Source organism: Gopherus evgoodei, chromosome 9, assembly GCF_007399415.2.
Source record: "Gopherus evgoodei ecotype Sinaloan lineage chromosome 9, rGopEvg1_v1.p, whole genome shotgun sequence".
Lineage (NCBI taxonomy): Eukaryota > Metazoa > Chordata > Testudines > Testudinidae > Gopherus > Gopherus evgoodei.
The window spans coordinates 35393464-35453687 of record NC_044330.1 but is presented as its reverse complement, the minus strand read 5'-3'; the positions used below and the strand labels follow the sequence as shown (position 1 = coordinate 35453687).

The 60224-nt window shown below is 42.4% G+C and overlaps 3 protein-coding genes across 4 annotated transcripts; 2 read left to right on the top strand and 1 right to left on the bottom strand.

The window, feature by feature from the left end:
- Positions 1 to 348: 348 nt before the first annotated feature.
- On the bottom strand, positions 349 to 23254 carry SLC19A3 (solute carrier family 19 member 3). Of its 2 annotated transcripts, XM_030576386.1 has the most exons (6): positions 23132 to 23254; positions 19334 to 19494; positions 18066 to 18882; positions 14092 to 14284; positions 4566 to 4707; positions 349 to 1726 (listed from the first exon to the last, which is right to left on the bottom strand). In XM_030576386.1, the coding sequence occupies exons 2-6, from the start codon at positions 19481 to 19483 to the stop codon at positions 1571 to 1573; spliced, it is 1458 nt and encodes a 485-aa protein (XP_030432246.1). In that variant the 5' UTR covers positions 19484 to 19494; positions 23132 to 23254; the 3' UTR covers positions 349 to 1570. The 2 variants fall into 2 exon arrangements, with proteins under 2 accessions (XP_030432246.1, XP_030432247.1); XM_030576387.1 differs by lacking the exons at positions 349 to 1726; positions 4566 to 4707 and adding an exon at positions 12241 to 12621.
- A 20803-nt stretch (positions 23255 to 44057) lies between these two features.
- Positions 44058 to 46358, top strand: LOC115657816 (C-C motif chemokine 20-like). Its single transcript, XM_030576085.1, has 4 exons — positions 44058 to 44172; positions 44450 to 44564; positions 45426 to 45503; positions 45868 to 46358. Exons 1-4 carry the CDS (start codon positions 44091 to 44093, stop codon positions 45893 to 45895), a joined length of 303 nt encoding a protein of 100 aa, XP_030431945.1. The 5' UTR covers positions 44058 to 44090; the 3' UTR covers positions 45896 to 46358.
- Positions 46359 to 48678: 2320 nt separating this feature from the next.
- Positions 48679 to 50854, top strand: LOC115657908 (C-C motif chemokine 20-like). The gene is made up of 4 exons (XM_030576256.1): positions 48679 to 48814; positions 49348 to 49462; positions 50011 to 50088; positions 50539 to 50854. Exons 1-4 carry the CDS (start codon positions 48739 to 48741, stop codon positions 50564 to 50566), a joined length of 297 nt encoding a protein of 98 aa, XP_030432116.1. The 5' UTR covers positions 48679 to 48738; the 3' UTR covers positions 50567 to 50854.
- The last annotated feature ends 9370 nt before the right edge of the window (positions 50855 to 60224 follow it).

Below are 60224 nucleotides of genomic sequence, written 5' to 3'. Positions count from 1 at the left end.
TCTTATGTCCCACCTTAGTCTTCTCTTCTCCAGTCTAAACAAACCCAATATTTTCAATCTTTCCTTTCAGGTCATGTTTTCTAGACTATTACTTATTTTTGTTGCTTTCCTCTGGACCTTTTGCAGTTTGTCCACTTTTTTACCTGCATCTTTGTCTATTCCAACATTTGGGGAAGAGAGGATACTTACCCATGTGCTTCACGTGGCCATTGGGAGAACTAGGTAAGTAATATCTGTGCAGTTGCTTTGAATGAAGCACTATTCTGTGAATTCAGTTTATAATTTTCTTCTATTATTACAGTCTGGCTTTGAGAAGTAGTTAGAAACTGCAGCAAAACTTTGTTACAGAAAAAAGAATTGATATAACTTATGTGAGGCTGGCCATCCACAAGGTGGATCTGTGCTTTCTGAATCTCTCTCCTGTCATTCAGGATGTGACTTTCTCTCACTGTTCAGCTGAACTGTAGGGCTTCAAGCCTTTTATAAATTCTGAAGTCCTTACTCATGAAAATCCTCATCTGATATCAGTGGACCTGGTGATTTGGCACTTAATGAATATACCTGCAGTGTTTATTTTTATTTGATGCATCTTCCTGCCTCACTCATTTAGTTTGGAATTTTCCTGTATTGTACCAAACCACATTTCCCCACACTTCACCTATCCTGGTTGTACTGCATACTGGACAATCTCTTTGAATTTAGAGATACGGAGAAACATGTGCCCTTAATTTAAATTAACTCTGTATCTAGGCACAAGCAAATGAGTGGGATTCTCTGTTTATCTTTTGCCTTGATTCTTAAATTTTCTTCCTCTTCTTCCAGCCCAAGTTTGCCATGGATTCACCATGAAGTTCAAGCAACAGCTTTCGAAATATAAATAATGATGACTTGACTCTTTCTTTCTTTCTTTTTTTTTTTTTTCAATTTAACCATCACAGTTGTTCTGGGGAACCTGGCTTCTCCAACCATCATGAGTGAAAGGCCCAGTTTTCAAGAGTGATCTTAAAGGTGGAGGGGAGGAAACAGCATTATAGATACAAAACTAAGAAGGAATGTTATAGGGGTGTAGAGTCAGTAATTCTTCTACAGGCATAGGAAAAACCCTCATCCCACTTGGAGTAGCAAAGCTGAATTGCTGAATGGAAAGCAGCCTATTTACAATTTTTTCAAAAGCTTGAGAGAGAGGGGAAAAGAACCTTGGTATTTTTGGCATAACTATAGATTGAAATTGTTATGCTGTTGTGTAAATAAATCAGAATCCAATCAAACCAGATTCTTTCCTTTTTTGGCCAAATGTCAGTATGATGGGCCAGTTCCTCAGAAGGGTATAAGTTAGTGTAGATCAGTCCAGATCAGTGGCACAATATTGATTTACACCAGCTGAAGATCTGGTGTTCAATTATATCAAGCAATTCTTTCGGCTGGCGTAAGTTTGTTGTGATTTAGCAGGGGCGTACATGAAGGACTAAGTGCTGCTTCCCTTACTGCAATCTCTCATTGACTTCAGTGAGTTTTGTAGGCAGGGGCATTTTTGATAAGTCATTAAAACTACAGATGTTTGCATAGCTGGTTATAATCTGGTTTCTGATTCTTGTTCCTTAATGTTCTGAGATCCGTTGGAGGAGTTCTGTGTTTCCTTTTTGCATTGGATTGAGACAATTGTGTAAATGCTTCTGATCAAGAAAATCCCAGCTATGACTGCAAAGTAACTGCCATAAATTAGGAACTGAAAAAAATGAATGCAGAAGAATTGGTGAAACACACATACTGTATTGGAGAAATACCCACCTCTTTCTAAACTATTAAGTATATAGAGTCTACCAATTCATTCATCCATGTCATAGCTAAATTTCCGCAAGCACAAACTTCATTTGGATGGCTTACTAGATACCAGAGGATCCTTGGGTGATGCACAGGTGTCATACTGGCTCCTACACCAGCCCCCTGCTCCTCCTGGCCAGCATAAGAGTGTGGTCAGGGAAAGAGGCATGGCCAAATATTTCCTTAGGCTCTGGCAATGCCCAGCTACTGGAATGGCTCCTTGGGGGTATAGGCAGCCAAGGGAAAGCAGCCTTCAGGGAGCCACTAGTTTATGCTGGAGACTCGACTAGTATCGATATGGTCCAGGATTGGGAGAACACAAGATCTGTTTGTTTGCATGGTATCCGTGATATTCTATCCTATTATAGTATAAGGATTGTTGTATATGGTATCTTGAAAATGATACAGTTCTACCTTGTTCATACAAACCTCAGTTGCTGAAATTGTTAATTGAAACAAATTAAACACTTATAAATTACACTGATAACTGTGATTATCCAAAAGAGGTTGCTTCCTCATTCCTCCATGATATGCAGACAATCAAAGATATACTGTAGATGTATCTTCATTTCAGGATCTCAAGATGTACAGAGTCTTATAGCAGTTATTACCCTGAACGTAGCGTAGGTCAAAATTTAACACATCAGGAAGCAATTTATTTTTGCCTTTCACAGTGAATGGGGAGGGAGGAGTGCTTTTAACACTATGAAAAATGTAAAGCTCTGAGAACTTATTAAAAGCTCTAAAGTAATACATCGTAAGCCTGCTCTTATGCCTTTATATTGTAGAGTTTTTCATTCAATGGCTGTGAAAAGAAGCTCTCAAGGGGTCTTTAGCATTTTGGACAATGTTTTGTTCAATAATGCCCTGTTTGAGTCCCCCAGCTGTTTATACTATTCCTTCCTCTACCAGTCTTGTCAGGCATTACTGTAGCTTCACTGCTGAAACCACCTGGCAGGTAAATAGTATAACCGAGTTACTGTGCAGAACTAACCCTGAGAGGAAGATCAGGACAGGGGTGCTCCATGCTGGGGGAAAGCAAAAGGGCTGATGCTGGGGGAATCAGCAACGTGCTTGTCATCATCATTCCAGGAACGTTTCCTGCTTGTGCTAACCAACCAAGAGCCCTCAAGGCCATATAACAACATGTCTAAACTCAGAAGTCACACCCCTGTTGAATGGTATCTGAACACCTTTTTGGTATTCTTGGAGTCCAGAGGGCCAGCAAAAGTGATGTGGAATTGCTGTGTCTGAGATATCATTGAGGGAACTCTGAATTCACTCGGGAATGTGGTAAAGATCGGAACTAACAGAGCAGATGTTTTTGTTTTCTTTTCCATATTCAAAAGTGAGCTCTCCATGGACTTTCTTGTGTTATTGAAGCATCTGATGACTTTAGGTACCAATATGGGGAGCGCTTGTTCACTTAAGTCTTTTGCATTATGTTTGTCAGTTCGTATCGTATCTACAGTTGGCATCATGAAAGCATTAGTCTGACAGGCATGCAAGTTCCAGGATAACATTTCTTACCTTGTTAAACCTGCTGCCTCTAGGCTCAAATGCTCAATTGGTGTAAATTGTCAGAACTTCATTGACTTCAGTGGAGCTCTGACAATTTACACCAGCTGAGAATTAAGTCTATTGACAAGATGTAAAACCGAGTTTCCGGCCACTTGTGGTCATTGAAGATCCCATGGCACTCTTTGTAAGAGCCTGGGTACCAACTCAAATAGCTTTATATGCTACATACCTAGGTATTCTGTGCTGTTGGATGTATTCCTACTCTGTGCGGTGTGGCTGTGAGCTGCAGTGGTATAGCAATTATCAGACAGGTTCCCGCATCAAACAGAGATTCAAAATAGGGCTCCTCTTTCCATGTCTTGCCCCCTTTGCCAGCCACATGTTAGCCAGTTCTACCCTTTCTTTACTTTCCTACTTTGGTACCCTGATGATTCTTTCCCTGTTCTCACAAGTTACCAAAAGCTCCTTTCCACTTCTCTTCAGTAATTAGAAAGTAGCATGTGATTTCAAAGAGGGAAAAATAATTTACCGAGGTTTTGGCTAGATCCTGCTGATCTGGAACTCAAAGGCAAAATTTCAGTTGACATTTGTAGAAGCAGGACTGGTTAATAAGCACAGTGAACACTGCTATGTGATAAGTAGGTATTACTATTCCAGTTTACAAATGGAGAAACTTGAGGCAGGAAGGCAAAGTTATCTGACTTAAGTTATATAGCAGGTCTGTGTCAGAGATGGAATTAGAATGCAGGAGCCTCTTGCGCTTGGTTCTGTGCTGTTGAACTGCCATGGCACCTTGTGGCTAGAGATTATGTAGATTTCTCAGCAGGGTGGGGGCTAGTTTATCTGTATTCACTGATAGGAAGTTGGCAGCAGCCCAATAGTATTACCTGCTCAGTCATGAATTGGTCTGGGGTCCCTGCCACAAATCGAAGGATCATTTTAATGGGATCCTAGAGTGTGTACCTGGGCCACTAAGGGTGAGGGGAAGGGACCATGACTAACCTATGAGTTTTATGTAAAAACACAGTGGCAAACTTTCAAACCTGGTGACCAAGTTACATCTTCAGTGCTGTCTACACAAGGGAAAGGACAAAAGAAGAGTGGATTATGATTGCTTAAACTGGAAATTGTGATGTCAAAGGATTCCTTTTAGAGGTTTAAGATGCATGCAACACTAACTGAATTAGCCAAACAGTAAATATGAAGTGAATAATACTATTTACCTGGGTGACTATCTTCAATCCCAGACCTCTTGAATCAACTACGACTACAGTTATAATGGTCTGAATCACCAGGGCAACAAAGTTGTTGAATCCAAACATCAAAGCGTAGCGTTCCATGCTTAGATTGACAGCGATCTGAAACCTAAAATTAAATGGTTGGTTAGTTAAACTGCAGAGAACGTGAATGTATTCCCTATCCTTTTCCTTGGAAAAGAGCGATGATTCACATATAGTACAGTATGTCTAGGCTAGGATAAAAGGTGTCATTTTACACGTTACTAATGCATTTTAACATGCTAGTGTAGACAAGGCAAGGTGTATTTGAACATGTTAGCTATCTATCTCTGTCCTTACATGCCCTGTCCCCCCATATTATCATAGTCTCTGAGGGTATGTCTACAGTACAAAATTAATTCAAAGTTATTTTATTTGAATTTCCAGAATCGAGTTCATACATTCAGTGTTGTGTCCCCACTAAAGCACGTGAATTCGGTGGAGTGCGCCCACAGTACCGAGGCTAGCATCGAATGGCGGAGTGTTGCACTGTGGTAGCTATCCCACAGTTCCCCCAGTCTCTGCCACCCATTGGAATTGTGGGTTAAGCTCCCAGTGCATGATGGGGCAAAAACATTCTCACGGGTTTTTCTGGGTGTGTGCCGTCATTCACTCCTCCCTCCATGAAAGCTATGCACCGCCTGTCTCCTGGTATGTTGAATCCACTTCAAATGTCCTCTCCTCTTTCTATCTACTCTTTCATCTAACCATTTCCCACTCATCGTGAATAGAGCTGCACAGCTTCCACCGCAAACTCTGCTCATGCTTCCGCTGCAAACTCTGCTCTCACTGATTTTTCCATGTTGTCTGTCCTGGGCTCCCATGGAAGCTACAGAAGACAACCATTTACAGCCTTTTATCGGCCATCTTGAACCAAACAGCTCATTTTGCACCCTTTTTCAAGGATTACCTATGCAGGCACTATTGCGTGGCAAACATGGAGCCCGCTCAGATCTCCGTTGCAGTTTTGACCATTGTAAATACCTTACGCATTATCCAGCAGTATGTTCAGTACTTGCAAAACCGGGCGAGGAAGCGACAATAGTGCGATTACTGTACTGATGAGGACATGGACACAGATGTTCCTAGATGCGTGGCACGTGGCCGGGGCGGCTCTAGGCATTTTGCTGTCCCAAGCACGGCAGGCAGGCTGCCTCCGGTGGTTTGCCTGCGGAGGGTCCGCTGGTCCCGTGGCTTTGGTGGATCTCCTGCAGGCACGTCTGCAGGAGATCCTCCGAAGCCGCGAGACCAGCGGACCCTCCACAGGCACGCCTGCGGGAGGTCCACCTAAGCCGCGGGACCAGCGGACCCTCCACAGGCACACCACTGAGGGCAGCCTGCCTGCCGCCCTCGCTGCGCCGACAGAGTGCCCTCCGCGGCTTGCCGCCCCAAGCACGCATTTGGGGTGCTGGGGCCTGGAGCTGCCCCTGCATGTGGCAATTGGGAGACCACGGTGGTATTGGGCCAGGTTCATGTCGTGGAACTCCGATTCTGGGCCCACGAAACAAGCACAGACTGGTGGCAACGCGTAGCATTGCATTTCTGGGACGATTCCCAGTGGCTACAAAACTTTCTTATGTGTAGGGCCACTTTCTTGGAACTTTGTGACTTGCTGTCCCCTGCCCTGAAGTGCAAAGACACCAAAATGAGAGCAGCCCTCGCAGTTGAGAAGCGAGTGGCCACAGCACTGTGGAATCAGCTTGGAGTGGGCAAATCTACTGTAGGGGCTGCTGTGCTGTAAGTAGCCAATGCAATCATTGAGCAGCTGCTATCAAGGGTAGTGACTTTGGGAAACGTGCAGACCACTGTGGATGGCTTTAATGTGCTGGGGTTCCCTAACTGTGATGGCGCAATAGACAGAACACATATCGCCATTTTGGCCCTGGCACACCGGGGTGGCCAGTACATAAACTGCAAGAGGTACTTTCCCATGGTGCTGCAAGCACTGGTGAATCACAAGGGATGTTTCACCGACATCAACCTGGGATGGCTGGGAAAGGTACATGACGCTCACATCTTCAGGAACTCTGATCAGTTTGAACAGCTGCAGGAAGGGACTTACTTCCCAGACCAGAAAATTACTGTTGGGGATGTTGAAATGCCTTTAGTTATCCTTGGGGACCCAGCCTACCCCTTAATGCCATGGCTCATGAAGCTGTACGCAGGCACCCTGGACAGTAGTAAGGAGCAGTTCAACTATAGGCTAAGCAAATGCAGAATGGTGGTAGAATGTACCTTTGGACGTTTGAAAGGGTGCTGGCACAGTTTACTGACTCGGTTAGATCTCAGCACAACCAATATTCCAATTGTAATTGCTGCTTGTTGTGTGCTCCACAATATCTGTGAGAATAAGGGGGAGACATTTTTATGGCAGGCTGGGAGGTTGAGGCAACTCGCCTGGCAGCCAGTTTCGCACAGCCGGACAACAGGGTGATTAGAAGAGCACAGCAGGGCGCACTGTGCATCAGAGAAACTTTGAAAACCAGTTTCATGACTGGCCAGGGTGCGGTGTGACAGTTGTGTGTGTTTCTCTTGAAGTTACCTTCACCCTATATATATGAAAGGAGATAAAGTCAAAATTGTTTAAAAACTGTTCTTTATCATTTGATGCACAACACATTGAGAGAAATTAGAAGGTAGACTGGGGGAGTGGTGGAGAGGGTTGAGTTAGGGGGTGGAGGAGGAGGGAAGGACAGATCCAGAAACCAAATCAAAAGTTTGCATATGCCAGCTTTCTGGTGCTTGGGCGATCCTCTGGGGTTGAGTGTGCGGGTCCCCGTAGCCTCCCCCCTCGTTGTCTTGGTCATCTAGGTGAGGAGGCTATGGAACTTGGGGAGGAGGGAGTTTGATTATACAGGGATTGCAGCAGAAGTCTGTAGTCTTGGTGCCTTTCCTGCATTATATCCACCATACAGCGGAGCATGTCAGTTTGCTCCCCCATGAGCTTGACCATAGTGTCCTGCCTGTTCTCATCCCGTGCCTCCCTCCTCTCTTCATGTTCCTGTAATGCTTTACGGGACTCTGTAATTGTTCAGCTGGGCCCTAACATTGTGGGAGGACTGCATGAGCTTGGCGAACATGTCGGCCTGAGTTCATTTTTTCCGCCTTCTAATCTGGACCAGCCTCTGGGACGGAGTAGATAGGGGCCATGTTGAAACATTTGCACCTGCGGGAAGAGAAAAAGGTAGGGTAGTATTTTAAAAAATACTTTGCAGAGACCAAAGGGGGCACTTTGGTATGAGCCATCACACACAGCTGGGCAACAGAATTCATCTTGCAGGCAGCCCCAGGGGTTCTGCTTCTTCTACATTCATTTCAATGTTTTCAAACTGCTGCCTGTGCACTGTCCTCCTCCTCCTCTTCATCCTCCAGTGTCTCTTCCTCCTTGCTCCGTGCAACTCCCGCCTTGCAGGTGTCCACGGACAGTGGTGGGGTAGTGATGGCATCACCCCCCCATAATTGCATGAAGCTCACGCTAAGAGCAGACTGTATGGGGCTGTGACCCAGAGCGCCTGTTTGCCTCCCTGGCTTTTTGGTACGCTTGCCCGAGCTCCTTGATTTTTGTACAACACTGCTCTGTGTCCCTGGAGTAGCCTCTTTCCGCCATGGCCCTGGAGACTTTAGCGTAGGTATTTGCGTTCCTTTTTTTGGAACGTAGTTCTATTACAAGAAACTCATCTCCCCAGCATGCAATGAGATCCAGTACCACCCATTCAGACTATGCTGGAGCTCGTTTGCGAATCCGGGATTGCGTGATCTCTTGTGATGGTGGACTCTGCATGGTCTCCTGTGATGGTGGATTGTGGTGGTGATGGATTGTGCTGATGGTCACCTGTGCTGCTGGTGACCAAACAGGAAATGAAATTCAAAAGTTTCTGGGGCTTTTCCTGCCCATCTGGCTAGTGCATTGGAGTTGAGAGTGTTGTCCAGAGCGGTCACAAGGGAGCATCCTGGGATAACTCCCGGAGGCCAATAACGTCGAATTGTGTCCACAATACCTTTTAACTTGGGATTGCAACCTCGATTTAAGTGCTACTCCACTTGCCAAGGAGGAGAACAGAAATTGAATTAAAGAGCCCTTTAAATTGAAAAAAACTGGTCACATGGACGGAATCATTTTTTTTTCTGAAATAACTCGGCTAATTCCGAAATAAAAGGATAGTGTAGACCAGGCCTCAGGAGAGCTTTCACCTTCTGTCCTCTAGGATCAGGGTATTGCCTATAATCCCCATTTTGTAGATGGAGAACTGAGGCACAGAGGAAACAAGTAATTTGTTCAGACTTGAATGGGACGGCTATAAGAGAGCAGGGAATTAAACCTGGGTGTCCCAGGCTAGTACCAAACTTCTGGATTATCCTTCCATTCTTGGTTCAGATGAGCCCTATGGGATCTAATAGAACCTCTTAAGAACAGTGTTTCTCTTGTCAGTTGGTTTGTAAGGTCTGGTTTGAGAGTGGCGTTGATTACACTGGTCTGCAATTTTTGAGAAGTCGTCTGCTTCAGAGATAAAATGTGATATTTATTATGTATTTTGATGCGCTGAATTCAAATATGACAATTAAAACAACTGGCTACTGTTTCTAAGATATTTAAGTTTTTACATTTTACGTCTATGTATATTGTGTAAATAGTAGAGTTTTAATCATAAATTGTAAACCTAGGTCTTTTCAAGTGTTTATGGTTGCTTTACATGATATTTCACCTGTCCTGTTTATGGAACACTTTGAAAATCAGCAAAAGGGTTATATAAATAAAATGTATTATGAAACAAAAGGCAAAAAACTATTATGTACATAGTTTAGTCCTATTCAGCGTCTACTCGGCGCTTCTTGGTTTGTCTCTTGTATTCATTAAATGGAACATCTCTTGTCACTGTTCAGCAATAGTTTGCAAACATTGATGGGCTCCATTTGCCCTGATAGCCTGCCAGGAGATTCCACTGCTGTAGTCTGGAGCCCAACAGCTCTGCCTTACTCTTGGGTAGTTCCAAATCCCTGACAAGGTCATTCAGTTCACCTTGTGTTATGAGGTGTGGTTCAGAGGAGGAGGATGGGAGAAAATGTGGGTCCTGTGACATTGATGGTTCACAACCAGAAGTTTCATCCTCTTCCTCTTCCTTGTCTGACTCAAGAGAGAATGATTCTGGTGCATCAGGAACTAGCAGTCCTTCTCCGTGGGGTACTGAGTGTATAGCTGATGGAATGTTTGGATAATGCACAGTCCACTTTTTCTTTTTTGACACACCTTTCCCAACTGGAGGCACCATGCAGAAATAACAATTGCTGGTATGATCTGTTGGCTCTCCCAAATCATTGGCACTGCAAAAGGCATAGATTTCCTTTTCTTGTTCAACCACTGGCGAAGATTTGTTGCACAAGTGTTGCAGCATATGTGTGGGGCCCACCTCTTATCCTGATCTCCAATTTTGCAGCCAAAATAAAGGAGATAGGCTTTCTTAACCATAAGGGTTATACTGCGCTTTTGTGATGCAAAAGTCACTTCACCACAAACATAGCAGAAGTTATCTGCACTGTTCACACAAGTACGAGGCATCCCTGCTCACTTTGGCTAAACAGAAATGTGTCCCTTTGCAAAATCAAACACTGACAAATAAGAGAGCACCACACTGTATGATTTCTAGAGCTGATATAGGGCAATTTGTTCAGCAGAGTGATGTAAGCTTCATTATGATTGCATCATCCATGACGTCTAGGAATAACATGATGTAATTCATATCATGTGGGACGCAATACCAGCTTCCGATTGCATCATTCATTGTTTTGCCTAAAAAGCAAGTACTGTCCAAACCCAGTCATAGATTTATTCATAGATCCAGTCAAAGATGTATTTTAGTCATTTCTGGTTTAAATTGAGATCCCTTCCCTTTATAACTCACTTATCCTCCGCCATTCCCAAATCAAGGGTCGTATATACTGACCCAATAGCATATCTTGAAAACTAGAGCCAATCAACAATTTTAAGCATCATTTTCGTTCTCATTGACCCAGAATTAGTAAAGTTGGACTATATTTATTTCAGAAGCATTTTGGCTGTAGAGCAGTGTTACTTCTTATCTGTGCTGAATTCCTGTAAGTTTTTGTCTCAATTCACTTTTTTTTTGCATTTATTTTAAACCTTTCTTTGTAAAATTGTATCTTTTGGGTCTCCTACTCAGAAAGTTTGCTTGTAATTCTTGCAATACATTGTACAGTATGTCGATTATTTTATTGGCCATAGGATATTTATTAGGTTCCTGAAGTTCTTGTGGCTTTCCATTTTTTGGTAGAGCTGGTTGAACTTCATGACAAACCATCTGTCAGATGTGGCCTATTTTCCTGTTTGTGTATCAGTCAGGATATTTTCTGTTTGCAGTGTTTGTAGCCATGTTGGTCCCAGATACGAGACACACAAGGTAGATGACATGTCTGTCACCTTGTGTTGGAGAATTTGTTCATTGTTTACTATTCCTGAATATGTAATATTTAAGACTGTTGCCTTCTGTAAGGCTGTACAGCATATAGCAAATTGGGGAGCAGGCGTTGGCACTATTTCAGTGTAAATGTGCTTAGTTATATTTGGGCCCTCGGGTGTTTTGGAAACCATTTATGGCGAGTACTCAATATGCAGCACTAAGAATGTGGGCTGAGAGACTGGTCAGGTAAGTCACGTGATGGGTGAGCTAACATTTATAAAAACAGGAGCATTGCCTGAAGAAATCATTGGGATGTTGAATCTCTTTGAGGGGAGCATTGTGTAGTCTAGGAAATCTTAGGACATCTGTTTCCTGTCTATTTTGTGCAAAGAATGAGCATTAGTTTTGGCCATATTCACAGACTTCAGATTTAAAAACAGCTGTATTCATTCTTGACTGAGGAAGAGAAAGAAATAGGCACACCCCTACCTAAACCGGGGCTTAAATTCTCAGTCTTTCCTGGTGCCTCCCATGCAACCTTTCCCCCACCCCCACACCATGCTATGAAAACTCCAGGGGTGTTGAAAATATTTATCAGAGCTCCGCTCCAGACAGCTCTGGCTGAATTTAAGACTTGACCTAATTTATCTAGCTGGATTAATAATCAAAGGTGGCTCTGAAAGCACTTTCAGCACAAATTGACTTGTGTGCACATGGATGCACTCATTCATGTTTCAACAGCTGTATTTGCATGAAAAAAATCCTCCCCAAATATTTGTATGAACAAAATTCTATTGCACCATATTCACAAAAAAGCAATCTAAACAGAAGGCTGGATTGAATAGTGAGTCAGATGTGTCAACTTCGTGTGTGTGTGAGAGAAAGAGAGAGGGGTGTGTGAGAGAGATGGGTGTGAAATGGTTTTCCTATTCTGTGAGAAGTTTAGTGATTTTGAAAAAAATTTCCTGTCCTAAATTGAGATTAAAAGTTAATGTTGAAAAATTTTGCAAATTGATAATCTGGAAAGAAGAAAAAAAAACCCTTAGATTGGGTCAGTTGATACATTTTGTTTTGATTATTTTGAAATGTTGCATTTGATTGTTTAAATATTTTGTTTTTAGTATAAATTAACTAAAATGTCAAAATAAGAGTTGTTTTGAACCAGAGAACGAACCATTTCATTTTGAAAATGCTGACATGAACATTTCAACAACTTTGAAACTTTTTTCAACATTTCTTTTAGTTGTGAGATTGTTGATGGGAAAGGCTCTGTTTCAATCAGTTTCAGTTTTGATGAATTGGGATCTTCTGATGAAAAATCTTTTAATTAGAAAGTTCCCCACTAGCGCTAGTGTGTGTTGTGTAGACAGATGCAAGCTTCGTATCGATGATATGGGAATGTAGAAATACTGCTTTTCGCACATTCTTCTTTAATTCCCCCTGATGTTTTATTTAATTCTGTTCATTTTGTTAATTTTTCTTGATTATAGAAAGAGAGGCTGCCAGGGATGTGTAAACATGTTAGGTTTAACTCATCTAATGGCTTTCAAGTAATCAGGAAAGGATTGAAATCCATTAATGGGCTTTTCCTAGTAAGGAGAAAATGAGGACACAGTTCAGGTTACTCTTTTAACTCTTTTTCTTTATAATATGCTCAGAGTTTGTCTAACTGCTTTGAGCAGAGGTGGTGATTGATAGCAATCACAGCAACTAGGCTTACTGCACTCACAACTACAGAAAACAGCTATGTACAAACTTCTAGCCAGCCTATAGTTTCTTACACCAAAATACGCCAGCTGCTGTGTGACTCTGTATTGGTTTTTTTCCCCCCAGAGCAACAGGGGGCTAAAGAAGCTGGTATTTTCCAAGCCTCTGTTTATATAGCTGCAATGTAACATAAGCAAAATCTATTTGAATTCAATGACACTCTCTCTCTCTCTCTTCCCCCTCCCCTTTAAAAACAAAGTTTGGATGTATTTATTGTTATCAGTCCTTTTTAAAAGCATTAATTAACCTAACAGCAAGCTGTAAACAGGGGCAGCTCCAGCCCCAGCATGCCAAGCGCGTGCTTGGGGTGGCAAGCTGTGGAGGCCGCTCTGTCGGCGCCGTGAGGGTGGCAGGCAGGCTGCTTCTGGCAGTTTGCCTGTGGAGGGTCCGCTGGTCCCGCGGCTTTGGAGGACCTCCAGCAGGCACGCCGAAGCTTCAGGACCAGTGGACCCTCCGCAGGCAAACCGCCAGAGGCAGCCTTCCTGCCGTGCTTGGGGTGGCAAAATCCCTAGAGCTGCCCCGGCTGTAAATATACCTAGGTATAGCTGTAGGTTAATTTAACAGCTCTTAACACCATCTATGACAAAGCTATATCATATCTAAAATGTAGCTTACGGCAATAAATATCCACCAGATACCCATAACTAGCTGAAATAGAGATGGCATAATATAACTAGTTGCTGAATTCCTTGAGACATTTCCAGTTATGTAGAAACATTATGGCTTATTCTTTCTGCATTCAGTGGTCACTTGTGAGTGACATCTTTCAAACACCATATGTTTCACATTCCACCTAGCTGAAGACAGTGTTGTATTTGTAATTGTGGGAGGAAAGATGGATACATTTGTACTGGTTGGCTGTCGTCCTTGTTTTCTTGTGTTAGTCCTCCATACTACTCTAATAACCCCTTGAAATGAAAATAGGGAATATATTGATTTAATTCAAGGTGTTAATGAGCTGTAATCAATCTAATGCTAGACTTCATTATTTTTAAATTGAAGGAGTGTCTAATGTGACTTTTTTATTGGTTTGAGAAGTCTGTGAATAAACAGCAGAGAGTCCTGTGGCACCTTATAGACTAACAGATGTACTGGAGCATGAACTTTTGTGGATGAATACCCACTTCATGCATCCAACGAAGTGGATATTCACCCACGAAAGCTCATGCTCCAATACATCTGTTAGCTTATAAGGTGCCACAGGACTCTTTTCTGCTTTTACAGATCCAGACTAACTCTACCCCTCTGATACTGTGAATAAACAATTCAGCATGATGATGGTTTGTACTTACGTTGATATTGTTATGAGGAGCATATAACATGACTTGAAAACTAGATAGCTAGCATAGCATGCCCAGATGTTGGTAGTAAAATGCATGAGAAATAGTGAACCAGCATCCACTGCAGAGAAGATTCCCAGTGCTAGCTCTCCTGAAAGATCCCAGTTAATTTTCACATATCCTACTGCCATGGAGGTTACTGAACCTAGAGAGATGATATAAGAACATTGAGTTTTATACCTGCCATGCTATCAAATGAATAGTAACATACTTATGTTTTGATTTTAAAGCCCACAGTAAATATTTGATTAGAACAGTTCTAGTTTCAGTTGTAAGTTGTTTGTTTTATGTAACAGATTAGTCATTTTTAGACACCTGCATTCATCGTCTTGTCATTTTTATTAATGATAAATCATAGGCATGATTATACTCGGTGTATTGGACAAGCTTTTGTGCAAACAGAAAATGTTCTTAGTCTGAATGTCAGCAGTATGTACTGGAGCTGGACTACTCTAGAGAGAATCTGGGCTAACTGATTGACAAAAGAAGCCATACTAGATGGTTCAATGCTTCCCATAGATAAATCAAGAGAAACTGCTATTCCAGTTATAGACATAGTACCTCAAGCTGGCATTTTTATTTACCAGTCTAATGGTCGATATTGATGCAATTCTGAAAGGTACCTTGCCACTTTAATGAAGTTGCTGAATCTTTTCTGAAATATCAGATAAGTATAGATTTGACATATAGCAAAGGTTGTTACAGACCAACTTGTTAAAGTTTTTGAATGCTGGAAGGAAGAGCTTTTGCTGGCTTAAGGGACACTTTCTATTTAATTTTTTTTCTAATTGACTAATTAAGAAAAAAATCTGAGAGACCATCCTGCAACACATCCTTTTAAATGTATTATTTAAAAAATGTATAAGGGCTTTTCTGCTCCCTTATTGACATTGAGAAGTTTTTTTTTCAGTCAGTCTGTTTTTTCTCTTGCTAACTGTCTGCCCAGTAAAAACAGTGACTCTAGACAAAATGCTGTTAAGTGAGTAAAGTAAACAAACATGAAAAAATAGAACATATATTGTTCTGCTTACTACTTTGTCTCAGTCCTCTTAGCTGTTACTTGTTACAGTAATAGGTATGAATTTTCAGGTAGAAATGTAATCTTCAAGTTGATGGTGTCCTGAGCTGAATGGTAGGTGTGCATAAAAGTTGAATGCCAGTCCCTAAGAATTCAGCCGCTCAGGTTAGTTGTTCAAATACCCAACTAATGAAATGACTTCAATGGGTCTATACTTGAGAGTGAGCACTAGATCCCATAATAAGTGCATCTTCCCCGAACACTCCTAGAGTGACTAACACCACCACAGGATAGTAAAGGCTGGCAGCATTATGGAACCCAAGTTAAAGCTGTTCAGGTGGCATAGACTGCATTTTCATTCCTTCAATTTGGTTACCGCCCTTCTCCCCGCCCACCCCCCCCCCCAAAAAAACCAAACCCCACAAACTTTAACTTTAAAATTTCCCATTTGTCTGATGATCATAGTCTAGGCACATCACCATTATTTTAGGAGGTTGGGTTTTTTTTTTGTTTAATACTATAACTATAAAAGGGTGTCCTGCCACTTTAAGGGCCAGAAGGCCTAGGGCCAGCCCTGTTTAATTAGCCCTGCCCTGTTAACATGTATGAGTTATTGGACTTAAATAGAAGACAGCCCAGTGGTTGGGGGTTGGCTGGGGAGGGAGAGCAGACACGCTGCTCCCACGTGGGGCAAGAAGCCTGACTCAGGTCAGGAACTGTCTGATGGCAGTGGCCAGCCAGAGACCCTTGGTGGGAGGGTAGACCTGGTCCAGATTGCTGAGTTGTTTGGAGCTCAGTAGCCAATAGTTAGGTGGTAAGACAGGCCATTGTTGCGTGGGTCCTCCAGCAGTGGATGGGGCTGAAGGCTGAGCCCAGTGGGGCCGAAGATTTTTTGCTTTTGGTGCTTGTTTTATACTTGGATTAAGGGATTTGTTACCCCAGAAGGAGTGAGAACATAAATGACTACAGGAGGAAGGGAGTGAGGCAGAGACTGCAAGGCCAGGTTTTGCTGCAAGGTACTCTCTGGAACGGTGAGTGTTGTATGTACCCTTCACTCAAACTTGGCTGCGTTTTTGTCTGGAAACTTTCTTGGTTTTTGAACAAGTATTTTTGTAAAAATAGTGGTGTTTGCCCATGTGATCTGGAAGTACTTATTTGGCTGCAGATATGGAACTCCTTGCATTCTGAAGACAGCTGTATTAATTAGCATGTTGCAGTCCCCTCTTTGTTAGAACTGTAGTGATATTTCTTGAAATGTACACGTGCTGATCTGTGAATGTACTTTCTCCTTCCCAGTTCTGCTTAGAAGGCCCTTGGGGTTCCCTGGGGAGCTTAGTAATTCCACTGAGTTTTGTTCATGTCCTTTTCAAATATGCCAAAACTCCTTTGTGGCTTTAGAAGCTCAGCTAGAATCCTGAAGCAAATCCTTTGACTGATGAATTTGCTAAGTCCACAGATCTTTTGTGAAACTTGCTAGGCCAGCCAGACCTTTTATTGATCTTGAAAAATCTGTAGGATGCCAACCGAGAACAGTGTTCTGTCATTCCTAATCAGGCAGAGTATCACAATCGCTTACATATCCTAGTGCTCAATGTATGAACTTGCTGGGCTTTTTGAGATGTGACGTGACACAGAATGGGTATGAGAATTTATCTGAGGAAACACCTTGGGAGTGATTCACTGTTGCCTTGCACCTTGTGCTGCCATTTATCCCAGTGCAAAGTGAGTGTAAAATGCTGCTGGATTGGGATGGTAGCATTCTGCATTTGTTTTGCATTGGGGTAAATAACTATTCCAGCTGCAGGGTAGCAATGGACCAGGTTCCTAATTCTTTTTTAAAACTCTGGTATCTCAGGATAGTGAAAACAACCAGGAGTCCTTGTGGCACCTTAGAGACTAACCCATTCATTTGGGCATAAGCTTTCGTGGGCTAAACCCACTTCATCAGGATAGTGAGTATAACAGTTTGCTTAAAATTTTTGGTGAAAAAATTCTCCTCTAGCCCCACATTGCACATCCGAATTAGGATTTAGAAATTTCTTGAGGCTTGGAGTTTTTTAAGTTCCTGTTCATAAAGGAGGGGTAACCACTGGCTCTGTCTTGCAGCCTTTATTCATATAAGTAGCAAGGCAACAGGGTTATATGTGAGAGAAGGCTCAACTAGAGATGGGCCTCTAATGAAACCCTAGATGTGCACTTTAACTCTGGGGATGCTACCATCTCACCATATATTACTTCCAAAACCCATGCTTCAGACTGAAATTTTTGACTGTGAACACATAAAACATCTGAAAATTAAGTTTGATATTAAACTGATCTTCCTGTCATTTGATAGCTAATTCTAATAAGTACACTGGCCTGGGTCTCATCAAGAGAAGTACTGTACACAAGAGTACGTCCAAAGTGTGCGCCATACTCTGTTGAAGGATTTCTCTAACTTTTCATAGTGTGATCCATGTCGTCTTAGGGAGCATCTCACAGAAACACCCCTTACCATTCAGAAATGGGCTACATAGGAAGGCCCATGTGGAAAAATAACAGGGTGGCAATGCATTGTGAGATTCTTTGAATGAATGTAGCAGCTGGACACAAGGTCCATGTGATCGGCGTGCTCTCCACAGTCCACCAAGTACTGCACAAAACTCTGGTAATTAAAGACTATGCTTTGAGAGTCACCTCCCTAGAGACATACGTGGTCTGGTGTTACATTTGAGGCTTCTCATATGTCTCATGAAGTATTATATTTTGAATGTACAACCTGCCTACCCATACTGTGGAATGCTTGATAGGCATGAAATGGACTTAAACCACATGATAGGAGCACACATGATTTATAACATATACCTGGTATAGTTTGTATTTTAGAATTTGCTGGAGGAAATACTTCAATACTATATTGTTTACTTACTCAGAAATGTTGCTGCTGCCTCAACAGCCCCATTATAAATCTCATAATTCTGAGAGGGTGCTCTGTCGTCCCATAACACCTGGATGTAATTCACAATCTGGTTATAGCCTGCAGTGGCTAAAGCCCACCATAGGGACCAGTAAAGAAGCTTCTTTGTGCAATAGCATTCCTTTAAATCCTTGCATAACTGCACAAGCATATGACACTGGTGCTTGTCGGACTGGCATTCAGGCAATGTCCTGGAAATGACAGATGATTTCACAACATCTTTGTCCTCTTGGCAACTTGGCTGCTCGCTAATGCTGGGTGCATTTGACATTGTGTCTTGTCCCATTGTTCCTTGGGGAATTTCAGGGATATGATTTTTGTGAAAGAACATACTTTTTTTTGGCATTGGTAGAAAAAATGAGGCTAGGAAGGCCAAGGACAGAGAAGCCAAACTAATGGCATTTAGATAAAAATAGGATAGCTCTGCCAAAGATACTAAAAGTTGCCCCAACACTGCTGCAACTGTGGTTGAAACAAGTGTGATGCTTCTGCAATAACTAGTCACTTTCTGATAATGATCAGCACTGACAACACTGTAAATGTAGGCATAATAGGCAACTTCAGTGGCTGTTACCATCCCATAAAAAAACTCCATCCACTGCATGGCTAACACTCCTTGGAAAAATAAAAGCATCAGCCATGTAATAATGAAGCTAAGGCCTTGTAGACTAATGATGGGCTTATAGCGCAGATAGTCCGTAATCAAGAAAACGGGAAACAGCAGCACCAGATAGGAGTATGTCCAAACTGGGAAAACCTGGTTTGTAACCTGGAAGGGAAAGGAAGGAATTCTGTGATTTTTTTTTTAATTTTAATTTTTTGTTTTTTAATAAACTTGGAGAAAGAATCATGCTCATTGCTGTTAATTCAATGCGTTAAATATAGCAATATAAGTATGCATGATGCACAATCTTATACTGCACTGTTCACTGTTTAATAGGGAAAACTTTATTTTATGAACCCTATCGCCTTAACATTTTTAAACATATGCTGTCTACGTGCCCCCTGAATATTGTCTTCTGTCAGGGAGTTCTCTGTTGGCCCTTTAGGGCAGAAATGAGGATTGAGCTTCTAATCTTTCACAGGGGAAATATCATTCATATATCTTTCTGTAATAAATGGCTGCGAGTAAATGAGATTCTTATAGTTTCTGTATGAAGAATAAAGTACACTCAGTATTTTGTTTTTCCATATAATGGGAAAGCAGTGTATAGCCATACCTCATTGATAGTCAGGTTTTTATCTGGTCCTGTTAGATAAGGGGTGAGGAAAGGTTCTGATGGCCTCATCATGGAGAAAAATCCATAAATGCAGAGAACCAGGGTAGGATAAATCCAGCTGCTGCTTCGTATTTCCTTGCAGCAAGCCATGGCTTGGCCAACTAAAATATGGTGAAGGAAATGGTGTGTTAAATAGAAGACAGGTGCTCTTCACTGGAACTGAAGGCTATTTTAAAAATTCAGTTAGTTATTTTTAAAAGGTCCAGACACTAAAGAAACTTTTGTGAACACTGAAAACAACAGAGTGCCGCCTTCTCTTAAAAGTGTGCAAGAGAACAACTCCTGTTGAAAAGCACAGACGTATAGAAATCCCATTCAATTTGAAGTTGTTTTACAGGATTTTTTAAGGGACTACAAAGGACTGCTTGTAAGAGTTTTAGCTATGGAATTCAGGTGCATTATTCTCATTTAGTGTTGAATGACAACCAAGTTGACCACGGAAAATTTTTCTTAGTCAGTTGATGGTTGAGGAATTTTTTCTTTCATTTCCTACTTGAGAGCAAAATGGGACACAGTTTGTCTATTTATTAATGGTCTCCTCCTAACTCTTCCTGCTTTCATGTGCAGATCTCCCAAAGTGCAGGGGAGGTCAGGCTACCAAGGGAGGGGAGATGGATCATAGTAGTAAACTATGCGAAAGGACACTGGATCAGATCCTCTGTGGGTGTAAATTGGCAGGGTTCCACAGAAGTCAGCTTTGGATCCTGTCCCACTATTTAAAATGTAAGTGAAAGGTCTTGCTATTATTTATTAGTTATCCCTAAATAGGGCATACTGAAACTGAAAAACAGATGTTTTTGCACACTCATGTATTGGGATTTATGGAACAAATTAACACCCAGTTTAATCCATTGGCCCCAACTCAGGCATAAGTCTAATACGTGTGGGTGAGCCAAATTTAGAGGCAATGTGTCAATGGAAGTAAATTCCCTAAGTTAAATTCCTTTAGGAATTTAGCTTATACAATCTTCAAAATGACCTCTGAATTTGAGCTGGTAAATCTATTGGAAATCTAAGCTGGTACATTTTTCAGTCACCTCAGTGCACAGGTTACACCATTTTAGATCCCCATAAGTTTATTTCAACTTTCACCCTCTTGCCAATGTATAACTTATACCTAGGGCTGACTGAAAATTTTCATCAATTTTTTTGATGGAATTTTTTTTTCAACTAGTCAGATTTGTGTTTGGAATGTCTGCTTTTTTCACTGGAAAATCTGAAAGTCAAAATTTTCAATTTAGGGATGAAACATCAAAATTTTCCATTGAAATTTGCACAACAAAAAAATCCCTTTTATCTACATTTTTCTGTGAAGCTGTAATATTTTCTAAATAGTCTATTTACATCTACTAAATCTAAGGCAGTCCAGATTGTTCAACTCACATACTAATGGACCAGAAGAGTTACTATAGGAAGCAAAGTGATTTACAGTGTGTGTATGTAAAACATATAAATTAAAGTAAGGGATTTAAAGGCAACTTTAATTTACACCTTCTTACATCACAGCTGATTAGGCTCCCTGACAGGGCAGTAAGTAGGGATTCTGATTTATATCACTTCTCAAAACCAGAGGCAATGCATAGTCCAGGGATTCTCAGACATCATTGCACCACACCCCCCTTCTGACAACAAAAACTACTACATGACCCCAGAAGTGGGAACTGAAGTCTGAGTCTGCCTTAGCCCTACTGCCCTGGGTGGCAGGGGGGTGGAGGGGGGAGCCAAAGCCTGAGCCCCACCACTCTAGGCAAAGGCCTGTAACCTGAGCCCCACCACCCAGGGCTGAGGCTCTCGTGCCTTGGCTTTGGCCCCAAGCAGTGGGGCTTGGGTTTCAGTCCTGGCCCCAGCAAGTCTAATGCCAGCCCTGGCAACCGCATTAGAACAGGGTTGTGACCCACTTTGGGATCCCAACCCCCAGTTTGAGAACTGCTGGCATTGTCTATTGACTTCAATGGATTTACACTTTGATTCATTTGGTCCTGTGTGAATTTTGTAGATTAGTCAGTAGGGAGCAAGATAATCCCAACATAATCAACACTTGAGCGGAAGGGCACATGCCCGCACCGCTGTACAAGAGAGCTGTACCGCTACCATTGAACTTCTGCTCCTGCTTCGTTTTATCCCTGTCATTGCAGCCACTCTTCATGCTTCCACTGCTGAGGCTGCAGTCATGACAGCAGCGTGTTCTTACCCTGCCATGTCTTCTACCCTACCCATTTAGTCACAAAAGCATTCCCTCGCTAGGGTGACCATATTTCCCAAAGAGAAAATGGGGAAACCCTCCAGGCTGTTACCCAGTCGGTAGAACACTGCAGGGACCAGGCATGCTGCTCTGTCCCCGCAGCCCTACCTTCCTCCTGTGGGGGCGGGGTTGGTGGCACCTCTGCCTCCTCCATATCACACCCCTTATTCCCCCCAAAAGTGGGAGTTTGTCCTGTTTAATCTGGCTGATTTAATCAGTTGGCAAGAGCAAATGGAACACGTTTCCTTTTGAGGGGAAAAAAAGTTGGGATGGCTGGGACACTGCTTAAAAAGGGGACTGTCCTGGTCAGAATGGGACGGATGGTCACCCTATTCCTCACCTTCGTTTCTCTTAAAGAGAAGCTAAAATACAACATTATGCATAAGCCTGTAAATAAACAAATATACTTCACATGATACTTAGACTGTGAACAATAACAGCAAAGAATGGATTTCAGTGTGCATGTAACGGTATAAAAGGAACATATTTAGCTAAGCTCATGTTACCTGCGATAGCCGAGGCTGCAGTTTCTTCTCATTAGGTTTGCTTCTGAGAATTAATCTACCACTACACTCCTTCAAGAGTTATGATATACTCCATGCTGCTTGCCTGGCCAGCTATGTGAGCCAGTGCAAGGGATTGGGGACCCCTGCGTTCTCATCCCCTCGGAGATTTTTTCTTACACTGCTAGGAGTGCTAGAAATGAGCAGTCCCTGTATTCTAGGGAATTCAGAAACTGCCACGCAGGGGATTAAATGGGTGCCTTTTGTACACCCCACTCATGTGCATCCATGGAGCAGCTGGTCACAATGTGACCCATAGTTAATATCAAAGTCAAGTATTCAGGCATGTTTGCTTGACTGCTAGTATCTCATCAAACACAGTACTCTATTTTTTTTTTTGAGCTACATGAACATCATCCTCTTCAGGTTTCAGCAAATCCTAGTCTAACCTTTCTTTTTATACATTAGTAACCCCAGTGACTACATCCAGAGCCATTGCAGCATACACGCAGGCTAATTCCCAATCCAGGCATGGGTTTCTTACAATTGTGTCCTGTTTTCTTTTCCCAGGAGTCTTTCTTCAAGTCTGCTACCCAAGAGTGTAAGTGATTTTTTTTTTTTTGCACTTAATTTATATGATCTGCAATCATTCTTGACAACAAGATTTTTACCTTTTTACTGGGGAGGGTGTCTACCGGTCTCCTGCATATTTCTCTTTATTGCCACCCCTTCTTTTATGCTAATGATTCTCTGCACTTCTTTTGGAAAGTTGCTAAACTCCCTTGATTGTCAAACAGCACCACCTCTTTGTTTTCCCTTTTTGCGCACCCAGTTTCTGATCTCAATTCATCACTTTTTCCAGAGATGCTGCTTTCCCCTCATTCTGTTAAGTCCCTCATATTCTAATAGCACTGATTTCCCTCCCTTTCTTTTCTCCCTTTTTCCTTTGCATTTATTGGATTTTAGGTTTCTTAAACTCGGATGCAATCAAACCTTGTCTGTCGTGGCTTGTTCTTGATTTCCTTTTGTCCCGCCTTGGTATAGTTCCCTTTTTAATAGTCCATGTTCTTTTGTTTCTCCTAGTTCAACCTTGTTCCCCTTTTATTCCAGCTATTGTACTCCTGTTTGTTTTTGGCTGCCTTCCTGTTGCACTTGTCTTTCAACTTGTTTTACTAGGCGTCTTCCCGAAAATCCGCCCAGCTAGCTTCAGTGGAATTAATTAAAAAGTTTTAAAGGAACAGTAGTTTAATTCTGTCATATTATTTATTTGCATTGTGGCAGAGCCAAAAGGCACCAGTCAGTCAAGACTGGGCACACTGTGCTAGTCCCTGTGCAAACATGCAGGTAATAAATAAGCTCTCTTAAGAACTTGCCATCTAATTGACTAAAAAAGTGTGTGTGAACTAACAAAGTGATGGAGGACAAGTGTAATGATACCAAGTAATGAGGCTACATCAGTCAATTACTGAACAGTTTGATGTTCCAAATCATTCCAATGGTTTATGAAATAAAATATCTGTTCCCAACTGTGGTCACTGGCTGGACTAATTTCCTAAGGAGGTCACAACAGATTTGAGTCTGGAGGAAGGAGTTGAAGAAGGGTAGTGAATGGGAGAATAATTGTCAGCCTACAAAAGATGTATGAAGTGTACATATAAGTACATTGTATAGTTTTAAGGTTCTGAAACCTCCCAGCTGACCTGATCCTCAACTGGGCTAGGTTAGCATAGGTCCGTTAGGTTCTCTAACTACCAATTTACAGTTTGAAAACATTAGCCACCACTGTTTTTGTGTCTGCAAAGTAGATGGATCCAGGAGATTCTGTTCTCAGTGCTCCAACCTGGGAGAAGGGAGAGCTGTGGAGAATAGCTCTGTATTGCTAAACCAAGAAACCCTTTTTGTTTTTAATAGAAGGGGAGCTGTATTCCCTTCCATACCCCTTTTAGTTCACTGTACCTTATACTCCCCAAGATTTTCCCATCCCCACTGATCACCATCAGTATGTCTAGACTGACCACATTTTTAAAAGTGGCTAGGTATCTGAGTGCTTCAATTGTTGGGTGCCCAATGTGAGACAGGCTGGCCAGCTGCAGTTCTCATGTTGGACAAGTGTGGGACTTGTGAACTTAGCTGTACTTTTTTTATTTTCCAGAAGTTCTCAGGTTTCCATTTCTTAGAATTTGCAGAGAGGTTAAAATGAGAATGAAGGGATTTGTAGTTAAATGAAAACCAAAGATAATTCCAGTCAAATTCGTCCACTGCTTTGGTCTCTGCAGTATTTAATATTTCCAAAAAATAAACCAATGCTGTTGCTACACAAGTTTTATCCCATCAATCAAATATTTAAGATTCTTCTCAAGGGTTAGAAGTAATTCACTGTCTTGAGAGAACTGGCATCTTTCACATTCTAATTAACCCATAAGAAAGCACGCCAGGATTGAGCCAGAAAACTCGCAATTGTGCCCTCTGACTGTCCTCATTTTTTGTAATGGAAGATTTGGAGTGAAGATTGGTGGATACTGGAAGTATTTATAATGTATTTCAAATTACAAAAGATATGAAACGACTGTATCAAGGCTGCCCAGCAGAGGCAGCTCCAGCACTGAAAAAGAATTATACATGCACTAGAGAAAGCAACTGAGAGACAGCTACCAGTTGAGTTGGGTGAGAAAAGGGAAGCTTGTCTGGGAGACAGCCATGATATAAGGAGCTGCCACAGAATGAAAATGTCAAAGCAAATTGCATGTTACATTTCTAAGGGCAGAAAGTAGATCAGGAATAAAGTATTTCTTAAAACAAATACATTATTTCCATAAAAGGCACAGCTACTTGATCCTTGAGTTCTCAGATGATGGGTAGCCCTTCCGCAGGTGTAGAACATACAAGCTGCATACAGCAGCGGTTAACTACGCTTAGTCTCTTTGCTCTCATAAATGCAGTAACTGCAGCCTTTAAATAATTATAATTGATCTCTTAAGGACTTTGCCTGCACAGGGGAATCCTTTGGTGACCGAGGTCTGCCTTAATAGCTCATGCATAACTGCTGATCCTACACACTGTTGTACAGAGTTGACTGGAGCATCCACACACCTCAGCAATTCCTAGTTGCCACAATGATTCCTTGGGAATGTAGGCAGCAAGACAAAGAACAGTCCTGAGGTTGCTCTACTTTACACTGGGATCTGGCCCAGCAGCCAGAAAGCTGGAAAACTAGGGTTGGGGAAGTGTAAAGGTGGCTTAATGCCACCTTTACACACACCCCCTTCCCCAGCTCCCACCAGCTGTATCAAGCATCTCAGAAGGATGCGCTGCAGGATCTTTACTTGTATTTGTATTGTTTGTGAAAGGTCTTCCCCCTTTTCTAAATAAAAAGTTATTTGCAGAAGTGAGAACTCTAGACCTTTTAACCACCAATTTTTAAACCTTCAGTGGAAACAAATGACTATAGTCAGTATTGGGCTGTCTTTTTAAGAAAATACTTACTTGATTAAAATGGTCATTTAAAAAAAATTAAGCCATTTTTAAATGAACATTTGAAAATGTAATTTCTTTTTACTACATTTGTGTTATAAAATAATTGTATTGAGAATTATTTAGATAACTTAGGAATTTCAGTACTCTTTTTAATTTTTCAACTATAGCATGCTGATCAGAAATATTAAATTCTTGATTTTTGTGGATAGTAAACAAATATTTTTACAAGTCTGGAGGAAGAATTACATTATGTAGGTTGTTGGCTGATTCAGAGGAAATAGGCTGGTGGCATAGGAAATGGTAAGGCTCATAATCTCATTCTAACCATTCTAGGAGAATCTTTAACATAAATCTGCTGGCTTTGCAGGTTGTCCCAGGAAGAGGCCCTGAAAGAATGCCTCTGATCTTCAGAGGAAAGGTGGTCTGGGCCAATCATAGTATGCACCGTTTGTTAGTCTATGTACATAGGGCTGACTTCTACACTAAGAGAAAAGTAGGATTTGTTTTACACCTTTCTGTTAGCTACTTTTTCCTGCTAGCCCCCTTTCTGGGTAAATTACACTTATTTCAGATTCCTACTGAATTATTATTATTATTGTTTTATTTGTATTATCATGATGCCTAAAGGCACCAGTCATGGACCAGGACTCCCTTGTACCAAATGCTGTTCAAACACTCACTGAGTTATACTGATTTACCCAACATCATCCATTTTGTAATCTACTTACTCACAGTAAAATGTACACCTCCGGGTGTCTTGCTGCTGAATTTTGCTTCAGTTTCCAAGGAGTCTGGTTAGCCAGTAGCAGCTAGTGAACTGAATAATAGAAGTAAGGCGGTAACAGAAGCAGATGTAGTTGTAGACTATGGCATTAACAGAGCAACTGAATACTTGGTTTGGGTGCAATGGTGCATATATAAACAGAATCTGAACCTAGGAAGGAGTGTTAATTATGTTTGTTGTGCAACAAAGGATCAGAGAAAGCAAAGGGCAAGAAAAAAAATCAATACATTACAGGGGTTAATTACTTAGTGGAATAGGAAAATGTTGTTTGAATGTAAGTAATCAAACTGAACTTTTAGATGTGGGAAAACTGCTTCTAGAACCAGTAACAGCGTTCCCAGCAGAACACATAGTGATCAGTTAATACAGTGGACAGCTCTTGCACATCTACCAGGCCAAATCAAAATAAAGCGAAATCAATTACTTATTTTGGCCTAGAAGGCTGCCATTCGGGTGATGTGCCACTTGTTGTTCCATTTGAATTGTGTGCCCCTCTTTCTGTTCAGTAAAGCATACAAGAATTTATCCATTGGTTTTATTGGGGCTTCGTTGTCCAAGCTCTGCTCGGGTGCAGGATGGGGGTGGGGGATGTGAACTTTTAAGGAAACTAGTCACAGCTCCTTGATTCTCAGCCACACAGGATCAGTGTAAATTAAAATAGAGGGTTAGCTTCAGCTGATGCTATTGATGTGTCAGTGGAGAATTGGGCAGAGCGGAGCCTCCCTCAGCCATGCTCCTTGCTCTCACTTTTGTCCCCTTTCCAGATCCTTACTCCAAGGTTGAGGGATCCAGAGTAGAACTTTATGCTGGCAGAGACTTCCCCTAAGCAGGGAGAATTCTCCAAAGGCACAGCACAAAGTGCACTTGACAAACTGGAGATTCCTGGCCTTTACAGTATCAGAAAATGCAAATGAATTGGCCACTTAAAACAATCCACACTGAAACAACATTTCCCCTCACCCCAATAAATAAAGTAGCAAGAACCCCCCACCTAACCACCCACATCCTTCAAGCCCCCTTCTCTTACTGAAGACCCTGGGGAAAAGAAAGTAGTACTGGTGTGCCCTCAAGGGTTAATAAATGTGGGGTCTGAGTGGCCAAGAGTTGAAGGACAGAATTCCAAAGCCAAAAGCCACCCCTATAAAGAATGCCCTGCCACCAATCCCTCTCACTTAAATAGCGTTGCCAACTTTCTAATCCCACAAAACTGAACACCTTTGCCCCACCCCTTCCCCTGCCCTGAGGCCCTTCCCCTTCTCTGAGGCCCTGCCACCCCACTCACTCCATCCCCACTCCCTCAGTTGCTCTCCCTGCCCCACCCTCACTCGCTCATTTTCACTGGGCTGGGGGGGGTGGTTGGAGTGGGGGAGGGGGTATGGTCTTAGCATGGGGCCAGAAATGAGGGGTTCAGGGTGTGGGAAGGGGCTCTGGATTGAGGTTTGTGGGGGGGGGTGAGGGCTCTGGCTGGGGGTGTGGGCTATGGTGTAGGTCCAGGGATAAGGGATGTGGGGTACAGGAGGGAGCCGGGACAAGGGATTGGCATATGGGAGGGGCTGTGGGGTGCAGGCTCTGGGATGGAGTTTGGCAGGGGGTTCAGGGGATTGGCATGCAGGAGGGGGTTAGGTGTGCAGGCTCCAGGCGGCACTCACTTCAGTTGGCTTCCAGAAGTGGCCGGTATTTCCCTGTGGCCTCTAGGCACAAGGGCAGCCAGGGGGCTTTGCTGCCCCCCCCAACAGCTGCTGCCCCCATAGCTCTCATTGATTACGGTTCCTGACCAATGGGAGCTGCAGGGGTAGCATGTGGAGCCTCCCTGCCTGCCCCTGTGCCAAGGAGCTAGAGAAACATGCCACTGCTTCTGGGAGCTGTGTGGAGACAGGGCAGGCAGGGAGCTTGCCTTAGCCCTGCTGTACCACCGACTGGACTTTTAAACCTACACTTAAACCAAGAGCCCAGTAGCTCTAATGCCTTAGAAGACTGTATGAGCCCACACAAAGGCAGTTCCTAGGCAACTAGGGTTCAAACTACAGGTCATGCGGATTCAACTGCCTCTTCCCTAGGTTTTTTAGACTCAAACAAATTCACATGCTTTTACTCATGGGGAAGTTACTTTTATGTCTCTGGGTGATATACTTAAATGGCTCATCTCCTCTCTTTTTCTAAATGTCCATCTCTCAACCACCTGTTTTTTTTCGCTTTCCGTTCCCTGGGCAGACGTACCTTGATAAGTCTGGTTGTGCATAGTACCTTAGACTACATCTCCACCTAGAACTCAGGGGTGTGTGTGTGTGTGAGAGAGAGAGATTCTCAGCTCATGCAGACATGCTATCACTCGTTCTTGTTGAGCTAGTACACTAAAAATAGTAGTGTAGCTGCAGTGGTGAGGCAGTGATGAGTGGTGGCACGGAGCATACTCAGGACGGAAACTGGGCTGCTGCTGCTGCTTGTGCTACTGTGGCTGTGCTGTTATTTGTAGCGTGCCGCCTTGGATGAGAGCTAGCGTGACTATGTTTTGCAAGCTGGGAATCACACCCCAATTCCAAGTGTAGACATCCTTAGATTCACAAGGTGTTTTGCATAAGGTACATATAGAGATGTGGAAATAATCATATGTTACATTTTAACAAGTTTCATCTGAGGTTCTTAAAGTGCTTTATACAAAGTATCAGAGCGGTAGTCATATTAGTCTGGATCTGTAAAAAGTGAGAGAGTCCTGTGGCACCTTATAGACTAATAGGAGTATTGGAGCATAAGCTTTCGTGGGTGAATACCCACTTCATCAGACACGTGACATGCATCTGAAGAAGTGGGTATTCACCCATGAAAGCTTATGCTACAATACTTTGTTAGTCTATAAGGTGCTACAGGACTCTTTGTCACCTTATACAAAGTAGCTAAGTGAGCCTCAAAATATCTAGCCAGCCAGTCTAGGCACATTTGTTTTTGACTGAATTTCAACTGAAATGTTCAGATTTATGTGCAAATGTAGGTTTTAGCATTTTAAGATACATAAGTAGTTGAGTGTTTTCCATTAAGGCCAAATATTACACCTATTATTCAGTTGTTACTCTGAATTCAATGCGTGGTTGTTTTAAAACAATTTCCATTCTTCTTCTTTAACTGAGAGAAAAACTGAATTAAGCAATTTTGTTATCCCTGTAACTAGTAAGGGGTGTATTGCAGGTTGCACAGCAGAAGGTGTTCTTTCAGATACCTGTATTGTTGTGATAGTGCACTTTTAGTTACTTTTATTTTTATGGGTTTTCTTTGGTTTCATTCTCCACTTTCTTTCCAACAGTCCCCAGGTAAAGGGAGCTGGAGACTGGCTTGTTTGCTTGCATAAGGATTTCAGCATCAGGCCAAGAATTTCTGTGAGGACAAACTACAGCTGTTAAACAATAGTAAGTAGAACAGTAGGACATGTTTGTAAATCAGTACCAAACTGTGCAAACCTGACTGGTTTCTAGGATCTGTCACACAATCAAAATTCAGCCACCGTTGGTTCAATATAAACAACCCAGGTCTGAACTTTGAGTAAATTTGGGCTGATGTGGATTTGAAATGAGACCATGTAGGTTTTGCAGCATTTTAAAGAGAACTCATAGTTTTGATGGAATTTTTGCTTGTGTTTTGGTATGTTTGAACCCAGAACATGAGGAAGACCCTGGCTGTGAACCTTGTGCATGGATTCCAGAGAAAATGTTCACATGACTTCCTCCCTCCCCCCAGCTGAACTTTCACACATCTCTAAGAGTATGTCTACGCTGCAAGTAGACAACCAGGCAGGGCCGCCCGGGCGGGGCGCAAGTGGGACAATTTGCCCTGGGCCCCACAGGGGCTCCGCGAGCCCTGGCCGAGAATCCCTTCCCTAGAAGGCTAGAGGCTCCTTTTTAATTTTTATTCACCCGGCAGTGGTCTGGGTCTTTGGCGTCGGGCCCTTCACTTGCTCCGGGTCTTTCGGGGGCACTTTGGCAGCAGGTCCTTCAGTGCTGCCGAAGACATGGAGCAAGCGAAGGACCCGCTGCTGCCAAAGACTCGGAGCACCACTCGGCTGAGTAAGGGTGGTGCCTTTTTTTTATGTTCATTCCCCGCTTTGCCCCAGGCCTCCGAATCCTCTCGGCGGCCCTGCAACCATGGCTGGCCTGGGCCAGGTTACTCAGGTTCACGGGGCTCAGGCTAAGGGGCTGTGTAGTTGTGGTATAAACATTTGGGCCTGGGCTGCAGCCTGAGCTCTGTGACTCTCCCACCTCGCAGGGTCCTAGATCCTGGGCTCCAGCCCAAGCCCTAATGTCTATACCACAGTAAACTGCCCATTAGCCTGAGCACCGTGAGTCAGCAGGCACAGTCCAGCTGCAGGTTTTTAATTGCAGTGGAGACATATCTTAAGAGGATCAATCAATTATTTCAGAAGTTTTGAAAACTGCCCTGATGAGGATGCTGATGGTTGTCTCTAAGTTTAGTATGAGAAGAAAGGAGAATAAAATTTTATGCCCTTTGGGTGCATTATAACGGAAAGGCAAGACTCAAGTCAGTCGTCTAAGGGAGTCTGTTGGCCTTTCCAGGCTCATTTGGGGAATAGTCTTAGGCCAAAAGCACCTTATCTTGATTTCTGGAGAGAAATCTCATCAGTCCATTAAACAGTGCAGAGGGTGTCTACACCACCAGCAATGAAGCCACATACTGCCTCCATGGGATCTGTGTAGACTGGTGTTGCCATTTTAATCTGATCTCTAGCCAGTCCTGTGGGCTTATGGGAGAACTATCACCTCTCCCCTACCCCACCTCCAGAACCATGCTGGACTGTGGGAAAACTGCTATGCTTCTGACTGACTCTGACTCTGCTGGCCAAAGCAGGTGGACTTTGTTATCTCGGTAACCTATTTGGAAATATAAGCAACTGGTTGGCTGGTTTTCTGTCAGGGTATGTTTTCTCTGCACAATTAACTCAGGTGATTGGGACCTGGGTCTGAGCAGCTATCCTGTAAAGCCATGCCCACGTTACTGTGTCCTTACTGGTGCTGCACTCAACTGTGTGTCACTAAGACTCCCAGGGGCACATCCATGGTATTTTGTGCTGTAAGAAGTGGAGGTGCTCTGATCCTTTCCCACCGATTTGTGAGAGAACTTATCTGTCCTGGGCATGTGGGTATTGTGGCTGGGAGCCTCCCAGTATTTGAATGATTTAACCTGAATCCTCACTTCAAAGCATGAGTGAAAGCAGAATGAGGGCTCTAACACCCCTTCCTCCCCCCGGGGCCCTCCCCAGGTTGGGTCAGCTAGCCTGAGTTCAAAGCACCATCATATTAGAGAGGATTTTGTGTATGGATGTGGGGGAGAGTTACAGAAACACCTGACTAAGAGTCAGGGTTAACTCTGCAGTGGGTTAATTCTTCAGAAAGACAGGAGAGCAGAGGACCTCGGGCCAGGCTCCTGAAGAATAGCCTGCTCAGGGGGAAGCTGAGAATACAGCTAGGTTAGCTTCTTTGTTTTGCTTGTGTTCAGTAGTTGCAAGTGGGGTGAGGACTGTGTCTAACATATTTAATGATAGTGTGTCACTTTATTTGCTAAGGTAAATAATGTATAATTCTATATAAGGATAAATATGGCTTTGTAATACTGGAAAATATTTTATTCTGAATCACTAGAGAATACTATGAAGAGCAGCTCTGAAGAATCACCACGAATCTCCCTCCTTTGGGTAGAAATACCAAACCATTTCTGTCTTCAACTCAGCCTTCCCACAACAAAAAATAGAGCAAATAAAAAATGTTTCTTTGGGTAGGGTAGAGAAGGAATGAGTAATTGCTTGTGTTTGCTTTTAGAATTTGTCAGGTACTCAAGATACCATGAGGATGAGCATGGTATAATATTCCTAGCTATAGATGGGTAGAAGAGAGTTGCTAGTGTGTTTCCCAGTATGAACTTGCTATCTTCAGAGAAGGATAGGGGGTCAGCAACAGCTACTTCTCCTATGCAGACCTGCTAGCTCTAGAATAGGGTGTGGATTATGATTTGGGAAAAGGCAACCAAATGCCTCCTGCTGGAGATCTCTGCTCTATAGCTGAGCCTGGTGGCACGTGCCACCTTATGTACATCTATTACAGGAATACTATATCTGTTTGCAGACTAGTTCAGGCTACGTGCTGTCTTGATCTAATTTTAAACAAGGGTAGTGAAAGGAAATGATAATTGGGTCAAAAGAAAATTGTACCTAAAGTAGTTCATTGTGAACAGTCACAAATACTGACTTATGGACTGTTAAGCCTGTGTACTAAAGGGGTGAGGTGGTAGGAAAAACCTGATAAAGTTTTCTAAGTAAATCTTCTTGCTGACAGATTGTGTGGGTGGGTGTGTTTCTTCATCTGACCCACCAACACTGGCAAAATGTGCTGTTGCTTTATCCAGGGCACTTAGTATTAGGCAGAGAAACTCTGGATTTGCAAAACACTTTTGTAGGTGGAATTTGAGGTTAGCACCTCTTCTTGTATGTCTTTTTGGCCTTAAGGTGAATCTTCAATATTAAACACATGGAGGGAAATAGCTTCTTTGATTCACCATGCACACACTCAGGAAGTGAAGAAGGCAGCAGGATGACAGTTCTTTTGGCTGACGCAGTGCATGTGGTGAGCTAGCCACCAGAGCTGTAATGAGGACATGTATCTATTGCTATCACACCTTCTTTCCCAGTGTCCCATATTACAACAGCTATGTAGGGTAAGACATGAGTAGTATTGTACCATACTAATTCCTCTTCAGATTGGCTGGGATGTTTGTTTAAAAGTCAGTGTGTGCCCCTCAAGACACTCTCAGTTCTTCTGGTGCTAATATTATTTGGCTATGTGGAAGGATCTGATTTTAATATGCCCTTCACTACCAGGGCCTCGAGACCAGACCCCAAAGCAGTGCCACTTTCAAACAGACAATACTGTGTGAAGTTCTTTTGTGGATGATGGGATTTTCCCAAATGCTCCAAGAAAATTATTTGGAATGCCCCCATTGTCCCTCAAATATCCCTTCAAATTATACAATGTGGTACCTCAGAGCAGTGGTTGTCAACTAGTGGTACATGTATACCTGGAGGTCCGCAGAGGTGTTCCAGGGGGTACATCAACTCATCTAGATATTTGCCTAGTTTTACAACAGGCTCTATATAAAACTCTAGCAAAGTCAGTACAAACTAAAATTTCATAAAGACAATGACTTGTTTATACTGCTCTATATACACTGAAATGTAAGTCTGATATTTATATTCCAATTGATTTATTTTATAATTATGTGGTAACAATGAGAAAATAAGCAAATTTTCAGTAATAGTGTGCTGAGCCACTTTTTTATTTCTCTCTGATTTTGTAAGCAAGGAACTTTTTAAGGGAGGTGAAACTTGGGGGTACATAAGACAAATCAAACTCTTGAAAGGCGTACAGTTGTTTGGAAAGGTGGAGAGCCACTGCCCCAGAGTTTTAAATAAGAATATCTGAGGTTAATCTCCTTCTGAAATCTCAGAAGAAATCATCTCAGGTGGTTTGTTTGAAGAATTGCAGTTCAGTGTTCCTGTATCACAGAAAGCAGCTCCGATCATAAGCCACACTTAACTACTGGAAAACCACATTGACCACTTGTTACAATGACAACTTCTTGTCATTACAGGACAGCAGTTGGTCTCTTGGGTGGACCTGGCTATTGGATTTGGCACCCATGGCGTTCTTGCTCCTTTTCGACTATCTTCCTGGCTAAATTCCATTAAATACCACTGGTGAGTGAGGAATTTAAGGCTTCAACCTCAAAATGATTGCTTTCAGAGTAGTAGCCGTGTTAGTCTGTATCCGCAAAAAGGAGTGCTAAGCACCTTAGAGACTAACAAATTTATTTCAGCATGAGCTTTCGTGAGCTACAGCTCACTTCTTCGGATGCATAGAATGGAACACATAGGAGATATTTATACATACAGAGAACATGAAAAGGTGAAAATATGCAAAGCAACTGGAAGAGTCCAATCAATTGAGATGAACTATTGTCAGCAGGAGGAAAAAAAACTTTTGAAGTGATAATTGAGACGACCCATAGAAGGTGTGAGGAGAACTTAACATAGGGAAATAGAATCAATTAGTATAATGACCCAACCATTCCCAGTCTCTGTTTAAACTAAGTTAATTGTATCTAATTTGCATATTAAGTCAAGTTCAGCAGTCTCTCTTTGGAGTCTGTTTTTGAAGTTTTTTTTGTTGCAAAATTGCCACCTTCAAGTCTGTCACTGAGTAGTTAGAGAGGTTGAAGTGTTCTCCCACTGGTTTTTGAATGTTATGATTCCTGATGTCAGATTTGTGTCCATTTATTCTTTTGCATAGAGACTGTCTGGTTTGGCCAATGTACATGGCAGAGGGGCATTGCTGGCACATGATGGCATATATCACATTGGTAGATGTGCAGGTGAACGAGCCCCTGATGGTGTGGCTGATGTGGTTAAGTCCTATGATAGTGTCACTTGAATATATATGTGGACAGAGCTGGCATCAGGCTTTGTTGCAAGGATAGGCTCCTGGGTTAGTGTTTACGTTGTATGGTGTGCGGTTGCTGGTGAGTATTTGCTTCAGGTTGGGAGGCTGTCTGTAAGCGAGGACTGGCCTGTCTCCCAGGATCTGCAAGAGTGAAGGGTCATCTTTCAGGACAGGTTGTAGATCTTTGATGCGCTGGAGAGGTTTTAGTTGGGGGCTGTAGGTGATGGCTAGTGGCGTTCTGTTATTTTCTTTGTTGGGCCTGTCCTGTAGTAGGTGGCTTCTGGGTACTCTTCTGGCTCTGTCAATCTGTTTTTTCACTTCTTCAGGTGCGTACTATAGTTTTAAGAATGCTTGATAGACAACTTGTAGTTGTTTATCTCTGTCAGAGGGATTGGAGCAAAATGCTTGTTTCACTGAATAACGTAATAGATTTTTTTCTGTAAATTGTTAAATTGAAGTTCGCGTAACGTAACCCATGATGGAAAAGACAAAGGTCCAAACTTGTTTCTCCCTTTACTTAGCATTCCATAAGGGAAAGTACACTAAATTTCGACATTCTACTCAAAGAGGAACATGGAAATTAACAGTGATCCTGGTAAAAGCCTCTGTTAAAGCAGATTTTGCCACATTGTCTTGGGACACCCTGGGGCTGGTATCCTTGGCAATCTGCCACTTATGGCCCACAAATGCACCTGAAATGATGACTCCTAGGTGTTTGCTGACAAAATCCTCAAAATGTAAAATAGCTATAATTCTTGTGAACTCCTTGCCGTTTCTCTCTGTCTAAATATCTGCAGCATGTGACTAGCATTTTGTGGCTTTTATCAGTATTGTCTTGTGGGCTTGCTGGATGGATACTCCAGTTTTTTCAAGTATACAGATTCTCATTTATTAAAAATAGGTAGTACCAGTGGTTTCACAGACCGTTTAGGTTTCACGCAGAGTAGTTTGAACTCTGTCTCTAGAGAATTTTCTTTCCAAGACCATCTCTGGGCTTCATGTTTCTTTCAGAATTCCCTGTGCTGGGAATGCTGCAGAAGTGTGAACTCAGCCGCTGGAATGTGGGAACACCCCCCTTTGCTTCACAGTTTAATTATTCTAGTTGCCAGGTTGAAGTTGATTTGTCTCCAGAAGAAGTCACACCCGACACTGTTTGGCCACAGGGATAGACCTTTAAAGGTGAGATGGAGCAAACAGGAGGTAATTCTTGGGGAGAAGGATTTTTAGGACTGGGACTCTGCCTTGAGATGCAGGGAAGGAGAGGAGTGAAGTCAGAGAGAAAAATTTGAGAGATCAGCTGAGGTGGGTTGTGCAGGGCCAGCAATGTGAACAGATTGTTTATACTCTTCTTTTGAAGGTACAAGGTTATTAATAAGAAACCACATCTTTGGTTCTTTTTCTGGTGGCAGTTGCACACATTTTCCAAGCAGTAAATGGGAGTTATGTGAAACCCCATTCAGAATTATTTTTCCTGTCATCAATTATTAATCAATAAGGGTTCAATCCTGTATACTTTTCGTTAAGCAAATAATCATTACTTTGGGAGTGGTTTCACTGACTTCAGTGAAGCTACGCAAATGAATAAAGATTACTCCAGTGGGTAACAGTTTGCAGGATCATTTTTTCTCTACAGTTGCATCTATACAAAAATGGCCATTATTCAGCATCATCCAAAACTCATTAAAATCTCTTCTGGACTAAAGTGCAACATCTATACTGTTATATTTTACAGGCCTGGGTGGGTTTTTCACCAAACTCAGTGTGTCAGAGATTCTGAAATCTCCCAGCAGGATATTGCATAATCTGGGGCCAAGCTGCCAGAAGTTTCACATCCAGCGCTGAAAGTTTGTGTGCCTGACGTGTGCAGATCATTGTTGGGTAGTGCTTCCTGAGAGCTCTGGGATGTCTGCTCAGTTCTAGGCCATCCCTGATTTCATAACCTTCTCTTTTGACATACTGTGAATTCCTCCTAACAACCAGAGTTTATCCCGAAATTGCATCAAACCCATGTTGTCTCACAGTATTTCTGTTGTAAATCCTATTCTAATCCTCTGTGATGTGATACCTTTCTAAATGATAATCAAGTGTTAAGTTTAATGATTAGGTGCTCAGGTCGTATGGAAATAGGGCTATGTAAATACCTAGAGCCTAGTATCTGTGATACTAGTTTACTATAATTGTTCTGTAACAGCACCAGAACTAAATTATCCAACACCTGACATGAGAAAGTAATTGAGAAAAGGGTCAGGGGAATTTCAGACCTGAAACCTGCTCCAGATTTCATCATCATTATGTTTACAATTAACTCACTTTATTTGGCCTTTGTGCAATAAAGCAATCATAAACAGGCCCACTTGGAAATTACAGTAGGGAACTCCCCTTTCTGCTTCCCTTCTACTATCCACCTTGCTAAAGAGTTTTATTTGCAGCAGCTCAAGGTATGGAAGTGTGAAATAGAAACCAGCATACTGTGGAGCTGAAGTAAACATATATAAATCCAATAAGCTTCTCTCTCTCTCCAGGAGGTCAGGCAAGGTGCTGCAGCCCAATCAGCTTGTCAGCAGGTTTTTCATCTTTATTTGGCATATAGATCAAATTATCACAACTGTGTATAATCAAGGGAGGTCATTAATAGATGCTACAAGTGTATAGTAACTCCAAAGAGGCTTTGTAGAGGTACATAGCTACACACTGTTAAACAAACTGATAGACATCATTAATACTCTCCTCCATCTCTCTCCTAAGAAGCTAAGGTAATGCAGAAGCCTCAGATCTGGATTATTTTTGTTTTGGGATTCTATAACAAGGCAAAGCAGTTAAGTATATTGCCCATGTTTTCAGAGGGACCTCAAACTGCTCTCTAAAATCACAAGTTCAGGCCTGTGCACTTACGTTTTTGCAAGTGCAGTTTTTCATGGGCCCAAATTTGGATTTGCCTACAGAAGCTGCATTGTCTGTGCAAATAGGCAAATTAGGTAGACCTGTAACTACTCTGTGAGCAAAAAATTGTACATGAAAAATTACAGCCACAATTTCAGAAGTTGCTTTGGGAAGTTTGATGTTTAAATATATAGTTTGTCTTACAGACACTGGAGGAAGCAATGGTGGTATTTCTGATAGATCAGTTTTTACCAGTCTTACACAAAAGCAAGCATGCATGTGTGAGAGTTAGATGTATGAATTTAGAGTCAGAAATTTGTGATGTTGGGTTTTCTTTCACCATGTCATTTTCTGTAGTAAAAACTGAATTCTTGCCCATGATTAAAGAGAGGAGGTGGATCACATGGCAATAATGTGCTGGGGATCAAGGAATATTTCCAGCATTGGGGAGACAGGATGGGATTGTGAATTGTTCTGGGCAAGAGTCCGAATCTTGCTCACCTCCCAACTGCCACAATCCTCCTCTGTTGTACCCCACTATTTACTTTAAAGTTGTTTACCCAACTGGAATGGGCTACTTTTTCTCTAATGCATTTTCCCTCTTCTTAGAGCTCGAACTGACTTGGTATAGGACATTAGCACTTATCGCCTGCATGTATTGACTATTCATTTTGACTGTGCATGGTGGAGAGGTATTATTGCAGAGAGTCTGGGGATTTGTCCCATTCACCAACCCTCCTATTAGCCACTGGAACAAAAGAGAGAGGAAAGTTCAGAAGACACTGGAGAGTTGCAACCTGTTAATCTGGTATGCCTTGGGGCAACAGCAAGGAAAATCAAAGTTCAGTATGGTCTGTGTGGGGAAAAGAGAAAATGTGGAGTGAGGAAAGGGGAGAGACTATTAGGGAGGGAAAGTGGGGAGGGACAGATGAAGGAATTAAGGAAAGGGGAGAATAAGATGAGGGGGAGGGAAAGAGAAAAGGAGACCAAAAAGGTAAAGAGAAAAAATTATAAAGAGAGAAAACAGAATAATGGTGAAAAAATCTTGCAGAAATGAGAGAACAGAAGAAAATTAAGAAAGCAAGAGTGTGTGTGTGGGGAAAGGAATATAGAGTATGAGAACACCCATAGCTTGAAGGATGTAAAATTATCTTCTATTAATATTTTCTCATGTTTCTGTTAGAAAACAGACAAAAGGAGGAAGCATTGGTTGAGATGAGGGAATCCAGTTTAAGGCTGTGACTGACCCATGATGAAGGTGTTGGAGATAAGGGAGAACTTTGGGTTTGAGGTGAGAATGTGTATGGGAAGGGTGAGGGGCTGAAAAGGGGAAAAGAGGGTCTTTTCATACAAGTATTTCTTACACAGTTCAAACACTGCTTCCTCTTTTTGATAAGCTTCTGTTTGCATTGTTGAACTTTAAACCTCAGATAGTGCCAGATCTGTCCCACAACAGTACCTTGACGTGCTATTTACCTTGGCCTGCAGCTTCAATTCCCTTTTGTGTTTCCAACACCGCTGACATTTCACAAATAAGTCAGTGAAGTCATTAGAAATACCCTGCACACAAGTATACAAGTTCAAAGGTCCATTTATCCTGATTTGTGAGTCCCTGTATTGTGTTAATCTAAAGTGTTAGGTTAAACAAATGCCATACTGGAAAAAAAATACATTATCAGGAAAGAGAATATTCCCCAGTGGTAAATCTGATGGGTTGCTTAATAGGCTTTGTTAGGAAATGTTTTAATTATTTACTCTGTACTGTTGATTTGCATAGCACTAATGGAGGAGTAAGAAGATAAGGTTTCTGATAAGATCAGGTATTTAGGAAATGCCTAAAATAACCGAAGACTTCACTTTTCTATAATGAAAATTAGAAGGAAATGGAGTTAGGGGATGAGGATTGCTAGTTGAATACATAATGTTCAAAGTCTTTTGTAGTAGCAGTGAACTTCTTGAACAAGGCAAAGATAGAATGGCTTATTCTGTTTAATATATTTATATAATGCCATCAATCCCAAAGTACTTTAAAAATGATCACCATGATTTTCAGTATGGCTGAAAATCAGCTGTCATATATACAGCCCTATTGAAATTCAGCTCTGGGCTTCCATGCACCACATTAGGGAGATTGGGGAATTTTGGCCAAGGATGCTGGAGCAAACACTACTGTACGTTCGTATGGAAATTGGTCAGGCCCTTCCATATCTAATAGTTAACTTAATGGAACTCAAGATTTCTATCTGAAAAGGATGAGTTGAATCAGCCTTACTAGGATATGAACCTGTGATTCCAGGCAACCTAGGTATTTTCAGCCTGAGTTTTAAACTACTAAGCCAGGGGTCAGTAACCTTTCAGATGTGCTGTGCTGAGTCTTCATTTAGTCACTCTAATTTAAGGCTTTGCCTGCCTGTAATACATTTTAACGTTTTTAGAAGGTCTCTCTCTATAAGTCTATAAACTATTGTTGTATGTAAAGTAAACAAGTTTTTTAAAATGTTTCAGAAGCTTCATTTAAAATTAAATTAAAATGCAGATCTTATCAGTTTAGTGCATTGGTTCTTAATCTGGGGTGCCTGCACCCCCTGGAGTAGGGCTGGTGCAAGGATATTTTGCACCCGAGGCAAAACTTCCACCTTGTGCCTTCCCACCCCATGAGCCCTCCCCATCCCAGTGGCCCCACCCCGAGTCCACTCACTGGCTTTGCTGGGCTTGGGCCGCTGCAGCAGCTCAGCAGGGAGGAGTCGCCTTCTGGAGGCACCGGAGAGCCAGAGTGTCCCGCTTGCGGCAGCAGCGAGCCCCAGCCATGGAGGAGCTGGCACGGTGCAGGGGGGCAGTAGCCCTGCAAAGGCGGCGGCACCTCTACCGGGGAGCAGCTGCGCCCCCTACCTCTCCTGCCCAGGCTGTGGCCCGGTGCCACCCCCGAGGGGGGCTCCTGCAGGCTGCAGTGGATGTATGTGGGTGCCAACCCCCATGCACCCCCCTGGCTCCTCTCTCGCCTAGGGTTACCATATTTCAACAATCAAAGAAGAGGGGAGAGCCCTGCCCTAGCCCCACCCCCATCCACTGCCTTCCACTTCACACCCCGACTGCCCCCCTCAGAATCCCCAACCCCCTCCCCGCTCCTTGTCCCCTGACTGCTGCCTCCTGGGACCCCTGCCCCTAACTGCCTCCCAGAACTCCACTCCTACCTAATCCTCCCTGCTCCTTGTCCCCTGACTGCCCCAACCCTTATCCACACCCCTGCCCCCACCAGACCCCCCAGACTCCCATGCCCCATCCAACCACCCCCTGCCCCATGACAGGACCCCCAGAACTCCCGACCCATCCAACCTTCCCCCTGCTCCCTGACTAACCCCCGGGGACTCCCCTTACCATGCCCATGCTGGTCAGATACTGGATCCACCTGGGGGCAAAACATGCTGCCAGGCTGCTGCACGGGCAGTCCCTCCCCCGCAGAGCGCTAAGGCAGTGGGAGGGGCAGCGGTGACGACGACTCACACTTCTGGGAGCCGCAGAACCCGAGCGCAGTGAGGGGGCACCAGGAGGCGCGCCTGCCCGGGCTGCAGCCCGGTGCCACCCCCATGGGGACTCCTGCAGTCAATGCATGTGGGCAGCGGTCCCCATGCGCCCCTCGGCTCCCCCCTCACCACACTCAGGCTTTGCGCTACCGGAAGTGGTGTCTTGCTGCTGCCCCTCCAGCAGCAGGCTCAGGGCCCAGTGCCTGGGCGGCTCAGACCCCAGGAGGCGCAGAACCTGAGCGCAGTGAGGGGGAAAGCCAGGGGGTGCACCTGCCGCTGGTCTGGGGTCCTAGCTGCTGGCCCTGCTCAGCCTCCTGCTGGCCTGGGGTTCCGTTCACTCAGCCGGCAGCGAGCTGAGCAGGGCCAGAGGCTGGGAGCCTGGCTGACAGCTGTATGCCAGGCAAAATCGGCTCACGTGCCAAAGGTGGCACGTGCCGTAGGTTGCCGACCCCTGTACTAAGCCATTCCCGCCAGCATAAATAGTTGCAGTTAGGATGCAGATTTTGGATTAAAGGTTGAAACAAGATTTGTTTCCACACAATTGCATAGGGCTAACACTTGTTTGGTGTAGTTATGTGCTTTTTTGTGTGGTCAGTCCAGACTGCACAAGTTTTGTGCATTTGTTTCTTGTGCTAAGGTAGAATGAAGGTGCAAAACTCATTAACAAGCACATAAGTGTTAGTGTTCTAAGTCTTTAGGCTTCATGGAATGTTCCTAATAGAATTTCCTTTCCTTTGATTGATTGGCCCTAGAGAGGTGGCTTGGGAGAGATCTGAGTAGTGATTACCAGAAAAACAAATAAAAACCCTAGCAGATTCATACAGGAAAGTGTGTGCAAATTTCACGGAAGCTATGTAACTACCACTAAAAAAAAAAAAATAAATCTGCAGAATCCTATGAAACGCAGCAAACTTTGTTGCATATACCTGCTCCTTGTCAATACCTGCCATTATCCCAACCCTTCAATACAGGGCTGTTTGGTGGTTCACACATAGGTGGCATATTTAGGTCACTCCATGGTTATTAGCCAGATGGTCAGGAATGCAACCTCATGTTCTGGGTGTCCCTAACCTCTGATTGCCATAAACTGGGAATGGATGACAGGGTATGGATTACTCAATTACCTGTTCTGGTCATTCCCACCAAAGCCACTGTCGGAAGACAGGATACTGGGCTAGTTGGACCATTGGTCTGACCTGGTATGGCTGTTCTTATGTTAAACAATCAAATCTGCCTAAAGATTTGGTAAGTGTTGCCATCTGGATTTATATCCTCTCAAGTGCAGTATCCAAGCTGCAGTCTTAGTAAAACTACCTCATAGTATAGGTTAGTGCTGATTGATATAACACCCCAGGGAGGGAGCATTTTCAGTAGGAGAGGAGCAGCAATATTGTTTTATTTTCATCGCACCTGATTGAGACCCATAAAGCACTTACGTTTCAGAGATCATCATAGCTGTGATCCCTTTTCCTGGCATATTGCTATGCTGACTGCTGGTCAGAGCATTGCTACACACAAAGATCCCCACACACATTGCAAAGCTACCATAATGCAGTCTAGGATCTGGCCTGCTATGGATGGTAATAGTATGTTATTGGCCCAATGAAAGAGAAAGCATTCACATTAGCAACGAGCAGACATTTTTTAAAAAGAAAAATGGAAGACTTAAAAAATATGCTGGAGTGGGTGCAGCTTTTCAGATTTAAAAAAATAGTGCTCATGGAAGGTGATGGATTGATAGCCCTGGAGAATGGAAGGGACTATATCCCATGAACAGGATAAGCATGCAACTTTCTTCAAATGTTACTCTGTGCCTGCCAAAATCTCTTACCTTTAACTTGGAGAGAGCATCTCTTCAGGTAACATTGTAGTCTAGTCTGCATGCCAGTGCAGTGTTCTCTGCTACTGAACATATCAGCTGTGGTGTGATACCACTGAGGTGGATGCCTAGTGACTGGGAAATGGACGGAGACCACCAAATTAATGTAATATACCTTCCAGTATCATTTGGCAACGTAACAGCTTTCAGTAATAACTCACCTGTATTGGATTTATTTTTGTACTGGTGACGTAGGCGCTCTGCAGGACACTCACCAAATGCTTTTCATGTTTTATTTGCTCCATGTGGATATTCCTGAGCCACTGAAATATATAGTGTGAGTAGACATGGAACGATGGTAGGATACAATTATTATTTATAGAGCTTCAGACATAAATGAAGACATAATGCACAAGTTAATTTCAATCTAAATCTGATGCAGGTAGAACAGTTTAGACAAACTTGCAGAAGATAAAGGCTGTGCTGTAAGGCAAAACTGAACTCTAAACAGAGCCAGACCTTTTCAAAAATTAGGTTTATTAAATTAGAACTCAGTAAACAAAGACGCAGCTCCTATTTGTAACAGACTTTCTCATTTTCCTCATCTTGCAACTCAGTTTCACCCCCACAAAGTACTCATGTGCTTCACCCGCAGAACTATATGCAAGAACAACTTGTATTTCCTTTTTTTTTTTTTCGGCCTGAATTTTCTCTCTAACCTAGTTAGAGAAAAAATCCCCAAAGAGCTCTGCTGCCTATGGCAACAGCCTGGGGCAGGTTAACTTTAAGAAGTGGCTGGCACAATGGAACTGCTGAGGGAAAACCCCATGATGAAAAATGGAACACACCCATAGGTGAATTCCCTGAGGTCTCCAGCTGGCATTATAAGAAGGCTGTCTCAAGCCAAAATCAGCAGATCAAAGAAGCCAGTTTTCTGATACATTTGAAGTGTAGACTATAGTAAAAGCTTACTGAACTGAAAATGGCCAACTTTATCAGCAGAAGCTTGATCCTGGCTTCTTTGATGGGGCTGCTGCTGTTGTACCTGTCTGGCACTTCTGAAGGTGAGTGATCTTTGATTGTTTAATTCCTCTGATTTGATTTCATGGGCTTAGAATATTGCTCTGGAGCATGTCAAGCAAACCGAGGTGTGCCTGTAGGGTGGTAAGAGGTGTTCCAGAGAATTCAACTATATGATGGGCAGGATTTTCCTTCCAATTCCAATGGAATTCAATGTTCAGGGATTTGTCAATGTTGTATCCTGGGCAGGATTAAATTATTGTCCTAATTTTATTTTTCTCATCTCTAAATAAATATTCCCTTTTCTTCCCTCCATTTCAGCACAAAACAACCAAGATTGCTGCCTCTCTTACTCCACAGTACGGCTGCCTCGAGGAGTCATAAAAGGCTATACAGAACAGCTATCCAGTGAAGTCTGTGACATCAGTGCTATCATGTAAGTTACTCGTCAGAAGAAGTTCAGTCACATGATCAGTACTTTCACTGCCAGGCAAGAATTAGCCTTTGGACTTTTGTGTGATTGGAAACAGAAATGCTTTGATCACCATAAATAAACTGTCTTTATCTTTTTCAAAAAGAAAGTTGTCCTATAAAGTTCACTTTATAAAACCTAAGAGTATTTGTATATTATGTACTCTTAGGAAGGGACCATTAACTCACATTCTTACAGGATGTCTGTATAAAATAAATACAAACCTGCCTCTTTAGGAATCTAAGAAATGCCACATGGGATCAGACTAGTGGTCCATTTAATCTAGATTGATTTAGCCTCCAACAATGGTTTCAAAAGAACATTTAACACCCCTCCCCTCCATCCCATCCCATAAGGGACACTTAAGCAATACTGTTCTTGTGAGGCAAGTGTCTTCTCAACTCAAAGTAGTTAGTGGATCTCTTATATCCTGAAACATGAGGGTTGAGGTCCCTCATATTTTTATACCATCTAGTTTAATTGTAGCTCTTCCCACAATTCCAAGAAATATCTAATTGTTTGTATTCAGTTCTTTGCCTCAACATCTGGTACCAATGAGTTCAACATAATTGTGCACTATGTTTAAAAAATATAGAAATCAATTTTCATTAGTTTTAATCGTTGCCTTTTAATTTAATTGGATGTCTCCTTGTGACTATAGTATGAGTGAGGATGAAAAGGAGAGCCTAATTCGCCTCCTCTATGAAACCTGCTGCTGCTTTGTATGGAGCAGCCAGAGAATATGTTTCTATTCTGCTCACTGTAGTCCTAAGGAATTTAACAGAAGGAAGTAACTATAATTGTTTACCATACTTTTCCTTCCAGTTTTCACACAAAGAATGGAATGAAAGCTTGTGCAAATCCAGAAGACCGCTGGGTGAAGAAGCATCTTCTTTGGCTGAGGTAGGAATAGTTTAAAACCTATTAAACTGGTCACAACAGAATGTGTCTGAGTATCCACTGGCAGTAACAGAGCTATATTTTTGCTAGCATTGAGGGGACCAGCTATGCACATGTAGAATACATTTTTGAAAAATGTGTGAGTCTCTCTTCCCTCCCTTCTCCTGCTGGACCTGGTTGAAAAATTTTTAAGCCCTCATAGTGCTAGGCATAGGGATAGAAGTTTCATATGCTGGTGTGTCCCACATGAGACCCTGTTATTGACTGATAGCAAGAGCTGTACTCAGGGGAGAGAAATCCAAAAGTCACATCATGGCTGAAGGTGGTCCCCTACTGCTTATTCATGTGTTCTCTTTGTTTTTTATAGCCATAAACTCAAGAAAATGTCACTGTAATGTGGTTTTTGAAATGGAACTAGAAAGAGAGGCGGCTGCAGAACCTAAACTAGGTTGGAATCTTCTCTTTGTACACGATGTGTGCTTACTGACCATTATTCCTGGCTTCTTTGGAACCATTTAACTACTGAAGTTGATTCATATTGCATCATTTGTTTGCTTGACTTAAGCATTTTGTTAAAGTTGCTTTTCTCTTTTCTAATATACAATATTTGGTTACTGTATAAAGAAGAAAACTGTTTTAAACTGTTATACAAAATATGTGCCCTATTGGGTTTAGAACATTTGGATGTCATTTGTGCTATTTAGCATCAGTAAAATAGATAATTTATTATATTTATTGTTACATCATAGGCATTTTTTTGTACCAAAAGCTGTTCCCTTTTAATTCTAAGTAATATGATCAAGAACAAATGGATTAAATATTTTTAGACTACTGTAAAAACATGTGTTTGAGGGAAAGTGGAGTTTGTGGAAACTTTAAAAATTACATTAAAAATTCAAAATGAGACTTGTTTTGTTGGCAATGTTTTGTATACCCTGGTTATCAAAAGCCCTTGTGTTCCAGAACATCAAGACCAGACCATTCTTTACCTATCCGACATCTGTAAATGACAATGGATGCCTCTTTTGTTTCACTCTACATTTACATTAGGAAAGTTGTAGACATCATGGTATATATGAACTCTCTCCCACCTCCTGTGGCGGAGGGGGAAAGCAGCTATCTACTGCATATTAGTTCCATATGACCAGCTGTTCTTGGTCAGATCTTGCCCGAGTCAAATTGAGAGAGTTCCCCTGCCAGTCCCTAAATATATTTAGGAGGGAAAAAAACGCCTCAGGGATGGAGGCTACCATCGATCTTTGCTTCTTGATAATGTAATGGGGATGCTGCCACACCCCCCGACAAGGCTTTGAAAACCAAACCAGCCAAATATTAAAAAGCATATGTAACTAGTCACCTTTTTAGTCCAAGCAGCAACTCTTCAAAGCTGGCTCTCTGGGAGGCACCAGGCTTCAATCCACCAAATATATAAGCACATGTATAACTTTATGCACAGGAGCAGTCCCACTGATCTCTGCCTGCTCCCTCCTGCCTGGCTTTCTGCTATAATTTAAAAAAAGAAGTGCACATACCTTCACAGGACAGTCTCATGGCTTGTTCGCTGGTTGGGGGTGGATGGCAAGACCTATCCCTCAGTGGATGACCAGGAACCAGTCTCTTTGAAGAGCACTTTGCAGAGATTTCTTCTCGTTTAGCTCACTCCCCCAGGTTAGCCATGCTGCAGTGGGCTACCAGGCACTGTGCTATGAACTGCTTACAGGAAGAGACCCATGCACCACTCAAGGGCTTGGGCAAGGGCATCAGTTACTAAATGAATAATAATTCAATTATATGTTGACAACAGCCATGTTCAGTAATTTATTTATTTTGAGATATAATTATAAGCACCTTTCTTGGGCTCTGAGCACATTCACAGTAATTATAATACAGTTGCCATTAATTAGAGCCCATCATGCCCCTAACTTGTTAAAAGGCTGAGTAAGAATGATTATGTAGACAAAGCCTATGTGACTATAACAGTCCTTGACAGGAGCCTCTGTGGAGACTTCAGTGGGATAATTCTTCCCAAGGTGTGGAAACTCTCTGTTTTAAGGGGAAAATCCTGTTGATATCAGTAGCAAATTCCCATTGAACTCAGTGGGGGATCACAAGTTACCGGGGCCAGATGCAGGAACTGCTGGGTGAAATCTACGGCCTGCTCTATTCAGAGATCTCCTGTATTTCAATCTTCTAAGAAACTAAAAAAGATTAGCCTGGGATTGGCAACTATATGAGTGGTAATCCTCAAGGAGTTGCTTAAACTGGTTTTAGGGCTGTTTTTTCCCATTGGATTTAAAAGCTCCCGGTGGGTTAATCCCACCTCTCTCCTTTTCAGGGTGTACCCTAACTAGCCACATTCTGTGCAGAGTTCCAACCCTTGCTAACGTGAGAGTAAGACAAACAGGAGAATATGCCAACAGTGATACTTGGAGCTGTACAGGAAGACACTGTTTCCGACCCAAGCAGCTTAGATGCAAAGAAGGGACCCAGAACAAAGTGACACAGATGTGTTTGGGGAGGGCTTATGGGAGAAGTATGTTTTGAGCGAGTATTTGAATGAAGAGGGGGAGAATATTTGGTGCCCGAGAACAGGGTTCCAAATATAAGGAGTGGCCTGGATGAAGGCATGGAGGTCAGCATGGAGATGGGGCAAATAGAAAGAAGGCTTGGGAGGAAGGATGGGCAGCCTGAGGGAGAACAGGAGAAATAAGAGGAGCAATGTTGGGTGGGGGAGAAGTTTGCACAGGGCCTTGCGGGGAGAGAAAGACATGTGAGATTTCTGTGGAAGAGGTGTTCAGGGAAAGGCATTCAAAGCGGTGATGACATGACCCGACTAGAGGTTTGTGAAAATTTAGCAAACAGAGCACTAGCTCATTTCGGTGTGGGATCTCTGTCTCTCGTCTGCTGTCACTCACGGTGACATGTGCTTTACCCACATAACCATGAGCTCACAGGGTTTTTTATTTCCTTTTCAGCTTAATTTGTTTTCCATCCTTATTGGAGAAAAAAGTCCCCAGAGAGTTGATGCCTATGACCTCATGAAGGTTAACCAGCCTAAAGGAACGGTTGAAGGAAATACCCTCCGAAAGGAGAGTGGAACACCTTTGTAGGACTTTCCTGGGGTCACGAGCAGACATTATAAGCAGGTTGTCCATGGCCAAAGCAGTCAGTTCAGAGCAGCTGATTTTCTGATATACCTTAAGTGAAGCTTTAAGTAAACTCAACTACTGAACTGAAAATGACAGGCTTTAGCAGCATGAGCTTTATCCTGGCTTCTTTCATGGGGCTGCTGTGCCTCTTCTGCACTTCTGAGGGTGAGTAATATTTGCTTTTCAGGCCACATGTCTAAAGGCAGAAATATCAGTAGGGAGTCTGATAATAAAGTTGAGTAATTTAAGCTGTGAGGGTAGCAGCTTGTCTTCTACGGCATTACACTATTCTGCAGGGCTCTCCTCTCCCTGCTTCTTTCTTTAATTTTATTTTGTAATGAAAAGTGCTAGAGAACAGGTATAGTATGAAAGGTAGCTGTGCAAGCTTTCCAAACAAACTCAACCGATTCTGGGCATCACCTCTTAGGTACTGTAGCTCAGTCTGTGTCAATAATTAATCTTAGTCACCACTGCTGACGGTGCCAGCTGAGGTGTCAGTACTGAACACTGAGGGTTTATTTGCTGCTATTTTTACTTATAATTTTTTTTTTAAGTGATGAACTTTCCCATCACTACAGATGTGGCTTAGCCCCACTAAAGGGATTATCACACGTCCTTAATTTGAGGTCTTTGTCCCACCTACAGGATGAAAATTAATTCTATTTCACTCATTTGTAACACATTTTTCCCCATTCCAGCCCAAAGCAACCAAGACTGCTGCCTCTCCTACATGAGAACTGAGCTACCTCGTCGGGCCATCAATGGCTACACGGAGCAGTTATCAAATGAAGTCTGTGACATCGGTGCTATCATGTAAGTTACCAGCTGAAAGAGATTTAGTTGCAAATGGACTGACTATCTGTACTTACACCACAAGACTTGGTCTTTTAACCTAGACTGAAGGGGAAATGGCTTTAATCATAAATAAGCTTTATTTCCTTACTTGGATCTATGAAATCAAATACTATAAAATTCATTTAAAGTAGAAATAACTTTTTTAGCTATAGGACATAAATATTAGGAAAGTGCTCGACTCACATTCTCACACAGTATCTGTATGCTGTACATTTAAGTCCCAAGTGTTTTGAAATGCTAAGCAAAGATGCAGACAATGGCAAAGGTGCTCCATGCTGGCACTATAAGACATACTTCATATTACTTGAAAATGAATTTCTGTGAAATAGTCATCATTATTCTGAATTGTCCTTTCACAGTTAAACTGAACTCTTCTGCCTCTACTTTTGAGTCGAGTACCCATATGATGCATTTTGTTCTATTGAATTAGTGTTCTGTTGAATGCAGTTCTTTATGGCTCAATAGCAGAACCTTATTGTCATTATTCCCTCTACCTTTTTTTCCAGTTTCCACACAAAGAGTGGGTTGAAAGCATGTGCAAATCCAGAAGACAACTGGGTGAAGAAACGTCTTCTTTGGCTGAGGTAGGAATACTTTCAAATCTATTAGCTAGGCCAAACCTGAGTGTGACTCAGTATCCACTGACAGTGGCAGATCTAAGCTCTTACAGGGGACTGGGTGTACAAGCATGGCTGGGCACATTTTGAAAACATGTCTTTCTCTTTTTGCTTTTCTTGTGCAGAGAAGAAGGGGGTGTTGGGAGCACATTTGTTTTAGGACTGATAGGGTCAGGATGGAGACAGGTGTTCCATTTGCCCCTAATCCCAGACAAGATAATGCCATAGATTGCAAATACTGTAATGGAGAAGAGAAATGCAAATTTCAAATCTTTAGCTAAATTAGTTGCTGATGTAAATTCATGCAACACAACTGAGTGCTGTGGAGCGACACCTGTTTACACCAGCAATGCATTTGGCCCTCTGACTAAAATAGTACCTGAAGCTTATCCGTGCTTTTTCTCTATATTTTTACAGCAAAAAGCTCAAGAAGATGTCAATGTAAGACAGTTTCCGAACTGGAACTAGACAGAGAGGTGGGCTGCAGAACCTAAGCTAGGTTAGAATTGTCTCATTGTACACTGTTGTGTGCTTGCTATCTACTTATTGCTGACTTCTTTGGAACCATTGAACTGCTACTGAAGTTGATTCATATTGCATCACTTGTTTGCTTGTCTTAAGCACTATGTAAAAGGTTTTTTTTCTTTGCTACCATATATATTACATGTTTGATTACTGTGTAAAATAGAATATGATACACACGTATTGGGTACTGTGTGCCCTACTGGGTTTAATGTACAGTGTATTCGTGCACATTAGCATAAATAAAACAGGGTATTCTGTTCATTTCATTTTTTTGTCTAAAAGAGTTTCCCTTAATTTCTAGTGTTGTTGAAAAATAACATAGGCCAAAGTGAATATTTAATATAAAGACAATGGATGAAACATAAATATTTACTCCTGAGGGAATTCTGCACCACAGCGCATGCGCAGAATTTATGTCCCCCACAGTTTTCTTTGCTTCCCCACAGAAGAATGACTTTCTGACTGGGAAGCAAAGGAAAGCCAGAAAAGCAGTCATGTGACCCTTCCCACCAGTATGTTTTGAGTGTCCAGGGCAACCAGCAGAGGGGTAAATCACTTTGGGGCAGGACTGGGGAAAACCGGGCTGGTGGCTCCTACCCTGCTAGATCTGGCTGGACTGGGGAGGACAGGACTTCCTTTTCCCCTGCATGGCATCCAGGGCTGGGTCAGACCCACCACCCCAATTTCTTCCCAGGCTGCAGGAAGCTTTGAAAACTCTCCCCCACCTACTTCCTGCACCCATCGCTCCTCAGCTGCAGGGGGTGGGATCACTGTATATGGAGCTGCTCCCCCATCCACTCAACCCCTGTGCATCCAGATCCCCTCATACCCAGACCCTCTCGCTGAGCCTCACTTCGAGCGCTCAGAACTCCCCATGATGAGCCCCACTCCTCCTGCACCTGGATCACTGTGATGAGTACCCAGATCCCCACCCCACTAAGCCGCAACCAGCTGCACTCAGTGCCCCCGCCCCAGCATCTGGACCTGCAACTGAGCCCTCCACATCCAGATCCTCCTGCCAAGCTCTATATCCTCCACACCCAGAGCCCCACCGCCTGCTGAGCTCCAACCACCTTCACCTGGACCTCCCATCACTGTTGCACCCAGAACCCCCCAGTAAGCCTCTGTGCATCCAGATCCCCCACTGAGCCACCTGCCCCCAGATTGCCACACACACAACCCTCTCGACCCACAGCTGGATCCCTCCTACTAAGCCCCTCTGTACTTGGATCCTGCCTTGCTGAGCCTGCCTACCCACACCTGGTGCACTTGGCATGGAAGGGCAGGGTACTGGGGTGTTTCTGACACTTGTGCTGTGTCAGGGTTAGGTGCAGTATCATTGCTGAGTCTGTGTTTCTGGGAGTGGGGAGCGGCACAGTTATCTCCCACCTCTGCACAGCCAGTGGCCTGTGCTCCCTACTGACACACCGGAGCCTCCACATTTATTTGACAAACAAAATTTGTAGAATTTTAAAATATAGTGTGCAGAATATTTATTTTTTTTGGCACAGAATGCCCTCAGGAGTAGGTATTGTATGTTTAAAATGCAAAGGTTTGAGAGGGAAAACATGGTGATCGTGAATGTGATAATAAAACATTGCATTAGCTATCCCCTCCCCAAAAGCTGTTGATATGAAGACATACTCCTGAAATAAAACATTTTTTGTTCATGAATATCCAGATCACTGTTCCTATGCTCCTGGAATTATACTTCTCATATCCGTGCATCCATAAGTGTAAATTAAAAACAATGGCTCCCCCTCCCCTTACCCACTCTGTTTGCCTCATGAAGGCAGTGGACATGGGAAGTGGGGGGAATCTTACAGAAGAACTGATGTCTACTGTTTATTTGTTCCACATAACAAATTGTTCTGAGCACAATTGCCTCAGTCAAACAGAGGGAGTTTATCTGTTACCATATTTGGTTTCTATCACAAAAGTTCAGGAATGGGAAGCACAGCAGCAGATCTTCACATGCACTATCAGCTGAGAGGCTATGGTGTGACTAGCCATGGAAATAGTTACCTGCCCATCACAAGAGGTGATCCCTGAAGGTGGGTGTTGAAGTACAGCTTGTGCTGTACCTGTTCTGTGGATAGAAGACTTCTATTCCTGAGCCTGTTAGTCAGGCTAAATGCTAACCGTCATATGAAGAAGTGCAAGAGGACTTCCTATGGTGCTGCCACTAGTTCCCCACTAAGCATGTTCATGCTACCTATATAATCTATGTCATTAGTACAGTAAGGAGCTCAATCTTTCTTTTCCCACATGGAAGAACAATACAAAATGTTATTGCCCTGTGGACTGCGCAGGTCACCTCAGAGCCCTCAGTGGGCTGTTCATATGGCTTCTCTGACTGATCAGTCAGTGTTGTCAACTCTTTATGATTGTATTGAGTCTCTCAATATTTCGTATGTTTCTTAAAGCCCCAACTCCTGGCATCCTTTGATTACATGAGAATCTCAACTTTCATTTTCTTTAAAAAGTGATTTTTTTCTAGCCCTCATGGTTGCAGAGAAAAGCCTGAAAACATGACTTGAAATCAAAAGGCAAATAAAAAGAACCCAAAATGTATTATTTTAAGCCAATCTCATGATTTGTGGGGAGTGGGTAGCCTGACTCAAGATTTTTGAACACTTGAGGTTGGCAATACTGCAGTTCCAAGGTAATGCAGAGTTACAAACTGACCGGTCAACCACACAGCTCATTTGGACCTGGAAGTAAACAATCAGCTAAAAGCAGAGAGAGAGAGAGAGAAAGAAAGCTAATACTGTACAATTCTGTTAAATGTAAACTATTAAAAATAAATAAAGGGAAAGCAGAATTTTTCTTCTGCATAGTAAAGTTTCAAAGCTGTATTAAGTCAATGTTCAGTTGTAAACTTTTGAAAGAACAACCATAACATTTTGTTCAGTTACATACATTTCAGAGTTACGAACAACCTTCATTCTTGAGGTGTTCATACCTCTGAGGTTCTACTTAGTCCAAAACATTGCAGTCATAGTTCATAAGTAGCTTTGCCTATTTTTCTTTTCTCTGTGCCTAGTGGACATGGACCCAATTGCCAACAAATATTAGTGAACAGTTTGCCTCTTGATGTTGTCATAGCCTGTTCAGATATCACAGTAACGGAAACTGATGGATAAATAGATATCCTTAATTACAGAACGCTGACCCCTGTCCCTTGTAAGAAGGAAGAGATTAGTTAATACAGCATGAACACCACTAGAAACTGTTTAGCTGAAGGATGCACTGACCCGACTGTAACAATCATAACACATATGCCCTCAACACTGCCTGGGGCCTTTAGGCACTGTGTAATACAAATAATAATCTCTTTGTACAACAGTAGGCTTGGTACAAGTCTAATGAAATCACCTATAAAGTGGGGAAATGGGAGCCTGAAAGATGTAGAAACAGACAGCCCTGCATCAGGAGAGCAGATGACATTAGCTTGGTAAACTTCACTTAGGGTGACCAGATGTCCCAATTTTATAGGGACAGTCCTGATTTTTGTGTCTTTTTCTTATATAGGCTCCTATCACCCTCCACTCCCTATTCCAATTTTTCACACTTGCTCTCTGGTCACCCTAACTTCACTACTCACTCAAACATGGCAGTTCCTGGTTGCAAAAGGACTCTCTTTGATAAACCAGGATGTCAGAAATAGAAATCAAAATGGTCATGCATAGCTCCAAAAATGCCTGCTTTGGTATGTTACTCTATGGCTGTAACAGACTTAGTCAAAGTATGTATACACTCTAGAGATGGTTAGAAAACAATTTCTGTTCTATGGGAAATTCTGACATTGATTTAATTCCCAAACAGAACAAAAAGTCAAAACTTCATAATTTTTCACAGGACAGAAATTCTGAATAATTTTGATTGAGACATTACAATATTTTATTTTTAATATTTGAATCATTTTGCTTTGATAAGATCAATATGTAAAAACATTATAAAATTATACAAAAACAGAATTTTATAGTATATTAAAATATTAATGAAATTTATCAAAATGATAGGAAAAAGTAAAAACAAATAGTTTTGACTATTGAAAATTTAATCGCAATTGACACATTTCCATTTTGATTTCAATGAAACTGCATTTTCTGACAGAAAACTATTTTGTTGAAAGTTTTTGGCCCTTTCATGAATCAGTTAGCTGTAGTGCCTCCCACAGGGGGCTAAAGTTCTCATAATTCCAATGCATATGCAGGCAAAATACCCAGTGTGCATAATAAACATCTCTTTTCCTTATTTAGAAAGTGCATCATCAGGATTGCTCATTGACCATCATCTTCCCTGTTGGGGGCCTGCACAGGCTTCAACCATGGAATGGCTGAGCAAACACTCTGCAGATGAGCCTAGTGTGCCAGCCTTGCTATCCTGAGTGCGTAGCACTGAGCTTCCATTGAGCAGGAGCCTCCATTCCTTTCTGATTTGGACCATAGAAGGAACAAGGGAGGAAGCTATAAATTATCATAGGAGGAGGTAAGTTATTTATTTTATTGATGGCCCAAAGCCTTCTCTGCTCCTTGCCCCTCTGCTTGGCAGCCAGGTGGGATTAAGAAGGGGGAACCTTCCCTATATAAAAGCATCTAGAAAGGGAAGCTGCCTGAGAAATCAGGCAAAGAGGGAGGGAACTAGGAATTTGTTGAACTAGTCTGACTGGGTGGAGAAGGATGAACAAGTGTCCAGGGCTGGAGGAAGTGGGAAGCACAGAAGGGGAAAGCATGACGTTCTTTTGAGAGGACTAGCTCTAGCTCATGCTAATTGCACCACACATGCATACATTTACATGCATAGAAGAAGTTGGTTATGTTTTTCGTACACAAAGAGCAAACATATATATTTAGCCTTTTTTTAGATTAGAAGAAACAACAGCACATAAAAATCAGAAGTTGTGTGTCCAGAATGGAGCACAGTTTTTGTCCTGTGTAATATGCTATCAATTCTGATGCACATAATGGCAACTACCTATGCAGACAGCAGATGCCTAGAAATTGTAAGGTGCATTATACAGAAATGCAACTGTTAATTATATAGCTACATACATCACAAGTTATAGCCATGATTAACATAGCTGAATGTGAACAGACTAAGAAAACTTCCTGAATCTCTGACGGGGCACAAGGGAAGTGTTTTTGTGTGTGTGTGTTTAGAGGGCACTGGGAGTGGGGAATTCCATTCCCAAACAAACAGCACTATAAATTTCCTTGGACAAAACTCCCTCTGGCCATTTTAGTTAACCAGGCAGAAATACGGAAGTGTCATTATGCAATCTTTCTGAATTCATATGGGAGGGGACGACAGATAAAGAAGAAAGGGGATGGCCCATCATGTTCTTCCACTATGGCTACTAATGCCCCCCTCCACCCCTGAAAAAGCTCATTACACCCATGACTAACACAGCAGAAATAGGAAGTGGCTTTTTTTAAATCTTCCCCTTGCTCAATTTACCCTAGGGATTTCATGATTTAGTTCAGAATACCACAGAGTGACCTACTTGACAGCAAGTGGGTCATGATACAACTTTAAATCAGGAAGCCTAAAAACCACGCTTCTCTACAAGCAATGTTAGATTTGAGTAAGAAACACTTTCTTCTTTTCCCTTAGAGTGACACTTTGGCTTAAGTACAGAGAGATCTTTTGTAATGTGAACTGAACTGGTAGAGAGTTAAAGAAATACGGGGCCTCAGGGGGATATTGATCATTGTAGTTGCATTATTTCCCCCTCATACAATCAAATTCAGTTGGTTCCCAGCGCTCTAGATGTGTTTATTGCAGCCTTTCAAAGGTTTTTAAATACTGACAGGTAACAAGGCTTATCAAGCTTTTTGCCTTTCCTGAAGCACTGCTAACACAGGCTAAAATGCAAAAGCTGTGCACAAGAAGTTAATCTTGCATGCTGATGATGTCAATACTTTTGATCTCTCTGCATAATAGTTGATCGCTTCGTCCATAGATTAAAACTAGTTCAAGGTTGTCTCAGCAGTGCGTAGTTCCTTCCAGTGTAGGTATTTTAAATTCTGAGCAATGTATGTAGGTCTTTTGAAACTGGCTTTATATACCAAGAGGCTCTCTGCCAGTGGTTCTCAAACTTTTGTAGTGGTGACCCCTTTCACACAGCAAGCCCCTGAGTGTGACCTTCCCCACTTTATAAATTAAAAACACTTTAACACCATTATAAATGCTGGAGGCAAAGCGGGGTTTGGGGTGGAGACTGACAGCTCGTGACCCCCCCATGTAATAACCTTGCAACCCCCTGAGGGGTCCCAACCCCCAGTTTGAGAACCTCTGCTCTCTGCAGACACTAAAAACCCCATGGCACTGAGTTTGCCAGGTGCTTCTAGCTGACATTTCTCCTCCTAATATTGTGCATTAGTTGGCTATTGCCCTCAACCCAGGGGTGAAAGTAAGGCGGTACGGGCTGGTACGCCTTACTGGTAAAAAGTGGCTGCCGGTACCGTCCTGTACGCAGCTGACATTAAAGGGCTGCTGCGGCAGTGCTTTAAGCAGGGTCTTTAAAGTGCTGCCGTGACAAAGGACCCTGCCTAAAGCGCTGCAGTAGCAGTGGCCAGAGACCCTGGCCCTTTAAATCACCACTGAAGCCCTGGGTAGTGCGGGCAACACAGATGGGCTGGCTGGGGGACACTGACCCCCCCAGCCCCGCCCCTTCTGCATGAGGCCCTGCCCCTTCTGGAGGCCCAGAGCCAGCCTCCATACCAGTAAGCACTGAATGTTACTTTCACCCCTGCATCCACCCCACAGGTGGCTACATTTTTGAAATGCTGTATGTATACAGTACTGTCCCCACCACAAACTTCAGTTAGCTGAACTGTGTGCTGGGTAGTTCCAGTCTGTGGAGTAGCAGTGAAGATGTTCCTGGTTAGTTAGGGTTCTTCTAGTTACTAATGTTTGTTTTGTTTGTTGTTTTTGTTTTTCTCAGACCAATCTAGCCCCTGATGTGACAAACCAACTATTCCATCTAGCTAATCTCCCTCAATCCTAAAACTTTAGATTGTAATACCAATGGTACTGAATCCTGTTAAATTTTGCATAGACATATGACACACAGCATCTTGAAACAAGCATATCTCTCAAGAATAACACAGTAATGAGGGGACAACAGAATGAGAATGATTCAAAAAAGGTCCGAGATGTTTGCATTATATGATTTCAATGGAGTTCCAAATACTCCTGACTTTACACCATTGGAAGAGAAGAATTAGGCCCTCAGTGTTAACAAATTCAGAAGGTATCTATAAGTGGGTGTGTTGGGGAGAGCAGAATGGGAGGTGTTAATCTGAGAAACTGTTGTTTATACTTAATATTGAACCAAAATTTCTATTGAAAGGATAGCAAAAACGTTTAAATGTAAAAATGCAAACTTGGATAGAATGCAACTGATAAGTAAATAGAAAGGGCTGTTGAGACATAGAGGCTGTTCAAAGAAAGTTCACTCTACACAGTTATATGGCAAGAGTTAATTGGAGGGAGACTCTGCTTCCGATAAATCTAAAATTATTGTTTTTATTGAAATTATCTTCTTATCCACCCCACAATAAATGACTTTCTAAATACAAATAAGACAATGGAAAAAATTAAAAACAAGCAAACAAATCCAAACAAAAAGCAAAGAAACCCCAGGCACTCAAGTAAACCTGGAATTTGCTATTGTATCATATTTCCTAACATTCATACACCAAAGGACTGTCTTAAAAGGATAAACTGCAGGGAGCTGTAAGGATATTTTGAAAAATTCATGGTTTATTGAACTCTGACCTATACTAATGTAGACATATTAGATTGGCCTTTCATGTGCTATCAGATTGTTTTTTTAAAAGCAAAACATGTCCACTGCTTCCCCCTGTTGATGCTCTGAGTTATTTCTGCATAACCCTTTTACCATATTTACCACAAATCATCATCCTTTCATGATTCCTTGCTGATTATCTCTGTTCATACTATATATTTTAAAGTCTTCCTCTTCTGTCTCTGACCACGGTTTTGACTTTTGAGCTTTATTTGGTTTCTTAAATTACTGGCATTTTTTTTAGGCATTTAGTAGCTTTTAAATATGTATTAGATTGGTGCTCCTGCCTCTTCAGAATGCAGAGCAACTGAAAAGTGATAAAAGTATCAAATTCTTCATCATCAGGGCCCAATCCAGCAACCATTATCAGAACAGTCCAATTGTCTTTAATTAGTGCTTGTGTGATTGAATAAGCTGTGAGGACTGGGCCCCAGTACTGGTGTGAGTTCCTACTTCTCTTTCTTTTAATTCATTGTTGTCTCTCCGTCCTGGTGATGAAGTAGAGTATCACTCACTCTGTACTCATCATGATTAGAGATATGGAACAGTTGCCATATGAGGAGAGATTAATAAAACTGTGATTTTTCAGCTTGGAAAAGAGATGACTAAGGGGGGATATGATAGAGGTTTATAAAGTCATTGGTAGTGTGGAGAAAGTAATATGGCAATGTTATTTACTCATCATAACACAAGAACTAGGGGATACCAAATGAAATTAATAGGCATCAGATTTAAAACAAACAAAAGGAAGTATTTTTTCACATAACATAGTGTCAAACTGTGGAACTCCTTGCCAGAGGATGTTGTGAAGGTCAAGCCTACAGCAGGGTTCAAAAAAGAACTGGATAAGTTCATGGAGGATAGATCCATCAGTGGCTATTAGCCAGGATGGACAGGGATGGTGTCCCTAGCCTCTGTTTGCCAGAAGCTTGGAATGGGCAACAGGATGATCACTTGATGATTACCTGCTCTGTTCATTCCCTCTGGGGCAGCTGGCATTGGCCATTGTCGGAAGACAGGATACTGGCAAGATGGACCTTTGGTCTGACCCAGTACAGAGCTGTTGTTATGTTCTTATATAAAGTATCTGGTTTAAGCAACTGTAATTTTCTCTTTTCTGTGCAGGTTTACTTTGTTACATTGCCAACTACTAAGTAAAACTGGGAAACTACTGAATGCAATGTCCCGCATCCCTTTTAAATTATGACCAGTTCATCTATATTTTCTGCACTGTTATCCACGTCTGTCCTTAAATTAGTTTTAAATCTATTTTCATCCTTGAAGAAATGGTATAAACATATAGGGCCCAATCTTATCCTTGGTTACCTAGTGACATCACTGGAGTCAGTTAGGTGTGTGTGTGAAAGATGACAAAATCTGGCACACTAATTTCTATTATGCTCTTTTTTGTTTTTCTTACCCATAATATGCTGCACTTTTTTTTTTATTAGTTAGAAAAAGAGGGGGATCCTCTACAACCAGACTTCCCTTGAACTTTGGTACTTGGACAAGGCAACCTGTCTGAGCTTTTAATTTAGCAGGCCATTTTATTGCCCAAATGTCTTGGTGCAGAAAGACAAGAGGCTAAAAGCTGAACAGAAAATGCCCTTAAAGGTCTAACTAACCCCCCGGTGTATAAACAGGACACTAGCCGTAGCTTTGGGGACAGCAGGGGGGTGCTGGTGGCGGGGCTGCACAAGGAAAAGCGGCGGGGAGTCTGTGGATGTAGCGCTGGGGCTCACGGGCCAGGCTGGCGCAC

Coding starts and splice junctions, on each gene's coding strand:
- SLC19A3 (XM_030576386.1), bottom strand. CDS start 19,483: ATGGCTTGCTGCAAGGAAATACGAAGCAGCAGCTGGATTTATCCTACC. Junction 18,883..19,333: donor AAAACCTGACTATCAATGAG/GTATGGCTATAC, acceptor TTTCCCTTCCAG/GTTACAAACCAGGTTTTCCC. Junction 14,285..18,065: donor GGCAGCAGCAACATTTCTGA/GTAAGTAAACAA, acceptor TCATCTCTCTAG/GTTCAGTAACCTCCATGGCA.
- LOC115657816 (XM_030576085.1), top strand. CDS start 44,091: ATGGCCAACTTTATCAGCAGAAGCTTGATCCTGGCTTCTTTGATGGGG. Junction 44,173..44,449: donor CCTGTCTGGCACTTCTGAAG/GTGAGTGATCTT, acceptor CCTCCATTTCAG/CACAAAACAACCAAGATTGC. Junction 44,565..45,425: donor TGTGACATCAGTGCTATCAT/GTAAGTTACTCG, acceptor TTTTCCTTCCAG/TTTTCACACAAAGAATGGAA.
- LOC115657908 (XM_030576256.1), top strand. CDS start 48,739: ATGACAGGCTTTAGCAGCATGAGCTTTATCCTGGCTTCTTTCATGGGG. Junction 48,815..49,347: donor CCTCTTCTGCACTTCTGAGG/GTGAGTAATATT, acceptor TCCCCATTCCAG/CCCAAAGCAACCAAGACTGC. Junction 50,089..50,538: donor AAACGTCTTCTTTGGCTGAG/GTAGGAATACTT, acceptor ATATTTTTACAG/CAAAAAGCTCAAGAAGATGT.